The sequence below is a fragment of the Ochotona curzoniae genome, unplaced genomic scaffold (assembly GCF_017591425.1).
Source record: "Ochotona curzoniae isolate NIBS_2020 unplaced genomic scaffold, NIBS_Ocur_1.0 scaffold_274, whole genome shotgun sequence".
Classification (NCBI taxonomy): Eukaryota; Metazoa; Chordata; class Mammalia; order Lagomorpha; family Ochotonidae; genus Ochotona; species Ochotona curzoniae.
Genome location: NW_024467101.1, coordinates 968,795 through 1,040,883, shown reverse-complemented (window position 1 = coordinate 1,040,883; position 72,089 = coordinate 968,795). Strand labels below are relative to the sequence as shown.

The following is a 72,089-nucleotide window of genomic DNA, read 5'->3' as shown; positions in this document are numbered from 1 at the left end:
TATGTCATTCTGCCCTGGAGCCCTGCCTGCCTGAGACTCCAGACCCCATTTGGGATCTGGGATTCCTGTCCTAGCTGTTCAGCCTCCCATCCAGCTTCCTGCTTGTGTCCTGGAAAGCATTAGAGAATGGCCCAAAACCTTGGGACCCTGCACCCTCGTCAGAGACCTGGAAGGAGCTCCTAACTCTTGGCTATTAGCTTTGGATTGTCTTGACTTTGGCTGTTGTGGCCATTTAGAGAGTGGACCAGGAAATGGAAGATATTTTTCCATCTCTCCTTGGCTGAATAAATCTGGTCTTGTTTTCCAGTAAAAATAAATAAACTTAAAAAAAAAATTCTTACTTTCCATAGTAGTTGTTCAACAATTTGCATAAAAAAATCCAGTGTTTTTTAACAAAACATATTGTCACTGGCCAGCAGCGACACTACCTACAAGGCACACTCTTGAGGATCTGGGGAAAGCCAGAACCGTAACCAGCCCCCTTATTGCAAAAAGTGGCTGCTTTTATACTCTTTCTCTGCTGCTTTTCTCCCCTTGGTCTTAACTGTTCTCTGCTGCTTTTCTAGCCCTCTCTCTGCTGCTTTTCTCCCCCACTCTTCTCCCTGTAGGTCTTTATTGCTTTTGTACCCCTCTCTGCTGCCCTGTGCTTCTCCCTGTACTTCTCTTCAGCTTTTAGTGGCTGCTTTTATACCACTCTCCACCAATCACTTCTCCCCATGGGTCCACTTGGCACTACCTGATAGGCCAGTAGCAATGATGTAATTACAGCCAGGGCATTAACCTATCCCTGTGATTTCCTGTTTACCTGCTGGTGACACCAACCCCGCCTCCTGGCCCTGAGCCAGCCGCTATCCTGCGGCAGCCTTTCCTGTTCCAGGGAGCAGCTCTGGTACCCCGCTCCCAACAACATATAAACATTTAAAAGTTTGTACAGAACTGCAATATATGCAATCTATTCCCATAAATAGATCAATCTTAAGTTTATAAAGCAGTGCTTGGAATGGTCACTGATTTAAAGTGTGTTGCAAGGTGTGGTAGTCAGAATGACGTTTGGCTGGCATTAATGACATTGGCCAATGGAGCAGGATACAGAGCCATGAAATAAGGCTGTTAATATATGGTGAAATGGTTTTAATTAAAAGTGACAGAAACATATAATGAAGAATGAGTAGTCAGTTCAACAAAAGTATTTGGAAAACAACCAACCTCTTTTCCATTTGAGTAGCAGCCTTTCTGAAACATTGGGAGAGCATGAGTTCATTGCCAACCTGATTCCCAGTTACAGCTTGCTGCTGCTGTGTCTCCTGAGACATATGCTGTTGACTTGGCTGGTTGGGTTCCGGACACCCACTTGAAATACCTGGATTGCGCTTATGACTTCTGACTTCAACTGAGTCTAGTTGTAGCAATTTGGGACATTTTGGGATTTGAATGTATTGTGTGTGTGTGTGTGTGTGTGTGTGTGTGTGTGTGTGTGTGTGTTTAATCTGAAATAAATTAAAAATTAAATCAGAAAACAGCTATGATAAGTATCAGCAATCCTACCGGTTCTGGTTGTGTATCTGAAAAAATGAAAACCAGAATGTCAAAACACGTCCGAATGCCTGTGTCTATTAGACGTTACTCATAATAGCTAAGTTATAGATACTATCAATGTGCCTATGAGTGGATGACTGGACCAAAACTGTGGTGTATAAACAGAGATTCAATTGTGAAAAGTGAGTGGTTCTGTCAAGGTGACAATGACAATCAATATGAAGGACATTATGTTAACTGTCACAAAAAAGTGACAGGAAATTAAGTAATCTAAGATTTCAGCTACATGTTGATTCTAAAATACTCAAAATCGTTGAAGTACAGAATAGAATAGTGGCTACAAGAAGGCAAGGAGGAGAAGCGCATATCTACGCGGTCAAGGGCAGAGTTTCAGTTTGGTGAAAAAAAAGTTCTAGTGCTGCGTTTATAGCATGGGGATTATAATAACACCACCAACACTGGTGTTCAATGATCTTATAGTGAAGTAATAATTGTACGAGGCGACTGACCCTTAGGTTAACTCACTAAAAATAATGTCAAGCTATATGCATTGTGTTCCAACTATATGCGTGTGTGTTTCAGGAGGAAAACATCCAAAGATAGAGAAGTACTGAAAATTAAAGGCTGACAAATAGCTATGCCATGTGAAATAACTACAGAAGAGCTGCATAGAGTGTGTGGCCATTCCGATAAGGAACAGAATAAACTCTAGGACAAAAGAAAAAAAATGTTGCTACAGATAAATAGGGACATTTTAGGGTCAGTCAATTAAAACAACCTTTCAACTGCAGATAAACATGTTATTACACACACACACACACACACACACACACACACACACACACACACACACACCATTAAATAAAATCAAAGGGAGAAGTAGACTGATAATGACCACGGTTAAGAGACATAAGCATGCCACTTTCATTAATGGACAGAACGGATTGGGAAAATATTGGAAGAGATGCAGATGGTGTGAGCAGCATCGTGAAGCAACTTGAGTAAGCACTTGAAGGGAGCACGTGTTCTATTCGTGTGCACACGCAGCATTCTCTGCAGAAGACCTTTCTCTAGGTCACACAAGAGCCCAAAGAAAATGAAAAAGGATAAGCATAAAGTTCTCTGATCATAACGAATTTAATCTGAGCATCAGGAATAGAGGAACATCTCAGAAGGTCACACATATGTGGGAAATGGGATCATACTCCTAAATAGAGCTATAGGGACAAAAAATCACAAGGGAAATTAGAAAATATTATGAGATTGAAAATTAAAGTGCAACATACAGAAACTGGTGAATGCAGCTAAAACAGAGGTTAAAGAGAAGATTTCTTCCCTGTGGCTTTACAATGCCAAAATGGAAAATTGTGATCACTTCAAGCATTGTGCCTGGTATTGTAAGTTTTGTCTGTAATACCAAAAGCACATCGGTTCCACTAGAAGGCCAGCAGAGGGCAGCCGAAAACCACTAAACCGCGTTTGGAACCTTAGGGCAACACTAACCACTCCAGAGGCTCCCTATGCTTGCTGCATCAGGGGCTGCATGTACCATAACCCAAGGACATTCCTTCCTCAATGCTGAGCTAAAGAACTAACATTGCAGCTTCTGGATGACTTCAGGCGCCTGACCATGACCCAGATGATTTGGAAGGGAACTTCCATTACTTTTTCCAGATCGTTTCTCTTCTTCAAAACTTATTTGAAAAGCAAAGAGAGAGAAAGACACAGAAGGACACAACACACAAAGAGAGAACGAGATTGCACCTGCAGGAGCTGTGCCAGGCCACATTGGAAATTAAGAAGTTTATTCTGGATCTCTCAAGTTGGCAGCCTCCCTTGTCTGTGCATGAACAGATTGTTGAATCAGAGACATGACTGAAGCAAACTCAGGCACTGATACGGCATGTGGGTGGGTGACCTACTCTGCCAAATGTGGGTGCCCTGGATAGCACTCTTCAGTGACAGTGGGGAAGCTCTCAGTTGCTCAAATGCCGCAAGCAATCTATTTACTTTTCCACACAATGTTTAAGAGAAAGTCACGTTACAATAGTATCCAGCATTCAGTGGTTTAGTTGGGTCGAGCTACAATAGGCTGCAATGCTTTTAAAGATGCAGAGGTGCTTAGGAGGAGAAATTCCAACACACATCCAGACAGTGGCAGAAAAGCCAATGAAATAACATGGTAAAATCTTACACATCTCTTCGTATTCCTAAAAGTTGAAAGCTGAATTTTTTTTTTTAAGTCCAATGCTCAAAACAAACTTCTTCATGGTTGACCAAATATTCAAAATCACTGACAAGATACCTGTGCCCTGAAGAGCTACAAGCGAAACAGCAGAGAGAGACAAGGTTCAAGAGGACGAGTTGCTTTGTTCCTCCAGCAGTCTCCCTTGGATGTTCCCCCAACAGCAGGCAATGAAGTGAAACCTGCATGCGGAGTACAGCAAAGCCACACAGGATTCATTGGTGTTTCAACCAACCAGGCTCATTAGTCCATTCCTCTGGAGTTCTCTTTGGATTTCTTGCAAAGGCAGAGTTGGAGAGAGAGAGAGAGGAAGAGACAGACATAATTGAGTTTCTCCCCAGATGGGGAGATTCTGCAGATGGCCACAGGGGATGGGGATGATCCGAGCCAGGAGCCAGGAGCCGGGAGCCGGGAGCCAAGAGCCAGGAGCCAGGAGCCAGGAACCAGGAGCCAGAGTCGAGAGCTTCCTCTGCTGTCTCACATGGATAGCAGGGATCCAAGGATTTGGGCCACCAACCAGTGCTTTCCCAAGTGCATCAGGAGGGATCTGTATCAATAATACAACAGCCAGAAGGGATACCTGCATCACAGGTGCCAGCTTGACTCATGAGGACACAGGTCTGCTCCCAAACACACTGGTTCTGTAACTCATTTGAATAATATATAATGTACTCTCTCTCTGTCTCTCTCTCTCTGTCTCTTTCTCACACACACACTATTGAAAAAGCTCATGCAAACTGAGTATTTTCAAGAGTGTATACAAGTCAGGCTTCATTTGTATTATGTTTCTCTTTTGTTGTCGTTGTTGTTTTCATTACTTTTACTTATTTCACTGGCACAGCAGAGAGAGACAGCACCAGCTGGCATGGGGTAAGGCCTCACTCTCTGCCAAAGCCCGCCACAGTCCACACACAGCAGGCAGAAGCCAGGAGACTGGAACTCGAACCTCTGCTCTCGTCACTGTGGCAGCAGTTCAGACACTTGAGCCATCACTGACTACCTCCCAGAGCACACAGGAGCGGCAGGCTACACTCTGATGGGGATCCAGGAATCTGCTCCAAGGCCAGGAAGACCCACAGCACAGAAGGTGTAGGGGGAGCACTGGAAGGACAGGCCCTGTATTGTTCATACCTAGGCATGCTCACACACTCTAGGGGAGGGACAGCTCATTTGGGGACTTTCAGGGCCATGATGAAGGCTATGTCTGGCACTATACAAGGGGGCCAAAGAGCTAGTGGGCTTTGAGGAGAGGCCCGGGGCCCATGGCTGAGTTCCGGCCATCTCCAGGCAACAGCTTGTTGCTAACCAACGCCCATTGTGAGCTGGCTATATAAGGCCCAGCATGGACTGCTCCCGTGACATTTTGTGGGACTGTCCGACTGAGCTGGACACTCTCTGAGCGCTCCAGGCCAGTTCAGTGACCCACAGGCATGTTCTCAGGGATCCGTGGCCTAGGTGCCAGGCTAGGCCACTACCTGGGACAGGCAAAGGACATCGGCAGCTATTTCACAGAGAGACTTGTCAAAGGCGTGCAGGGGAAGCACCTGCAAGGATGTGAAGCGCACATACTGACAAGTCTCTCCACGGACGTGGAAGCATGCTATCAGGCATGGGAGCTGCACAACAACCAGCACATCACCACTCAACACACCTTACCCCAAACATTGGGTCAATTCACAATTGAATCGGAACTCTTCAGCACCAACTGCACCCATCACCACGCAGATGACAACACAGAAGCGGGAAAGCTCGGAAAGGAAGATGCCCAGCACCTGCAAACTCTCGGGCACTTTTCCACCAGACAGCAGCTCCTCAGAGCGCCCGAATCTCTACCAGAAGCTTCCAATAAGCCGATCTTTCCCAAAGAAACTAACCCTCTGGCCTGCCTCCAGCCTCCTCAGTGGCTCCTGCAGGAGAACCAATGGCTCAAGACATCACTAGCCACCAAAGAGGAAGCAATCAGGCACCTCCGGGAAAGCATCCACACACACACTCAGGCCGTGAGAGAGGCCACACAAGTGGACACACAACACAGGCAAGTGGCCCTTGACATCAAACAACTCCAGAAGAAGCAACAGCTCTTATACAAGCTAGCCAAGGGCAAAGAGCTCTTTCTCATGGCCAAAAAGAAGGAGGTGCATGCTCTGCAGAACCACCTGGCAGAGATCCAGCAGGTGAATGAGACACTCAAACAATCCATGGCCAAACTCACCCAGTTCCGGAGGTTTCTTGACACCACACAGCACGTCAGCCAGGACACACCCAGTCACACTCACTTGGCTCACAATCTCCACAACAACAACATCACAGCCACAGAGTTTGAGGACAAATCCTGCCAGGTCCCCAAGACTCTTGGCAACTTTTCTCCTACCAAAGAACATCGTCTAAGACACCTCCAAGCTTCCCTAGACACCTCCCACACAACACCATTCACACAAGAGTCTCCACAGCTCGCACAACCTGCCACCTCAAGCGAGTCTTCTCAATTTCTCCAAGGGACCAGCCACAACCTTAAAGCATCACTTGCACCAACACAAGCCACAAGCACGCTCCTCCTGCAATAAATACACACAATGGCTTCTTCCAATAACACCACTACCACATTCAAGATGCAACCACACCAAATGTCTCTGCAGATACAGCAACTCAAGGACAAACAGCATTTCTTGCAAAAGGTACTCAAAGGCAAAGACCTGTTCATGCAGGCCAAAAACAAGCAGCTATGATCTCTCCATAGGAACCTCGAGGACAAAGAGAAGGAAAATCATATTTTACGTCAAACCCTGAGCACACTCTCGCACTCCACCACCAACACCATGTCACTGGAGACAGTACACGACCCAGAGTCATCAGCACTCGAGGAAATGAGGAAGAAGCAACAGGTGCTAGAGAAGCTCATGCGAGGGAAAGGGCTGGTTCTCAGACACAAAACTCGGCAGGTGCGCATGCTCCAGGACACGCTTGTCCAGATGGAGGAGAACAGCATCTTAAAGCAATCTGTGACCCAGTTAGAAGAGGCCGTGCCCACACTGCAGATGGAGATTCAGCAACACACACAAGAACACGAGAGAAGACCCGATACAGCCTGGGATACGAAGAAGAAGGTAATCCAAGACTCCAAAATGCAGAGGCCTACGTCAATCCAAGAGGACCCATTAGCTGCCTGTGCACTCAGGCAGGAGCTGCACACTCGTGAACGACTGCTCCGAGAAAAAAAAAGACACATGCCAGCAGCTCTTCGGTGCCACAGAGGCCATCCTGAAGCAGATCCTGCTGTTCCAGCAGCAGAAAGATGCAATGCTGCTGGCCCTGCATCAGAAACACCTGCAGGAACAGGCCCTGCAGAGCACACTACAGAGTTACAAGACACGTTCAGCCACCATCACCACAGGGACCACCACCATTTCCACAGTCCCAAGAGGCTCACCTGCCTCAAGGCCTGCCCAAAACACATGCACTGGTGGCAGTAAAGCCAGAGCAGGAGCAGGAGGCAGAGCCCTGAGAGCCCTGAGCAGCACCGCCAATGCTGCTGGCCCAGGGACACCGACATACTGCAGGAAGCAGCCCATGATGACACTGCTGGCCCTGGCCACTTGTACTGACACCCTGAGAGCCCAGGCCAAAGCCGATGCCAACAAGTCCCAGCAGCAACTGCCCGCCATCCATGAGCCTGAGCCCTTCACAATAGGGGACAAAAAGCCCAAGAAGCACCTGTCCGACCTAGGAGATGGCAAGAACACCCAGATTGACATGGGGTGGGCTCCGAATGCCATGCAGGCTGCCAACATCACAGGCGCAAGTGGAGCTGCATTCATGGGAGTAGACACCTGGCCCAGTGGGTCCATTCCCAGTGATCCCCAAGACCCCGAGCTCCTCGGCACCATCTCCCACAGGCACACCTCACCAGTGACAAACATCTCACACACTCAAGATGGTTGTACGGTAATACATGTTAATTAGCTTGATTTAGCCATTCTCCGTGTACTTACATCATTTCATACATGATAAATGCATGCAATTTTTATTTGTGAATTAAAGCAAGATTTAATAATATATTTGGGAGAGGAAACCGTTCATATGTGAGATATTTGCTGACTTCTTGAACACTCTAAATGAAGTATTTTTTTCAAGCTGTATTGAAACATTGGCTTCTAATGTTTTACCAACTCTTTTCATAGTATGAAAATGGGACAAATCATAAATATCCTTCATGTCCTGCCCCCGGACTGTCCTTTCCACTCTCATGAAGAACTGCGAATGCACTGGGAGGAAACGGTAAGGAATGGAAATACAAGTTAGAAGTTGCTTGGTTGTGTTTCTTGACATTTAATTCAAGTTTAACTTTCTGCAAGGTGACTTAAATTATAAGCTTAACTTTCAGTATGGCTACAAGCTTCCAGAAGATTGTGAAAATGCTACAATGTACTGAAGCATCTACTTCAGGATGATTGGAGAAAGGACTTTTATGTATCCTTTCCACCTCTGACAGCTCCCTTCCAATCCAGCTTTCTGCTAAGGGTGTGGAAAGCTGCAGAATATGGCTTAAGCTCTTGGGTCCCTGCACCCACTTGGGAGAAACCAAGTTCTTGGTTGCTGTCTTTGGATCAGCTCAGCTCTGACTGTTGTGATGTTTTGGGGAGTGGACCAGCAGCTGAAAGATATTTTCACTCTCTCTTTCTCTCTGCCTTTCAAACAAAAATTTAATCTTTTTTAAAAATGACAAAGATATATCACTTCAACCCAGTCTAAACAGCTCTTGCCCCCAAAAGAACAACACACACCAGCAAGGATGTGGCTAAATGGCAACTTCAACACGCCATTGGCTTGGTGTCAGTGCAACAACTACGGGAACAGTATGGAGACTTCCTTAATGGCTAGAGATATAAGTGTCATATGACCCAGCAGTTCTAGTACCAGATATAGACCCAAAAGTTACAAATTCATTGACTCAAAGTAAAAAATGCATTGACTGTGTATTGCCATTTAGTATATTTGGATGTTTGGATGATAGCATTTATAACTGGAATGATGTTGAATCCGAGCCACTATAATATAAGAACAGGACACAGGCTCCTGTCACCTTTACTTTAAGGTCTCCTTGTCTGCCCTTTTTCAAAAGGAATTCACTGACTCTAGGGAGTTATCCAGCTGTCTTATAAGGTTCTAATCACTGGGCTCAGAGAATCATTTGACTCTCCAATAGAAAAGAAACTTGATGGCCAGTGTTCTCTTGTAGTGATTTATGTTGGGGAACTGCAGTGTGGGAAGAATGTAACTGTTACATTCATGTAACCCAGACCAACCGGAGTCCACGTGGTCATTGTAAATTCCCTAAGGAGCATGGCATCGCTGCTTGATCAATCAGGAGCTCCACTGACCAACCAGAAGCTGCTCAGCCACAATTCCAATATAGAACATCACCTTTCAGGAATCCCAAGCATCAAGCGATAGCTCATCACTCCTTGTTCTTTATTTTTGCAATAGAAAATCCCTGTTTTCTTCCAGCACACCCCGAAGTTGGTGATTGGTTTTCTTACACCAGGTGAAAGGGCCAAGTCTGTGGGTGTTCTAGAACAATGTCTCCAAACAGTTAGGAGTGTTGCTTGGCAACATGGTGTAACCTAGTCTTAGTTTTGATTTGTATTCTGATGCCTAGTAATCTTGAGCATCCTTTCTTGCATTTGTTGGCTATTTGAGGTTTTCATTCTTTTTTTTTTTTTTAAGGCCTTGATGGATGCCTCAGGAGAGAGAACCAGAAGAGGCATGCGGCTCCAGAACAGCTCCGCTCTGGCCAGTGTGGCCAATGGGGGAGGCGGTCATCAGACAGAAGGTCTCTCCTTTCCCCTAAATCTTTTCAAGTAAAAACAAGTGAATCTTTCAAAAATTGCCTGTATGTATCTTCTCTTTTTAAGGACTTATTTAATTTTTGTTGGAAAGTCAGATATACGAAGAGGAGGAAAGACAGAGAGGAAGATCTGCTGTCTGCTTCTTCACTTCCCGAGTGGACACAATGGCTGGAGCTGAGCTGATCCGAAGCTAGGACCCCAGAGCTGCTACTGGGTCTCCCAGGTTGGTGCAGAGATACAAGGTTTTGAACCATCTTAAATTGCTTTCCCAGGCAACAAGCAGGGAGCTGCACAGAAAGTGGGGGTCACTGGGATACAAACTGGAACCATATGGGTTTTGATACATCCAAGATGAGGATTTCAGCTACCAGGCTACCATGCTGGGCCCTTTAGCTCATGTGCTAACTGGATTGCTTGTTTGGTGTTGTTGAGTTTCTTGAGCACCTCACTAACAACATACTTAACTTCATGAAATAGATACAAAGGAAGCACATGTACTCGCTCTTCCAGCAGAGTTTGTGCAGCTTGGGAAGCATGATGTGCTTGGTCCTGTGCTCATTAAGCAAGGATGCGGCAACAGGCCACAGAGAAGGAAGCATGATGAACACGGTGCCGTGTGCACCCCTGCTCCGTTACATGACACAGGTACAAGAAAAGGGCATCTTCAGGTAGCTGTCTTCCGGACACCGTGTGCACTTAGTTCCATGTGTGCTAAGCTTAGAAAATCTGCAACATTCCCATAGAGACATAGATCAAGATGCTCTGCTCATGTACACAGAGCTCAGTCTTTCAGGTAGGACTCTTGTAGACAGGGTTCTTGTCATTTTAGTATATGTGCTGCTGAAGGGAGCACAAGTTCCTATAGTTTTTTAAACACTCTGTACTTAGGACCAAAGTACGTAAAGAATCCTAAAGTATTGAGGCTGCACATTCTGAACATACAGTTAACAATGGGCATCTTTGAGGTAACACTCTTTTGGACAGCAATCTTGTCATTTTCAACACAACATATTTAGGCTCACATGCACACAGGGTCAGGCACAGCCATAATACATAGGTTTGCTTTGTGCCCTCAGTGTTGGAAGGGTTATAGAAAATTAAAGCTTTAAAGCTTCAAGGAGATCTGTAGGGCACCTCTCTGAACAAGTACCATGCCACATAAATATATTCTCACATTAGCAGGTGCAAATAAATGAAGATATACACAGAAGTATGTATGCATTGCATGTCATATATTCATATGCTATGTAAATGCATCTTTCTTACAAACATCTGTTTACATTTTAAAAGAATTATTTATTTTTTACTGGAAAGGCAGATGTACAGAGAGGAGGAGAGACAGAAAGATCTTCCGTCCGATGATTTACTTCCCAAGTGGCCGCAATGGCTGGCGCTGCACTGATCCAAAACCAGGAGCCAGGACCTTCTTTCCATGTCTCCCATGCTGGTACAGGGATGCCAGGGCCCTGAGCTGTCTCCCACTGCTTTCTCAGGCCACAAGGAAGGAGCTGGATGGGAAGTGGAGCTTCTGGGATTAGAACCAGTGCCAATATGGGATCCTGGTGCACTCAAGGTGAGGACCTTAAGCATTATGCCATTGCGCTGGGCCCAATATCTGTTTGCGTTTATAAATGTATGTAACAGAGCAAACATTTAAGAGCCCAGGACAATGGTCCAGTGACTAAATCCTTATCTTGCATGCACCAGGATCCCATAGGGGCACCAGTTCATGCCCTGGCTGCTTGACTTTTCATCCAGCTTCAAGCTTGTGGCCCATGAAGGCAATGGCACCCTAAACTCATTTGGCAAACCTGGAAGAGGCTTCTGGTTTCTGGCTTCAGATTGGCTCAGTTCCTGCCATTGTAGCCACTTGGGGAATGAACACACTGGATGGAAGATCTTTTTCTCTATCTCTCCTCTCTGTAAATTTGATTTTCCAACCCCGCTGCCCCCAAATAATGATAATATAGTGTTTAAAAAGGAAAATGTTGGTCCTGGCATGGAAGCCTAGCGGCTAGAGTCCTTGCCTTGCATGCTCCTTGCATACATCCCACTACAAGAGAGAACATGCGCTGGTTCTAACCCCAGCATTTCCACTTCCCATCCAGCTTCCTGCATGTGACCTGAGAAAGCAGTCAAGGATGACCCAAAGCCTTGGGACCCTGGACTTGTGTGGGAGACCTAGAGGAAGCTCCTAGTTCCTGGATTTGGAATGAAAATAAAAGAAATGCTAAAAACTAAAATGTTTAAGCAAGCATTTTCATTAGTATATGCATAAATATCTACATTTATTCATAATCCATGTTTCTCAATCAGAAAATGTGTATATATTATTGCTTCACTATAAGAAGTCCTCCACATAATTTATCATGTACAGGGTCACAAATACAGGTATGCATTGAATAAATTACATCAATGCAACTCATCTTAACTCCCCAAACCCAACCATGTCAATGAGTGCTCGCAACTGTGTACATCAATATAGCCCCTAGGAAACAGTGAACCAGACAAACACACTGCGGTCATCAGCAGAGGTTAGTGGCTCTGCTTTGCCTCATGTGGAAAGTTTTTTGTGCAGAAACACCCAGAGGGATATTTAGCTACTTCCTGTGGCTGTGAGAGCTGACAGAACTACATTAGGCAGGAGAGCCCAGCCCAGCCAAGTATATCCCTCCCAGTGAGAAATGGCCTTGCTTCCCACAGAATTCCTCCAGGAAGAGACCCTTTTACACAGTCAGTGCATCTTTTTTTTTTTTAATTTATTTTTATTAGAAAGTCAGATATACAGTGAGGAAGCTCTACCATCCATTGATTCACTCCCCAAGCTGCTGCAATGGCCAAAGCTGCACCAATCTGAAGCTAGGAGCCCGGAGCCTCTTTCAGGTCTTCCACATGGGTGCAGGGTCCCAAGGCTGACTGAGTACCCCAGGTACACACTCACTGTAGATGGCTGAAGGGTGTAACAAGGAGACAGTCCAGATATGTGACTGAGAGCCCCTGGCATACAGTCAGTGTAGGTATCTGAAGGCTGTAGCAAGGTGAGCCCAAGCACTCAAGCACACAGTTCAGATGCTTGCACTGGAGGAACTTTTGGTTGTTGAATGTGAATTGGTAAGGGACAAACTACAGCCTTTCTGACAAATGGCAAGATTCCCTTCTCACGCAGGTGTCTGGCTTTCCAGTTTTCAAGTGCTATCCTGCTCACCAATACTAGCAGTCTATGGCAACATGGGGCAGTGGGATGGTGGCCCAGGGAAAATGGCCTGAGAAGGCTTGCTCCTGGAGCTGACACAGATGCTAGCAGGCCTGTATGGTCTCAATGTGCATTCCAGGGAGAATTCACAGGGTTTGTCCTCCAGCGTTGAAAGGTCTTCTCTGGTTACTGACTTCAGCTCAGCCCCATTGTCGGCCAGCTGGTGTCTCCTGAGAGACTTTTCCCCAGTATGCAGGCAGCATCCTTACTACAGCACGAAGCTCCACCACCCGCATGGGATCCTGGCCTTGCAGAAAGTGGTTTTGCCTACTTCACTGTAGCGCTGCCCTCCAGGCTTTTCTTCCATGCTTTATAATTCTCCTCTCTTCATCTTTAAAAACTGATGAATGCATGTGACTCAGGTAAGGTTATCACAACCCTGGAGAATGATGGAAAAACTATGCTCTTTTTATTTGTTTGTTTAATATAATTTTTTTTTGGCCCAAGTTATGTGTCTGTGTGTTGATCTTCCTTTTGTTTGTTTCTCTCTCTCTCTCTCATTTTGGTAACTGTAAATTCAGGCTTAGGGAAGCTTGTCTTTGACTTGGAAAGGAAATTTTAAAAAAGCAACAACAACAACAAAACTGAACCACAAAGCTTTCATATGTTGTGCTGACCTGATTTTGTTTTAAGAGAGAGATGGTAGTTAGCATTAGAAGAATAAAATTCACACTATGGGAGATTCAGATCCAGGGCTGGTAATAGTAAGAGGAGATACTAGCGTTGCTGACAAAATTATAATCTGCTGGTAGCATTTACAGAACTTAAGCCCTTGCCAATTTCTAAGCAACAGTAAACTCTGTTAGGAAATTCGAAAGTGTCTTACAGGCCAAAAAGGGAATAAGGATAGTAAAATGCCTCAAGAGAGCTGGAATCAAATACTGGATTTGAGAGCTACTGGAACTGGATCTGTAAAACTAGGGTGCTAGTTTGGGCCATACCTACAATGGTCTCAAGTTCCAATAAACTACTGTGACAGCACACCACTTCAGAGGTCACACACACACATCCACTCAGGGCCTGGTTTCCCCTCAGTAGGTGCTCTCAGTGTGCTCAGTCGTTTTCCAATGGCTAGCCCCAAAACAAACATGTGCGCAAGGAAGAGATGGGAGAACAAACTCAGGAACTCCGCCAAAAATACCATCCCCCTGCACCCACCTTCTTCATGGCACTGCTTTTCCTCATGCTCAGGGACACGGAATGTTTCAGATGTCAGAAGCAGAACTCCTTGGGTGGAATGCTTTCTGGTCTACTGGACCAACCCGACACCTAGTCTGCACTCTTCTTCAATGCTTCTGCTTCTTTCTCGCCTACAATTTCTTCTTCTGATTGCAAGCTGTTGTCCCTGCTCATGTGCATCTCCACATCAAACATGATCAGCCTGTCTTCTTGCAGGGAAGGGCTGTCACAGTGTGAGCTGCCCCAGGAACAGGCTGGGCATCCAACAGGTCTTCTCCATGTCTCCATTGTGGGTGGAGGATGAGTAGGCACGTGCTTCAGGTCCCGTTCTTCCCATTGCCATTATCATTGCCACTGCTTCTGTTCACTGGTAGCTGGTAGAAGAACCTGCTCCTTGACACATCCTCGGCCACCACTGAGTGTCCCCATCACAGGGAGTTGTGTTCTTGAAGCAAAGCCAGAGGATAGGGAGAAGCTTTCAGAAGCTGTCACTAGAAAGTGAAAAGTCACTTTCTAGAATCCAGTAGGATATTCTGGAATGAGTGTATTTTCTCTTACACAAGAAAGGGTGTGCATGACTTAATTTGGTGAGTGAAGGATGGCTGGAAGTTGGGTAGTGGAGGGTCAGATTATCCTGTGTCTGGAACCTTTGGTATAAGGTCCTTTGGGTATAAGGCAGGAAGTTAGATACAGGCAGAAACAAGGCAGTTCTTGTGGAAGGGTTTGGTTTCTCCTACAGAAAGAGAAGAGTCCTAGACCTCTTGTTATGCAAGCAATGCACAAAGTAGACAAAGTAGAGGAGCTTGATATTCAGCTGGAATGTTCTGATCACCTTTTAGCTTCAAGAGGAGTTGGAACACTAAAATGGAACATGTTTCAGCAGCCCAGAGTTAATACACTTCTCCCCAGGAAAAAAAAAAAAAAAGGTAAATTTTATATCAAATAAAGCCCAGGGCTTGAAATGAATTCGTCATAGGCATGAATCATGGCCTGCTAAAAAGCCTACCAAGCAACAACTGGATCCCCCGGTACAATGAAGCACAAATGGAGGACTGACCTGCCCTTTCCCTTACCGTAATGCCTTTCCTTGCCTTTCCATTTCATCACTGTGAGTTGCTCCTTGCAGATGAATTCTAGCTGTCTCTCAAAGTATGTATTTCCAATCTGTTCCCTGGGTAGTGAGGCAAGGTGCTTGTGTGAAGGTGCCTGCCATAGGACCCACTGCTTCCACAGCTGCACCTCTGGGAGGGCCTGGGCTGTACAGCAGAGAGCCTTCCCCACCAGGTGGCTAACAGAAAGGAAAGGCAGAAATCAGTGACTTGGGGCCACAGACGGAACTTCTGTCTCTTCAATAGCAATCTAAAATGTGGGCACGTACTGCCTTGGATGAAATTAGAAACTGCCTCTGGGCATTCATTGGCCTGATTGGGCATCAGTGACCTCCCCTGTCCCAGCAGAACCTATGGTGGCTGTGTCTCCTGGCAGCAGCAATGCCTTGTCTGCTCAGGATGCAGCTTACTTGGTCTGTTGCCTCCATTTCTCTCAGAGATGCCTGGAAAATGGTTGTGATCATATCCTTCAACCTTCAGTGTCAACACACGGTCCTTAGGGGGCTGTAGTTCCAAAGCCCAGGTTAACTAACTGGAGTTAGCACCGGGGCAGTGTAGTGTATTCTGAGTGGCCCATGTTAGAGTCACCACTGGTCCAGGCATTGACCTCAGACTTTAGATTGGTCCTGCTGCGTTCTCCCTTCTCTTCATGGGCTCACTTGCCATCTCTCCATCTCCCTCATTCCTGTGCCTCTCTCCTTTCTTCCCAATAATTGGCTCCCTGACCATGAATTGCTGTTCAATAAGTGTCCTCCAGCCTCTCCCAGTGTATTCTTTGTGCCAGGCCAGTGTAAGTTGTGACTTGTTCTCATCAAATCTGCCCTGATGATTACCTTGGTAACTGGAGGAGGGCAGAGTTTGCTTCCAATCAAATTGGAATGGACAGTGGAATTCTGGCAGGCCCCTCAGACTGGGAAACCACAGTTACACCAATGAGGACCACAAATTTATATTCCCCAACCAAATAAGGGCCGAGGTAAACCCCCACTATTTCAACTTCTGGGTCAAGGGGAGTTTATTTATTTTCTTTCAAGATTTATTTATTTTATTGGAAAGGCAGATGTACAGAGAGGAGGAGAGAACAGAGAGGAAGATCTTCCATCCAATGATTCTCTTCCCAAGTGGCCACTATGGCCAGTGCTGTGCTGATTCGAAGCCAGGAGCCAGGAACTTCTTTCCAGGTCTCCCCATGTGAGTGCAGGGTCCCAAGTCTCTAGGTTGTCATCTACTGCTTTCCCAGGCCACAAGCAGGGAGCTGGATGGGAAGTGGAGCTGCCGGGACTAGAACCAGCGCCCAAATGGGATCTCGGCACGTTCAAGGTGAGGACCTTAACCATTATCCTATCGCTCTGGGCCCTCAAGAGGAGTTTAAAAGACCCCCTGCAAGTCTCTTCCGCACTTTTCTTTCTCTGTAGCCCACTACCTCACTGTCTTTTTATGGAATGGGGAAGGGAAACCGGTGATTGATGTTCCCTGAAATAAAGGCCATCTAAATTCTTTTTTTATATTTGGCTGAGCTATTCTTTCCTTGGTGGTCAGCAAATCAAACCCTCCCCCCGACTCCAAGCCTGGAACTAGCTAGGTACTATGCAGCAGGTAAGTCCTGCTTCCAATCTTTTCTTGGAAGAGTTTCTGCTCTTTGTAGCTCCCAAATTATTTTCTGACACTCACCTATTCCAGAACATTCTAGGCTGCCTACTCCTCCAGTTCCTGTGAAGCAAAGGCCAGAGTTTTATGCCTGAAAATCTGGAGCTAAGAGAGGCTGTTTCTGCCCACATTCTGTGACCCATTCTTTTTTTTTTTTTAAATTATATTTTAACAACATTTACTTAGTTAATTGGGGTAAAAAGGTTCAAGGGCTATAAGGAAGTGGGTAACACTATTGTTTCCACATTATTTCCTTCCTGTATCTGAGGTAAAGAGGGATATTGATGGAGAAGCCCCACCCAGGGTCTTACCCACCCCAAGTCCCGGATGTGGGGCATGCTCTGAGATAATCGATCAAGTGGTTTCGATAGTTCACCATTCATGAATTGCTGCCAATCTCGCCACTCCAAGCACGATGAGGTCGTTGAAGGATCCACTGATTGATCTGTGATCCATTCTTGCAAATTTATCTTGCAGGATCCTGGAGAAGGGAATGGCCAAAATAAATGAAGGGATAGTGCTCTTGGGCAACTGAAAAAGCTTATTTCCAAGTTATAGTTAGGCTCAATAAAACAATAGTTAGAACACAATTCAGATTTAGGTCATGCCTGTAAGCAGGGAGTTCAAGGAAAGTTAGCCAGACACCTTGGTCAAAGCGCTATTGAAATGGGGAATAGATAAGCACAGTCTGCCCTTGGTTAGCTGACTATACAGAGCTTATATGTTCACCTATCATGGAGGAGAGCACAAAAACACCTCCCAGGACTCACTGGGGGCAGTATGCACTCTGAAGGAGGGGTCCTTCGCCTCCTCTTCCCAGAACCTCTTCTCTGCAGGTTCCCAGTTTTGCATCTGTCACCCAGCTTATTTTGTTGGATACATTCCAACAACAATTCTGCCTGTATTCTTTGGACATTCACCACTGCTGCACCATGCCCCTACCCCAGGCCTTTCCATAGCAGCTCCATCTGCCTGAACTCTCCCACTGTCTCCACACCCCATACCCCAACTCCGTTCTTTATCTCTGCTCATCTAAAGTCATGAGACTGAGCTCATTCTTGGCCTAGACCATGTCTTCTTGTCTGATGTCTGCATTTGCTCTCATTGCTGAACCCCTACACAGCTGACCACAGCTCAAGGTTACCCTACAAGAAGAAGCCAGGTGCCGCTGGCTGTGTCTTACTTGAAACGCATTCCCCATGTAAGGGCTCTTTTGTAGGAAATGTCAAGTCTCAGGTGCCTCACATGCGCTCACTGAACATGGAGCAATTCTTTGTGGTCTTGACATTGTTCTTCCATCTCCCACCAAGTAACCGGCACAATTGCTCCCAAGAGGCCCCTGCACATCCAGGAGGTCTACTGGTCTGCAACGAGCTGCAGAGACAAGATTTCTACTGTTATTGGAAGTTGTCTGCTCAGGAGTTGTAATCTTGATGCAAGAAAGAATTTTGACATGAGACAGAGAGGAACAGCAGGCAGGCTAGTGCACCTGCAGACTGGATGGACAGCTGGGTAAAGGACTGAAAGCACACTGCATGCAGACTGGGGTTTGTAAAGGAATAGGCTCCAGGTCTTTCCACTTCCCCTTCTGCCCTCCATCTTCTGCACAAATGGCCCCTGGGTGGGAAGTAGGTAAAAGCTTTTTTGCCATTGCTATTGCATGGAGTGGCATCTATGACACTGGGCAGAGATTACCCTGGGGTGTCTTCGTTGTAGGAAGGCTGTGAAGGCTCTAGTGCCCCGTGTTGTCAGAAAGAGTAGGCCATCTGGCCCGGGCACAGGGGATTCTCCTGGGGAGCTGCTTTGATGGAAATGCTGGACTCAGAATCCTAACCAAGAAAAGAGAGAAGACAGAACAGGTCAATCAACCATCTCAGCTATATGTTGGCAGGGAAATACAGGGCAAATGGTGACTCTATGATGGACTATGTCAATTGGTGGATTCTTCAAAGACCTCATTATGCTTGGAGTGGCAAGATTGGCAGTGATTTATAACTGGTGCTCTATCAAAACCACTTGAGCAAGAACCTCAGAGCATACCCTACATCTGGGACCTGGGCAGGGTGGGAAATTGGGTGGGCCTTCTTCCTTAATACCCCTTTTTAAACATGAAGGAAACAATATGGAAACAATAGTCTTACCCACTTTCCTATAGCCCTTGAACCTCTTTACTTCAATTAACCATGTAAAGATTGTAAAAAAATATAATAAAAAAAATTTTTAAAAATATTCATTAATTTAGTCAAGGTAATTTAGCCAGTTGTAGATAACAGTTAAGCTAATTTAAGCTAATTACAAATGATCGATTTAAAGTAAGTACATGCTTTTAAAAGTTTTAATTCTTTTGAAATTCATTTGTTTCTCACAATCAATACTTAACCCAAAACACAATAGATTACTTTAAAGATTTATTTTTTTATTATTTTTTCATTGGAAAGGCGGATATACAGAGAGGAGAGACAGAGAGGAAGATCTTCCATCCGATGATTCACTCCCCAAGTGAGCGCAACGGGCCGATACTATGCCGATCCGAAGCCAGGAGCCTCTTCCGGGTCTCCCACGCGGGTGCAGGTTCCCAAAGCTTTGGGCCGTCCTCGACTGCTTTCCCAGGCCACAGGCAGGGAGCTGGAAGGGAAGCGGGGCTGCCGGGATTAGAACCGGCGCCCATATGGGATCCCGGGGGTGCAAGGCGAGGACTTAACCACTTGCGCCACCGCGCCGGGCCCACAATAGATTACTTTAACAAAATACAAAGTGGATGTTTCTTTGGTCATTCACCCAAATGGAAACCATATATGCCCCTTCCTTAGGTAACGTGGGCTACCCAAGGCTGAGAGAACAAACATCCCTCTTCATGACACCCACCAGGGAAAGGGACGGAGTCAACAAACTGCAGGTCGGCGAGAAAGCAAAGAAAAGGAAGTTTTAGATCAATGGCTGCCATTTCCTCAAAGCCCAAGAATGGAGTTTAATCCTTTTGGCATCCAAATAAGGGCAATGTTAATTTGGCATTATTTCCATAGCATGATAATGGGTTTTTAGGTTATCACATAATACAATGTTAACAACAATTTAAAAAAAAGTAATAAAAAAAAAGAAAACAGAAAAAAGAAAAAAAAAAATGACGCTAGCCCCATGCTGTGATTTAGACTCATTTGAGAGTTCTGGGGAGCCAGCTGCAAGTGTCCAAGGTTAAAGGTCATCATTCAAACATCCTGCAGTGTGAGTTCCTAAGCACTGTACTCCTGGTCTCCCCTGGGTTCATCTTGAGACAAGTAGGAACCCATAAGAAGGCCATCTAGCCTCCATCTCCCCACAAAACAGCCTTTCTACAGAACTGTAGAAAAGGCACAGAGCATGGAAGGCCAAGGTGGTTATGCTGAAGAAACTGGCCCAGTTTCTATTGAAGAGACTGGGAGTCATTAGACATGTCAGGAGTAAAGACAGATGGCTTGGCACAAAATACACCTGTAGCTGAGGTGACTCAGCACTGCTCTTCTGCAGACTGGGTGCCAAATACCCTGCTGGTGATCTGCTGCTCAGGGTTCCCATCACCAGGCAAGGAAGAATTTATGACGTATTGGTGGCCAACAAGTTTAATGAAATGAAGTAGTGAAGGGAGTACTCCTGTATCCAGACCTAGCTTAAAAGGGAATGTGTTCAGGGCTTGGCAAGATAACCTAGCAGCTAGATCCTTGCCTTGCATCTGCCAGAATCCCATATGGATGCAGGTTCATGCCCTGGCTGTTCCACTTACCATTCAGCTCCCTGTAAGTGGCCTGGGAAAACAGTAAAAGATGGCCCAAAGCCTTGGGACCCTGCACCCACGTGGGAGACCTGAAAGAACCTCCCTTCTCCTGGCTTCAGAGCTGCTTGGCTCTAGTCATTTGGTCACTTGGGGAGTGAATCAGTGAATGGAAGATCTTTTTCTCTATCTTCCCTCCTTCCAGTATATCTGTCTCTTGAATAAAAAATAACATAAAGCTAAAAAAAAACCCAGATGTAGGGAAGGAAATGTGGCCAGTTCTTCCGATCATATCTCTTCTTGCCCTTCTCCTGGACAAAGGGTTTGCTGCTGGTTAAAACTCCTCCCAAGGTTTTATTACCCAGTCCCATCAGAACTGCTCATGCATTCCAAGCAGAGAAGTGTTGGCTGTTGAGGTGTGCTTCTCAGGCTGCAAGACGCTACTACATTTGTTTCCACAGAAACTTTTTTTCCCTTAGGCATTTCATATAACATATGCTGGTCTCTAACTTCCCACTTAATGCTATGAGCTGGAAACTCAGGCCACAAGTGCATGTATAAGTTAGTGTTTGGAGACGGGGCCATTGGGAGCAAATAGAATTGGGAACGCTTTCAGGATGAGTCTTGAGATGGGACCTGTGGCTTTATATGAAGTGGAATTGGAAGACCCAAGCTCACACAGGCCTGTTCTATCTTCTGACATGTATGGTGTAACCAGATAGCTCTCACAAGATACCAGTTCTGTACTCCTGGACTTCCCATGAACTTAATCAATCTTTATTCATTATAAAGAGCCCAGTTATAGGAAGACAATTGATCAGGAAGAGACAATGGGACATCTTGCAGATGTGAAGGTGTGAAAGCATCGCCAGCTGTGAGAAAACTCTGGAAACTCAGGGCAAAAGGCCTGAAGCAGTTGAAGTAGAAAAAACAGGGACTCAAGTGCTCCCTAAACCATGAATTTTGATAACAGGTCAACGAGAGGCATTTTTTCTAGTGTATGCTGTTTAATTATTAGTAGCCTGCTAGAAGAAAACACTGTCTACTGATTGACCCCACTTGTTCACTAGCATGCAAATTGCATTCTGTTTTGGACCTTCCTTATGCCTATGTGACTCTCAGTCTTTAAAAGTCTTTTGCTGTTAATAAACCTTGGTTATTGACTGTCAGTTAGTGGAACGGATTAATATCTCTGTGCATTAAGTCCCTCATTGCTGGATTGCAAATACCCCGTCAAATATATTCTATCATCATATCAAAAAGTAAAAAAAAATAAAAAGATAAAAAGAAATGCTAAAACATAGGAATCCAGTCTTACTGAGGAATTGGAAACCAAAAGAATGTTCTTTTTGATTTAGTTGTTGTTGAATGAAACAGTGCTTCTTTAAAAATTAAAAAGAAAAAACAACACACAACTAGATTTTAAACTCCTTTTTGGAAGGTAGAGTGATAGAGAGGAAGGGATAGAGACCTTGCATTCACTGATATGGTTCTCCTAATGCCACATGGCCAGATTTGCCCAGACAGAAGCAAGAAGACTGGATGGGTGGCAGTGGTCCAAGGGTTTGAGCCATGTTCCACTGCCCTCCCAGGCACATTATCAGGGAGCTGGATTGGAGGTAGTGCAACTGGATCCACAGGGGTCTGATAAGGCAAGTTGTGGCTTAAAATGCTATACTGCAGCAACAGTTCCACAGTTTTTTTTTTTTTTTTTAAAGATTTATTTTTATTGGAAAGGCAGATATACAGAGAGGAGAGACAGAGAGGAAGATCTTCCATCCGATGATTCACTCCCCAAGTGAGCGCAACGGGCCGATACTATGCCGATCCGAAGCCAGGAGCCTCTTCCGGGTCTCCCACGCGGGTGCAGGTTCCCAAAGCTTTGGGCCGTCCTCGACTGCTTTCCCAGGCCACAGGCAGGGAGCTGGAAGGGAAGCGGGGCTGCCGGGATTAGAACCGGCGCCCATATGGGATCCCGGGCGTGCAAGGCGAGGACTTAACCACTTGCGCCACCGCGCCGGGCCCCACAGTTTTTTTTATTCTGTCTTTTGCCTTCCCCTTGTCTCCTATGCAGCCACTTTGGACAGAGCATTGCCTTGTACCTTTAATGGACCCTTCCACACAAAAGAGCAATATACTGAGACAAGCATATTATAGTACTCAAGATGCTCACAATAGCTCCATCCTCATCTCATATAAAGTAGGAGGGATTTTCTTTCTTTTTTTTTTTTTTTTAAAGAAAATGTAACCTTGATAACCCCTCTATGGAGGGGTATGGCCTGATATATTTAGCCCGTGGCTTGACTGTAATTTTCCTCCTTTCTGTCTTCCATTCTTGTACGTTCTGACTGTAATTTCTTTCTTTCTTGCTTCTCTTTTTTGCATGTCCTTGGGGGAGCTTAGGTGTTGTTTAACCATTGGGAAGATCCTGGGAGGGGCCAAGCAAACTATATAAGAGAGTTTGACTTTGAATAAAAGTTTTCACTTCACAGGAATAAGTCTCAGTGTGTTGTGTGTTGTCTGTCTTGTCTGTCTTATAACCCTAGTCCCTCCGCTCGACTCGGGGCTCGGGGTACTTGGCAACGCGGGCGTTGCCAACATCTGGAGGTTCCACCGAGATCGAGAAAGAGAGGATACACGACGAAGAGTCGTCCCGGGAAACTGGCCAGCAGGTAAGTGGGACGTATTGTAAGACTTTCCTAAACTGGTAGGAGAGGGAGTTTTCTTTTGAAATACAGTTTGATTTAAGATTTATTGTGAAATATAATAGATTTTAGTCTTGTTTTGAAACACAATTTGATTTAAGATTTGTTGTGAAATACAGTAAAGTTTTACCTTTGTTTTGAAATATTGTTGGATCTTGGTGTTTCATTTACCTTACAAAAAAGATGGGTTCTGCCTTCTCCAAGAATAAATTGACTACTGAGCTTGAAGAACTTTTACATCAACTGGGGAAGCCAGTTAAAACTAAAATGATTAGAAATTTTGTTAAAGCCGTTCAATCCAGTAGTCCTTGGTTTATTGTTTCAGGGAACTTGAGTGTCCCCGATTGGGAACAGGTTAAGACTAATTTGCAATCCTGCTTGCAAAAGGACCCAGAGAATTTCCCTATTGCCAACTTTTCTTTATGACACTTAGTCCGTAATTCTTTATTTAGTGATAAGGTGGAAGTTAAAAAACAGTTAAAAAAAGTACAAAATACTTTTGAAGAAATCCAGGAAAGAGAGGTTTTGCTGTCTGTGGAAGCCTCAACTGAGTCCTCAAGTGAGGCCACCTCGAGTGAGGCCACCCTGAATGAGACCTCTTCTTTAGAGGAGAGTGAAGCTGGCTCTTTGGAGAACGAAGCCTCTTCTTCAGAAGAGAATGAGGCCTCTTCTTCAGTAGTGAGTGAGAACAAAAGAGATGAGGAGAAGATTTTCTTAAAGCAAGAAATTAGGGAAATTAAAAGAAAATTAAAGAAGGCGGGAATAGATAAACATTTCTCTGGCAAGTTGTCCAATTCATGGCAACCACCATATGCCCCTAATTTTGTGACCCCTACCGCTCCTCCTGAGGAGGAAGCTGTGGGCCATTCACCCAATAAGTATCCCATGCGGCCCTGGAGTGATAGCCCCACTGATCAGCCAGTAGGCGGGGTTCGATGTTTCCCAGTCATAGAGGTCCCAGTTCGAGGGGTCCCCCTCGCCGGGAGCATCAGCCCCTTCAATTTAAAGACCTCAAAAATATAAAGCAGGCTGTTAAAGATTATGGTGCCCAGGCACCCTTTACTCTGGCACTGGTAGAATCCTTTTCAAGTTTGAATCTTACTCCTAGTGATTGGATGCAATTGTGTCGTTCCGCTCTGGATGGTGGTGACTTTCTCCTATGGAAAGCGGACTTTCAGGATAGGTGCAGAAATTTTGCTGAGCAGAACGCAGCTGTGGGACATGCAGATCGAAGCTTTGAAATGCTTACTGGCACTGGACCTTTTGAGGGCATCCAACAACAGGTTAATTATGATCTAGGAGTTTATGCACAGATAACAAATGCAGCCCTTGGAGCCTGGAAGGCTTTACCTAATGCTAATACAGGAGACCAGCTTTCTAAGGTCTTGCAAGGCCCTGCAGAACCTTTTCAAGAATTTGTGGACCGTATTATGCAGGTTGCTACTAAGATCTTTAGTAACCTAGAACCAGCTATGCCAGTAATTAAACATATAGCTTTTGAGAATGCTAATAAATATTGCCAGGATGCTCTTCGGTCCCATAGAGATAAGTCTCTGCATGATTACCTTAAAATTTGCAGACATATTGATTCCACCCATGCCCTTGGACAAGTGATAGCAGCTGCTGTTCAACGCCCTCAGCCTCAACCTAGGGCATATCCTAAAGCCTGTTTTGCATGTGGACAGTCCGGACATTTTAAAAAACAGTGTCCTAATGTCCCCCAACAAGGAAGGCGACCCCCACAATCCTTGCCGGCCCCAGATCTCTGTCAGAGATGCCATAAAGGCTATCATTGGGACAGTAATTGTAGGTCCAGGTATGATGCCCAAGGCAATCCCTTATCGGGAAACGGGGTCAGGGGCCCGCTCCGGGCCCCCCAACCTCAGGTGTACGGAGCCCAGCAGACACCTGTAGCTTCTGGAACAGTACCAACTTTCAGAGTCCCGCTCCCACGGCAAAAAATGCAGACATCTCAACTCTCCTCAGAGCAACACCAGGTAGCGCAGGACTAGACCTCTGTGCCGCCTCCGGAGAGGTATTGACCCCACTCCTGGGGCCCCAGCGGATAAAGACAGGAGTCAGGGGCCCCTTGCCTAAGAATACCTTGGGCCTGATCCTAGGAAGAAGCAGTGCTACCATGCATGGAATCAGAGTACTCCCAGGAGTGATAGATGAGGATACCCCCGCAGAAATAGAAGTCATGATAGAATCAGCCAAAGGCACTATCATCATTCCACCAGGAGCGAGATTTGCCCAGCTGATCTTGATCCCTAAGGTTCCAACAGACAACCCTATTCATAAAAGAGATAGACAAGGAGACTTTGGTGATTCCGGCCCCTTGGCATGTTGGGTCTCCGACATGCAAACCCGACCTACCTTGCAGTTAGAGATAGAAGGGAGAAAATTCACAGGATTACTTGATACTGGGGCAGATACTACAGTTATATCCCAGGCAATGTGGCCAAGCTCCTGGCCGTTAGAGGCCACCCCAACCGTTCTCCAAGGGATAGGAACTTCTCAACCACAGAAAAGTGCTAGGTTGTTAAGGTGGAAGGATCAAGAGGGTCATTCAGGAATTTTCCAGCCATATGTTTTACCACATATTCCTATTAACCTGTGGGGACGAGATTTGCTGAGTGCCATGAATGTTGTGTTGACCTCTCAGCCTGTGCCAAATATGCTTAATAGACAAGGATACTTTCCTGGAAAGGGCTTGGGCAGACATCTTCAAGGTGACCCCCAACCAGTCTGTGATAAAAAGATTGAAGTTCGTAGCCCAGGGGATAGAACAGGCTTAGGACATTTTTTGCAGGGGCCATTGTAGAGCAGCCTCGTCAGTTAGAGGAGCCCATTAAATTAACATGGAAAACAGATGAACCTGTTTGGGTTGAACAATGGCCCCTTTCAAGCAAAAAATTAGAGGCTGCAATTGAATTGGTAAAGGAGCAGCTTGAGGCTGGACATATTGTTCCATCCACCTCTCCTTGGAACACCCCAATTTTCGTTATTAAAAAGAAAAATGGCAACTGGAGGCTTTTGCAAGATTTACGTGCAGTAAATGCTGTCATGGCCCCTATGGGGGCCACGCAACCTGGTTTGCCATCTCCTGTGGGAATACCAAAAGATTGGCATATGCTTGTGTTAGATTTAAAAGACTGCTTTTTCTCCATTCCCTTGCACCTGGAAGATGCTCCGCGTTTTGCCTTTACCTTACCGTCCATCAATCTAAAAGCCCCTTCCCAACGTTTCCATTGGGTTGTCCTCCCTCAGGGGATGATGAACAGTTCTACTATTTGTCAGATCTATGTGGATAAGGCCTTAAAAGGAATTAGATCACAATTTCCAAATATCTATTTGATTCATTATATGGATGATCTTTTGATCGCGGCTGAAACTCGTTCCATCCTATGGTTAGCAGCACAATGTATTTATCAGGCCTTAGCCACAGCCGGATTGGTTGTTGCCCCGGATAAAATTCAGACAGATTTTCCTTATCAGTATTTAGGCCATCAGCTTTTGCCAACTGGTGTCACCCCTCAGAATTTGACCATCAGATTAAGTGATGTGAAAACCTTGAATGATTTGCAGAGTTTGTTAGGTGATATCAATTGGATCCGGCCAATTTTGCACATTTCTACTGGGCAACTCAAGCCCCTTTTTGATATTCTTAAAGGTGATCCAGATCCTTCCTCACCCCGACAACTGTCCAAAGAAGGCAGGGAATGTCTGCAGCTAGTCCAGCATGCCATTCAGAATGCTCATGTTAGTTATGTGGATTATAAGGCGCCAATGCGGTTGTTGGTTTTTCCTTCCAATCACGCGCCTACAGCAGTGTTTTGGCAAACTGGACCTATATATTGGGTCCACTCCCCAGCATCCACTAGACAAATTGTGCAATCCTATCCCACTGCTGTTATATCTTTGTTGTATAAGGCATGCAAGATCAGCCTGCAGATTTTTGGGAAATATCCTGATTTCATCTCCATTCCCTATGATTCCCAACAGGTGACATGGCTACAAAATAATATTGATGATTGGTCTGTCTTTTGTGCCACGGTTTCTTCTCAGTTAATTAATCATTATCCTTCCCATCCCTTAGTACAGTTTTTCAAAAGACATCCGGTTGTTTTTCCCAAAATAATTAGACAACAACCCATATTAGGAGCCCGTGTAGTTTTTACTGATGGGTCAGCTAAAGGCAAGGCTGCTATAGTTTCTGGACATGAAGAACGGGCTGTTTCCATCTCCCACAAATCAGCTCAAGCCGCTGAAATAGCTGCTATGCTTTTTGCCATTCAAATTTACCATAATGAGCCCCTGAATGTATACACAGACAGCTGCTATGTAGCTCATGTTATTTTACCTTTAGAAACCACAGCCTATATAGCCCCGACCTCCTCAGTTTATTTTCTTCTTTTACAATTACAGCAGCAGATTTGGCAGCGCACTCATCCCTTATTTATTGGGCATATAAGAGCGCACACCTCCTTGCCTGGCCCCCTGAGTGAGGGTAATGCGCGGGCAGATGCACTGACTCAGGTGTTGCACATATCTCTGACTATGGACCCTTATGAACAGGCAGTGCACCTTCATAAAAGGTTCCATCTCAATGCAGCTTCTCTAAGACTACATGCTAAGGTGACTAGAGAACAAGCCACCCAGATTGTCACCAATTGTGAAGTCTGTGCTCAATATTACTCTGTCCCATCCCTAGGGGTTAATCCCAGAGGGTTATTGCCCAATCATGTGTGGCAAATGGACGTTACCCATGTCCCTTCCTTTGGAAAACTTCAATATGTGCATGTTTCTGTTGACACCTATTCCCATATAATATATGCCTCTGCTCATTCAGGAGAGAAATTAAAAGACGTTAAATCCCATTGCTTACAGGCCTTTGCCTATATGGGGATCCCCAAACAAATTAAGACTGATAATGGACCGGCTTATGTTAGCCAAGGCTTTGAAAAATTCTGCAAAGATTTTAATATAACTCACAAAACAGGCATCCCTTACAATCCTCAGGGTCAAGCCATTGTTGAACGTGCCAATCGCACCCTTAAAGTTTATCTAGAAAAAATAAAGAAAGGGGATGTGGCCGAACATTGCAGCTCTCCCCATTCCCTACTGGCATCCGCCATCTATGTGTTAAATTTTTTAACTGTCACCAATGATGTAGTTCCTGCAGAGCGCCATTGGCTACGCTCTGCTAATGAGAATAAAGGCCAAGTAAAATGGAAAGATCTGGCCACAAATAAATGGCGGGGACCAGATCCAGTACTAACATGGGGGCGAGGCTCTGTTTGTGTTTTTCCTCAGGATGAAGAATCACCGAGATGGGTTCCCGAGAGACTTACACGACAAATCTCCTTGGCTCCAACTCAGCATGATCCCACTCCGAATGATGTTCTTGCAAAATGAAGGCATTGGGAGGAAGACACCCTGACAGCAGTGGTGCAACTTCCTGGCATCCTGCCCATGAGAAATGCAGATCTCCAGCTACTCCCTCAATTTAACATCATATATGTGTTACCCCCATGAAATGGCATTAACTGAGAGCAGGGATGTTAAAGGAATGGAGCGGAGTCTTAGCCATGGGGCTGATGTTACAGCCATGATTGCAGTACTGTTTACTCCTCTTTGCCACCTATGCAGGCAACAAGCCCCGGAGCAGGTCATCATTTGACAAACTGTGATGACTTTAGCTGTGGAAAATCCTAGAGCTCAATTCTGGTTGAGCATGATGTGTAACGGGCAGCCAGAGACGGGTAAGATCTGGCAGAGCTGATGACCAACCTAAGACAGGGATCCCACATGCCCCGGGTGGGGCTCCCCATGACGGGTAAGGCATCAACTGACTGCTGGACAACCTAAGACAGGTGTCCATTAAAAACAAAAAAAGGGGGACATGCACGGCCGGGTCTCCCAAGGGTTAACTCCACAGCACAGCTTGTTTCTCCAAGGTGTAACAGGAAGGGCAATCATGGCCTGATACATTTAGCCCGTGGCTTGACTGCAATTTCCCTCCTTCCTGCCTCCCATTCTTGCACGTCCTGACTGCAATTTCCCTCCTTCCTGCTTCCCCTTTTTGCATGTCCTTGGGGGAGCTTAGGTGTTGCTTAACCATTGGGAAGATCCTGGGAGGGGCCAAGCAAACTATATAAGAGAGTTTGACTTTGAATAAAAGTTTTCACTTCACAGGAACAAGTCTCAGTGTGTTGTGTGTTGTCTGTCTTGTCTGTCTCATAACCCTAGTCCCTCCGCTCGACTCGGGGCTCGGGGTACTTGGCAACGCGGGCGTTGCCAACAGAGGGGAATGTTTCAGCTTCTCCAGGCTTGTTGGAATAGCAAATGGCTGACCTTTGCAGATTCTATGACTCAGAACTGTTCTGGCCAGCGTGATGGTGATGGCCACACACAGCACTCAAGCACTTGAAATGTGCTCAGTCCAACCAGGCTGTGCTGTAAGTGCAAACAACACTCCACGATCCAGACTCTAAAAGAAGCGTAAAATAAATCATTAGTAACTTCTGCAATTTTGATTACTGTGGGATGCACCCCTGATCCAGTCCTTTGGACGCCTGAGGACCCCAGAACACATACACTCTCAGCAGACCGAGAGTGCCAGCAGGAAGTAGACTTCCTGTGTGGAATTATGACTGCCTCTCGGGCCAAGCGTGGCTGGGATGAACAGCACCTCCCTGTGCCTCCTTCCTCATTAGTTACTTGTAGCCAAGCATATCCCCACCCTCAGTTAATTGAATTGATGGTCTGAATCCATTCCTGAAAAATATGTTTGCTTCTTTGGCACTACGGTGATTATTTCATTTCCTTGTTTGGTATCTTTAGAGGGGCTTTCTGTGGTTGTCTAGGCACCTGAAACACACACATATTATATATATATACATATATATATATATATATATATGTACACCACCAGCAGATTACATGTTGAAATGATAACATTTCACATCTATTTGGTACAATAATTATTACTAAATGTATTCATGTTCTTTTTTTACTTTCTTAATGTGTTTCCTTCAAATCATAAAATTGTGTATCTGTGACTCATATTGAATTTGTTACACAGTACTATTCCCAAGTGTTTTCTAAAATTTGCATTATGTATGGAAATCATTGGGGTGGTGGGAGGGGCTGGAGAGAGGATGGGGAACAGGTGCCCATCAGAGTACACCAGCACCTAGTGGGTGTGGCTCTGCCTCACACAGTAGAACGTGCTTTCAGAAGTCTGTAGGTCTAACCATGTAAGTGAATGTTTCATGATCAAAGTTAAGGAGCATGGGTAATGAAGGCTGAGCTAAAAAGGAGGGTTACTAAAGAAACAGAGAGCAAAATTTTGTTGAAAAACATTTCACTGTTACTTTGCCTTGCTTTAATACACAGTGATTTCATGATTTATTTATTCAAACAAATATCTTTTAAAAAATTTTTGCATGTATTTTACACGATTTGATTCAGATGCTTGTCCATATGGACCTCGGATTAGGGTGGGTAGGCTCAGGTATGGAGAAAGTGGGTGGCACAAATGTTATAGTTGTTATTTTTTCTCCTATGTATGCAGGGAAGGTGGGGGAGAGGGCTACTCTTTGCTGTCACACTATGTTAGCACCTGGAAGTGGGGGTTGGTGCTGTGATGACACCACAGAGATCCCGATGTGGGGAAGAGTGTTCTGAGAGTGTTACTTGAGTGTTTTTGATAGTTTTGAGAAGCTGTTCATTTCGTTGCTCTAGGGCTGAAAACAATCTTTCTGAGTTCTATTGGGTGACCAAGTGCATCCACAGACCCAGCCAGATGCTGCAAAAGTGGGCCAGTAGAATTGTCCAACTTGTTCTGCTCTCCATTCTCTGAGGAGGCAGTCGATGTCCACTGCACAGGCTCTAGCAACTCAAGAGTTCAGTCCCAATACATGACTCCAAAATTGAAAGACACATCCTGGAACTTTTCTCTGTGGCCAGTTTGAGTTCAGTGATCCAGTTGGAGAGTCCTCTAAGAAGCTTTGTCCAGGGTGACCTTAGACATGACTCTTAAGTGTGCCAGCCACACAATGCAGGCTCAAGTTCAGTTCATCACCTGCACTAGCCAATGCACATACTGGTAGATACAACTACCTGGTCAGTTCCACCCCCAACTTCAAACCTCACATGAACCAATGGATGCTGTTGCCTAGCCCAGCCACCCCCCACAGATCCAGTTGTCATTTAACCAGTGAGTGCCATAGGTGGGACAATCCCCTACAAATGTACCAGGTTTGCCCCAGCTCTTCTTTTGTGCATGCCAGCCACTGGTAAGGCTTAACCCAGCCCAGCTTGCATCCCATCTGGTTCTTGTGCACACCCAAGGATGCTGACTTAACTTAACTTGTCCTGCCCTCAGATCTGACCCTAACATATGCCAATAGGTGCTACCATGTTGTCTAGCCTAGTGTAACCCCACCCCTGGTTTTCATGCTCACCAATAGTAGGTACATCCTAGTAAGAAAATGCCCACAGTTCTTCTGCCAGGTAGGTTGCCGGCTCCAGATCTTGCACCTGCCAGGGTGTAGTGTGGTCAAGGCCTATATGTGTCTTACCCAGTCCTAGAACTTTCCAGCTGGTGCTGTGGCCCAGTCTGAGATGGCCCATTCCCAGTCTTGGCATTTGTCACGAGGTACTATAACCTGGCTCAGCCTAGTCTGCCCCTAGTCCAGCTCTTACCAATGGGTGCAGCATCCTGGCCTAGCCTAGCCTAACACTGCCAGCACCAGCTCTCATGTAAACTGACAGCTGTTGAAGTCCAAACAGGCCCAGCCTGCTCCCTGCTCCCAGCCATCTCGATTCTCAGTGATCTAATATGTGTGCTGTGAATTGGCCCAATCAAACCCACCCCCAGTCCCAGCTCACACGTGCCAATGGGTACTGTAGTCCAGCCTGGTCTGGCCTGCTCCAACCCTGGTTCTCATACTTACCAGCAGAAGTTAAAACCTAGCAAGGGAGTTGCTCAAGTTCCCCTACCATATCAACTCCCAACAATGGATTCATGTGTGTCAGTGGGCTGACATGGCTGGCCCCCAGTCCTGATACTCACCAGCAGGTACTATAGCCCAGCCTGGTCTAGCTTGCCCCAACCCAGGTTCTCATACTCCCCAGCAAAAACTTCAACCTGGCAAGGAAGTTCCTCAAGTTCCCCTGCCAGTTCAGCTGCTAGCAATGGATTCGTGTGTGCCAGTGGGCTGACATGGCTGGCCCCCAGACATGGAACTCAGCAGCAGGTACTGCAACCTAGCCAAACTGGCCCACACCTATTCTGGCACTCACCAATGAGAGCTAAAGCCTTGCCCTGCCTGGCTCACACCAAAATCCACCTCTCATGTAACCCAACAGATACTATGGCCTAATCTGATATGTCTCACATCGTTTCTGGCTCTCGCAAGTACCAGCTGGTGCTGGAGTCTAGCCTGGTAATTGGCACACCCACACATACATGCTGATGGGTGCTGCAGCCTTGCCCAGTCTGGTCTGCCCACAGGCATGACTTTCACACTCCTAGTAGGAACAGCAGCCCAGCAGGAGGCCCGAGAGCTCTCCTACCAGGCCTGTTCCCAGTCCTGGTTCTTGTGCATGCTTCAACCCAGCCTGGCATGGGCCCACCCCCAATCTTAGCTCTCACTGGCAGGTATTGCAGCCCACCACAGCACAGCCAGGTGTAGCCCACACCGTTTCCTGGCCCTCATGAATTCCAGTGGATGCTATGGCCTAGTCCCATTCAGACTCCTCCCAGCCCCAGCCCCTATGAGTGTGAGGCAGTTTCCTGTCAAGTGAGTCTGTGGTCCAGCCTGACTTTGCCAGTTGCCATCCCCACCTCTCCACATAAACTGACAGCTGCTGCAGTTCCACAAAGGTGAGCTCACTATTCTACAGATGCTGCCCCTAGATCTAGTTCTTTCCCATTCTGATGGGTGCTGTGGCCCAGCCTGTCCTGACCCACTCTCTACTCTGACACTCGCAGGTGGGTGTACTATGGCCTAGTCCAACCAGGCATGCCTCGCAGCCCCAGGGTTTGCAAGCACCAGTGACCGGTGGGTGATACTATTTGGTCCATTCCAAAACCTGCACATGGGTGGGTGCCTAGGCCTGGCCTAGACATGACTTCTGGGATCCCTGCTCTAAACAGCTCCATCTCAGCTCCCTCTCCTGCCTTCAAGTATAGTGGCCAGGTCCATGGAGGACTCTAGAAGTCATTCTTTCCCTGTCAAACACGTCCTTAGCCAATCCACTCCAATATGTCTCCAGACCCCTTTGTTAGGCAATCTGCAGCCCCGACCTCAGGGCTGTGGTGGCGTGCCCTAGCATGGAGTTCCCTGCCTTCCCTACTTTTCCTAACTACCTTTAATAATAATAATAATAATAATAATAATAATAATAAACAACTATGCTGGCATGCTGGCATACTGGTATTGTTAACACAGAACTGGCAATAACCAGGCCCAGAATGCCCACCAGGTACAAGTTGCCTACTCCCAGCAGTGTGACATTGGCCTAGATACAAAGCAACCTAGGAAGTTGCCTACAGCTTGCATCACATAAGACTTATTTCAGCTTTGAGTGGGCCCACTTTTAAATGGGTCTGAGGTCAGAACTGAAATGTCTGTAAGAGGCCTCGGGCAGTTTCCCTTCTGCTCAGAGTCCCAGGGCCACTTCCCAATGGCTTGCCTGTGCAGGTCACATCCTGACAACACATTTCCCCTTCCCCTGCCCTGGCTGTTCAGCAGGAGACATACCCGTGCATTCCACTGCTCTTCTGAACAGGAACTCTTCCATCTGCACAATCCAGGACTGCAGAAATGCCAGGGCACACACCTCTTCATTTGCTTTTCCATCTCAAGATAGAAGAAGCAGCCTCCTCCTTTATTGGTGTTCTTTCCCCAGGCTTGTGTGTCACATCCCCTTCCATCTCCTTAAAGGCCATGATTGTTGCTTATTCCTAATTCCTAATCCTCCCTGGATCTTTTCATCTTATTTTTCTATGGAATGTTGTCTTTCATGCTTGAGTGCCAGAGACCATTCAGTCTGAAGAGCCTGCACTGAACAATCTGGGGGAAAAAAAGCAAGCAAAGAAACAAAAACAAAGCAAACAAATCTGCTAGTGCATTCTGCATGCAGATTTGGCCACAGCCCTCAGATGCAGGTGTCCTTCAAAGGGAAGAGACACACAGACTCGGGTGCTCAGTGAGGAATCCCACTGTCCTCCTCCTCCCTCTGGCCCACTCTAACCTCCTGGCAGTTAGTAGTGGAAGTGGAGGCGTGAACTTAGACTACTGCCATGTCAGTTGAGTAATTTGATACCCTAAGAAAATAAAAACTTCCGGGAAGAGTACAATGAGGTTTCTCTCCCTTTTGTAGAGGGGAAACCTCTGGTTTCCTAGTTTTACAAATCTGTACTTTGTGTCTCCATTTGCTTTCTAATCCAGTTGTGTGTCGCCTCGCTCTTCACCCTGGTTCACACTGGGAAGGTGGTGGGACTTGAATATGTGTTAGATGCTCATGTGCAGGAAGTGATGGGCCAATTGGGAAGAAATGAAGAAATGAAGAAATACACGACTGTATGCTTTTTAAAATTTATTGATTTATTTTTATTGGAAATTCAGGTATACAGAGAGGAGAGACAGAGATCTTCTATTCACTGATTCACTCCCCAGGTGGACGCAATGGCTGGAGTTGAGCAGATGCAAGGCTAGGAGACAGGAATTTCTTCCAGGTCTCCCACGTTGCTTTAAAACCAACCATGCTTTCTGTTGAGCTGCAGATTCACACAAATAAATAGTTCCTCAGGCAGAGTTTGCGCTTAGATTTCCTTGTAGTATTTGAACTGACAGAACAAGGGAACTGAAAAGCTGATTGCAGAGCTGTGGGCAGCATGCTTACAAGTGGAGGTGATAGGCTCTAGCAGCTGTGGGAGGCATGTGTACAAGTGGAGGTGATGGGGCTCTAGCAAGTAAAAACTGGCTTCTGCCATTAAAAAGTGAGCAGGAGCACTCATGGCCTAGTATTTTAATAATCCTGATTTGTGTTTCTGTGGATAGAGATGCCTCCTATTTTTGTGGTTTTATTGAGGATGACTGTATTTTCTTCATCTTCTTTTTCTCCCTGTAGAGTTGAAATCAAAATGGAGTAAACATGGCTCATTGCTAACTTCAATTCTTTTCGCTAACTTCAATTCTTACTGCTTTGCTTGCTTGGCTGAGAAACTGTGTGAGCTTGCAAGCCTAATGGCCAATGTGACCTTTAGTGCCAATAGCCCCAATCCCCATAAATCAAGGTTCCAGCCTTATTAACACATAGATAATTCAAGATTTGGGTCTGGTTGTCATAGGTGGTTCCAAATTTTGAGCCCAGACCTGAGGAGAGCAGGTAGGGGCTGGCAAGCTGAGCTAAGCAAGGAATGTGTGATCCTTCCTCACTCACCTGTCTAGCTGTTGTAAGTTGTGCTCCCCCTGAAGCTGAGTCAAACTGCCCCTATAAACATTTTGTAAATGTACTGCCTGGGGCCGCACTCTGGTCAGCCAGTCGGTTGGTCAGTCTGTTGCCTTGCCTCTCATAATAAAACTTTGTTGTGATTGCCACTGCTGAATGTAACATTCTGTTTTTAGCAGTCGAGTGGATGTAACCTCCCCAAACCCTCATTCTGCTCCCGGTAGCAGTTAAATATTTTTATGAGCTTGATGTGAAAGACATTGCCCTTGAGTGAAAATAGCTGTCAAATAAGCAACTATTATTAAAATAACTGAGCATTGATTTATGAATATATACTAATTTGAGAAATTTTAAAACTTCCTAACTAGAAAACAAAGCAAAAACCCTGCATTAGCTGTCCACTCATTGCTTTGTATGCTTTGGGATGGTTTTCTAAGGTGTCTCATTGGGATTTGTTAGCTTGGAGGTGTTTGTTGAGTTTAATCCAAGTCTAGACCTCTGAAGATTTCAGAATTTCCTGCAGTGAGTCCCTTGAACGACACCTGACAATAACTACCCAAACCTCATTCCCTATGGAGCTGCTGTCATCATTTCCATGTACGTTTTGGGATCATTCTTCCCCTCAGATGGGCATACATTTTGCATATAACAGAATTGGGGTTATTAATAAGCATTTATTTGAAGCTATAGGCCTATAACTCTACATTTGCCTATGTCTATGTGTCCCTCTATGATTTATCCTAAAACATCTGTGATTTGTTGAGTCAGTGTGGGATATCAGGATATTGTCATCCTTCCCGGACTATTGCAAGTTCATTGCTCAAACACCTGTTTGACTCAGTTCACTGGCATCAGTGGACTTTCTCTTGAGACTCACTGCTTCCCTCCAGCCTCACGGTTTTCCTACCGGTTCTGGGGCCTTTTTGTCCCCTAAGGGGTCCTCCGTGTCCACCCCAGCCAGTGACTGGCCATCCACCAGCGTGGTTGTGTCAGCTCCCACCACCAGGTGTCACTGTTGAACACCAGTCTGCAGCAGCAGGTGCCCTTGGCTAGAATCCGGCCTTTCCCCAGAGGCTGCCAGCCTACAGCAACAGCAGTGGACAGTTGATGATGGAGGACCCACCTGCATGTCTTCTTTCTTGTGAGCAGGTACTGATTCCAGCTGCAGCCAATCACAAAAAGGACTGTGAATTGAGGCCAAGTGTTTGGCCCAGCACATCTTTGTCCTATATTCATCCTGTAGATGAGAATGCCACTGCCTTGGGCTCTGTCTCTAGTTGTGACAAACTGCAGGGGTCCTGGTTGTTTCCGGATGTCCCAAGAAAGGCACCCCCACCCCCGAGACTAGCTCCAAAGGCCATGAGCTCCTTGCCTGTGATCCAGTGCTGTTGGCCCTCCCATAACCCCTGGTGGTTTACAGGCAACCAACGGTTCTCACATATTTGAAAAGCTGTGGTAAATCAGTTATATGTCACAAAACATCTTCCTGTATTCATGTGTGACTTGCCTCGCATTCCAAAAATGTTTATTGTTGTATTTACTAGAAAGATGAGAATGGGGATGGGGCAGAGCTAGCTTCCCTTGGCTGATCTCCTCCCCAAGTGACCACAGTGGCTGGGGCTGGGTCAGGCTGAACCTCCCACGTGCCACAGCCTTCACCTGCTACCTTCCCTTGGTAGGTGTTACTAGGGGGCACGTGCCGGATGTAGAGTGGGCACTGTGGTGGGAGATGCAGGAGTGTCCACTGTCATGATGACAATGATGATGACAATGATGGGCAGCAGCATCACCAACTTTAGAGAAGTTGTAGAGTGCTCCTGGTACAGCTGACCGACCAGGCGGACATCTCAGTAATGAACTGAAAGCCCAATCTGCAGCAATCCAGAACTTTCATGGGTGTGGCTTTCTTCCTCCTCCACCTGCACCTTCCCTGGACCGTAGGTCCTTGCCAGAACTTTGTCATTGTCTCTTTGGTGCAGGCAAATGGAATTCTCTGAGATTCCACCCAGGAGCCTGGCGACCAGGAGCCCCTCCAGGTTACCGATCAAGGGAAAGACTTTGGGTCTGTCTGTGCTGGTTGGCTTCAAAGGCTTGCTTCTGTGTCTAATCACACAGAACTTCCCATTTTTCTTCAGCCCTCATATGCACCCACAATGTCCACAATGTCCAGCCTTCACGTACCCACAATGGCTCATGTCCACTCAGGAGAAGCACCTTGTGATCTTAGGGAGTGTCACACAGATCAAGGTCCAGCTTCTTTGTTTCATTCAGAGCTAACAAAGGAGCAGGGCCTCATGTGGACCATGCTCTGTTGCTGTCTACCTGCTCAGCATTCAGAGGTGGCCTGGAAAGTGATGGTCTTGCATTGGTCATAGCATCTGGAGGGACAGGCCGGAGTGGAGTTGGACAGCACATGCTCAGTTAGAGACCAGCGGGTGAGAGCATCAAACCCACTGGTCGGAAGAGAAGCAGTAAGAGAGACACAACTACAGAGAGCGCAGAGGGGCAGTAGCCAGAATTTCCATGACTGGGTGCTAGGCCACATATCCCAACCTTGTTCAGCCTGGCCTACATTGGTTGCTCAGTGGTGAGTGTGTCAGCTGCCAGCAATGAAGCTTGGTATCAGGTACAGCAGAGGGAAGAAGGGAAGCACTGGACCCTGTGCCAGACTCAGGACCCCAAATGCAACAAGCAGGCTTGAGAAGACAAATCACCCTGAGACCTTTGTGTTCCAGCAGCTGCTACTATGCGGGTTTCCAAGCAGACATTTCCCCTCAGCTGGTCCTTTCCTGTCAATACTGGGACAGTCATTTACAGCAACTGTTCACTGCATGAATGGGCAGGGTGATGACTCAGTCTGCAGAGGCTGTTCCTGGGACAGGGGCTGTGTTTTTGCCTTCTCTAATCAGCTTCATGTGTTGGACCACCTGGTCCCTTCTCTCTGCCAAACTATTGTGACCCCACTCCACCACATGCGCCCACACAGAAAATTCCTCCAGATCCCACAGTACTGCAAAATTGGCTATATGTACTCAATGAAACTTATACCACTCAAAGTCCATTAGACTGATCTTTTCTTGCCCTCATTTCTTCGTTAGCGACGCTTATTGCATATTTCAAATTAGAGTTATAAGTTTCTCAATATTATATAGTTATTTAATTTTATTAAATAAGTTAATAAATAACTTTTATTGCAAAGTCAGATATACAGAGAAGAGGAGAGGCAGGGCGGAAGATCTTCCTCTGATGTTTCACTCCCCAAGTGACTGCAATGATCAGAGCTGAGCCAATCCAAAACCAAAGCCCGGAACTTCTTATAGATCTCCCACATGGATGCAGGATCCCAAGTCTTTGGACCATCCTCAACTACAGGCAACAAGCAGGATGCTGGATGGGAAGTGGAGCTGCCAGGATTAGAACCTGTGCCAATATGGGATCCCGATGCGTTCAAGGTAGAGATCATAACTACTGCTCTATTGTGCCAGGTCTGGGAGGATTATTTTAAATACAAAAGACTGAGTGAGTGAGAGGGAGGGAATGAGACATGGAGAGATCTTCCATCAGCTGGCTCACTGCTAATTGTCCATAATAGCCAGGGCTGGGCCTCCATGAAGCCAGGAGCTTAATCCTGTGATGTCCAAACTGTGTGACAGGAATCCACACACATCTGCAGCCTTCCCAGAAGCATTATCCAAGAGTGGATCAGAAGGGGAATGCTGGGACTCAGACAGTTGCTTCAAAGTGGGATCATGGCATTGCCAGCATAAGCTGAACCTTCTGAGTCACATTTTCATGAATGTTCTTACACATGTCTCAGAAACAGTGTGGCATCTCTAGAAATCTGATATGTGAGCAGCACTCATTGGGTTACGTGGAAATGTATGTCACTGAGATAATCAGATTTCCTTGTTCTTTGTATTTCAGTTACAATGAACTTCCACAGGATTTTATGCAGGTGAATTTAAGTCTTATTAAGCAATGATAGGTGGCTTGTGAAAGCTATTGAAAACAACCATAAACTGACAGTGTGTCACCTTCCAGAGCCTCATGAGAAGAATTACAAGGAGAGTTTTCTGATAACTTACCATCATACCAGGAGTAGGAAGATTTCTTAGAACTCCAAGGAAGAAGCAAGTGTTTTGCCAAAATTTCTATCCCAGCACCAAGGATAGCAACATTGAATTATATGGATTTAACAAATGGATGGGGGATATTCTTATGATTTTTAAAAATGTATTTTTAAACATTTTATGGATATAAAATGAACAGATTTAATGTATTTCCTAAATAAAACTTGAAGAAATTAGTCATATTTCCCTTCTTCAATTGTCCCTTCCTTTTTTTTTTCTACAATCATGTGATTTAAACTTTTTACACTTACTCTTAATAAGTTTAAATAAAAAAAATTGACTTTCCACATAAAACACAGTGCAATGCAATGGGTCATTCACTTGCAGTACACAGAGGAATTAATCATTTACAAAAAGACAACGAACAGATTAAGCAAGCTCTGGTACCTTCTCTGATAAATGGATCACAGTGTCTGACATTGAACCTGAGACATGAGTCACTGACACTGTTCAAACCCAACACTATGTGTTCCACTATCATTTATGGAACAACAGTCTTTTCAGAGCCTTCTTCATGTCTGTGTTCCTCAGGCTGTAGATGAAGGGGTTCAGCATGGGGGTGACCACTGTGTACATCACCGAGGCTGCTGCAGTTGAGGCTGAACTTGGGGCAGTGCTGGCACTGAGGTACACACCTAGTCCTGAGCCACAAAATAGGGAGACAGCAGAGAGGTGAGAGGCACAGGTGGAAAAGGCTTTATACTTGCCCTGAGCTGATGAGATGGCATGGATGGAGGAGGTGATCTTAAAGTAGGAGTACAGGATCCCTGCCAGGGGACCTCCTCCCTAAAGCACAGCTGTAAAATCCATCATGAGGTCATTGAGAAAGGTGTCAGAACAGGCTCTGTGGACCACCTGATTCAACTCACAGAAAAAGTGGGGGGTTCTAGTTGCATGCAGAAGGTTGCCTCAGCACCAGTTAGCTCTGCAAAAGTGCATTCAGGACACCAATGACCCAGCACACCAGCACCAGCTGCACACAGACCTGGGAGTTCATGATGATCATGTAGTGCAGGGGTAGACATATGGCCACAAACAGGTCATAGGCCATCATGGTCAGGAAAATTCATTCAGGCTTCCAAATAGCAGAAAGAAGAAAATGTGTGTGTTGCAGCATGCATAGCTCTGCTGTGAGTCTGGATGTTCACCAGCATCTTGGGGAAGGTTGGTGGAGTTGAAACAGACATCCACCATGGACAGGTTGGTGAGGAAGAAGTACATGGGCACACAGAGTTTGAGCTGTGAGAGGATGGCCAGGTTGATGAGCAGGTTCCCATTTATAGTGACCAGGTACATGGAGAAAAACAGAGCAAAGATGAGGGGCTGAAGGGCTGGGTCCTCTGAGAATCCCAGGAGAAGGAAATATGAAAGCTGAGTTTGGTTGCTCAGTTTATGTTGTGCACAACATTACCAGAAAGATATTGAATGGGAAGCACATTTATACATAGAGAATAACAGAGTGCAAATCAAAAATTCATGTGTTCCTGTTCATAATGTAGTTCCCACATTTGGAGATGGCTCAGGTCCCATTTTGCTTCTTCCCAGGGAAATCATTATCAAGAATTCCTTCCCACTCTCAGGCCTTTCCTAAGGAATCAAACACTTCTCAGATTTAATGAGATATTCTTTGATGCCTTAGAAATTTCTATTCATCAGTATTTACCAACTCACTATAGATTCTACAAGGAAATTCATGAAGAAGTAAGAAGGAGATGAACTGATACATATGTGTTTTTGTGTATGTTAAGAGAGACTGGGATTCGGTGACAGGTTTTGGGGGTTCTGCATTTTGACGTTGCCCTCTCTGTTAGTGCACCCATTTATGACCAGCTGCTTTCACTTCATCCAAATCCCACCCAGAGCTCATGTGAGGCTGGTAGAGTTCAGTCCAAGACCTTGAGTCCTTTGCATCCCATGTGGGAGACACAGGTGGAATTCACGGTCCTGTGTTCAGGCCTCAGCCACTGAGACATTTTGGGGAATGAGCAAGAATAGAGAGAATACCATCTCTGTCTGCCTGCATCTCCTTCTCTCTTGGTCACTCTGTCCCCAAATTCTAAACTAAAATTTGTTCATTTATCTCAGCCCCGGAGCATCCAGGGTCTGGGACCATCACTGACATTTGTAGGGATTCTTCATGACAAATGTCACAGGTCTAAAGTCACAGGCTGGAGGAAGATACCACATCTCTGGAGATGAAATCTGAAAGAAAGTCACCACAGCCATGCACAGTCTCAAATGAACTTTAGAAACACGATCAAAGATGCACAGCTGACTGCAAAACCAGTGGAGCCCAATCTTTAACAGAATTCCCCTTGTGACATTCCACTCTTTCACAAGATACCATCTCAACCTGTTTCATTATGAGATGGTTGTTTTTGTACCAAAGGCTATCATATACTGTCACCGCCGGCCAGCAGCGGTGACACTAAAAGGACGAGGCACGCTATTGAGTGTCCAGGAAAAGCCGGAACCGCAACTGGACCCCTCACTGTCAAAAGCAGCTGTGTTTAAATCCTTATCTCCGCTGCTCCTGTCCCCATTGGTCTAAGTGTTTCTCCCTGCTTCTCCAGCCCTCTTTCCACCACACTTCCTCCCAGTCTTGTCCCCATTTTCTGCTGCATTTCTCCACTCTTGTCCTCGTCTCTCTGTAGTGCTCTTACTGCTTCTATACCGCTTTTGTATCCCTCTGCCCGCTTTTGTCCCTTCTTGTACTCCTTAGCTTTTCCACCTGAAGATCTTAACCCTTCTTCCCCTCTCTGCTGCTCTGTTCTTCCCATTCCGTCCGTTGTTCTTTCCCCAGTCTTTCTCCTCCTCGCCCCCAGTCTTTCTCCTCATTGCCCCCAAACTTTCTCTGTCTGTCTCTCGCCCCCCAGTCTTTCTTTGTCTGCCTCTCTTAGTAGTCTGTCCATTGCCTAGCTTTTACCGGCTATTTTTATATTGTTCTCCACCAATCACTTCTCCCCATGGGTCCACTTGGCACTATCTGATAGGCCAGTGGCAAAGACATAATTGCAGCAAGGGCATTAGCCTATCCCTGTGACTTTCTGTTTACCTGCTCGTGAGACCAACCTCGCCTCCTGGCCCTGGGCCAGCCGCCATTTGCGACAGCCCCTCTCAATCCCGGAGCTGCTTCAGCACCCCGCTCCCCAAAATATACATTAACCAAAGTGAACATAACAGGTCATAATACTCTAGGGAATTTCATTGTGGCATTGGTTTCCATGTTGGAAGACAATATTTATCAGCAATGTGTTGCTCAGTTTCGCTTCTACTCTGCTGTTACTAAGTCGTGACATAGAGGCTGCCTTCTGGGGAATCAAAGGCTTTAGAAAATCACACACATTGGAACAAGAACATGCGAGAACCTAAAACACACATGAGTGGAGGAGAGCTCAAATTCTGTGAGTTGATGTTGAAGAAATCCTTGAACACGAAGGGGCAGTGGAATGTATAGTGTCCATGTGGATCTCTCAGCTTCTCCATTCCTCTCCTAGAGTGGCTTTGCTAAACTCATAAAGGGACAAATGCCACCTTTAGGGTGGGTAAGGAGACAAGATCAGAGATATCTCTGGATCTTTCTAGGCAGGTGCAGGAAGAAAATTCAAGGAAAAAGTATATCCAACAATCATTCACCCAAACCCAGACCCCTACACCTGGACCACAAGACCCTTTCAGCACGAAGTACTTGGACACAGGAGAGCAGAATACTATCACAATGGAAAATTATTCTTCCTATTTTGAAGGAAATTTCTGATTCGTATTCATTTAATGCATTTAATGCATTTTTTTTTTGAGTGATAGTCTCATTTTTGTTCACGACTATGTCTGAAAACGCAATCACACACTTAGTTCCAAGAGCAAGACCTTGGACAAGAAATAATCCAACTGAGTACTCACACATTCTATTTTGGCACCAAAGTCTGTACTGTTTTGGGAATAGGATGCACATAGGAATGATGGGCAAAGTTCAGAGTTTCATCCTGCCCTAAAGGTGCATTAATTTGCATCCCTTGCCACAGTAGGAGTCCAGAGAAACCTTCTATTTTAATGATTTTTTTAAGTTTTATTTTTATTATTTTTTTATTGGAAAGGCGGATATACAGAGAGGAGAGACAGACAGGAAGATCTTCCGTCCGATGATTCACTCCCCAAGTGAGCGCAACGGGCCGATGCTATGCCGAGCCGAAGCCCAGAGCCTCTTCTGGGTCTCCCACATGGGTGCAGGGTCCCAAAGCTTTGGGCCATCCTTGGCTGCTTTCCCAGGCCACAGGCAGGGAGCTGGAAGGGAAGCGGGGCTGCTGGGATTAGAACCGGCGCCCATATGGGATCCTGGGGGTGCAAGGCGAGGACCTTAACCACTTGCGCCACTGCGCTGGGCCCTATTTTAATGATTCTTAAATGTATGTAATGTGAAAATTAAGCTACTAAGTTAAGAAGGACATTGAATACTGTCATAGGATGTGATTAGACAAGAAACTGTAGCATGAGAAATGTGGACCTTTCAATTCTGAACCCTTAACTTCATGCAGTTCAAAAAGCATGTGTAATTGTTATGCTAACTAGAGTACCTATCAAAAGCATACATATGCCTTGGAATGCCACCCAGCCAACAAAAGAATGAAACCTTGTCTCTGCAATAAATTGGATATAACTGTAGACCGTTATGCATGCCAAAATAGGCCAGTGAAAAAAACAATCTGATGTGGTAGTGAAAATACAAAAGGGTCTGATGTGAAAGTCTAGTGGCTAAGTCATGTGCTGGCATTACAGATGGATGCCAATTCCTCTCCAGAATGCTCCACTTTCCATTCAGCTCCTTGTTTGTGGCCTGGGAAAGCATCAGAGGATGTCCAAAGCCTTGTGAACCTGCACCCATGTGGGAAACCTGGAAGAAGCTCCTGGTTCTGGCTCCTCAACAGCTCAGATCTGGCCTTTGTGGATATTTGGGGGTAAACCAGCAGATGGAAGATATAATAATTCTCTAATTAAATATTTCTACAAATCATATTAGCTTTCCAATAAAATTTTTAATTTTAATTTTAAAAAGTGTAGTGGACAACATGGGTGAGGAAGGAGTGTACTGTGGGAAGTACACTAAATGCCTACTATGAGATACATGAAACCTGCTCATTTTATACAAATAAAACAAAGTGTTTCAAGCGTAATCCACACACAAGATGCATTCTGCAAAATCAATGCAGTGCACTTAAAGTGGTCTCAGAATCAGAGACGACCTGAAATGTATAAACTTTGAATCTCATATATTGAATTTTTAGTCATTCATCTTCTGTGGAGTATTTGGTTTTGATGATTGGCATGTGCTAATGTATAAACACAATTAAATAAATATAAAGGGAGCAAATTAATATTTAGAGTTTCAAGAAAATAGTTATACATCCCATGGTACTCTTCCTCGATCACTCGCTCTCACCATCCCTCCACCTTCCTTTCTTACTCCAGTATGATCTTCACTCTGAGTATGTGGTCCAGCTTAGAAGTTATTCCAGTGAAATCTGGTTCTTGAAATCTTTCGTGATTTTGCAGAAGAGAATCTCAATAATAACCTATGTTAATGCAGGTATAACAAATATAATATATGTCCATGTAGCAATGAATACCACTGACAAATATAAGATCAAATGCCGAAAACAAGAAGCTGGGGATTCCTTGTCATGTCCTAGTTGATGTAGACATTCATCACTGTATCTGTGCACAAATGCAGGGTAAAAGGCCAGCACAAAATCAACGTTATAGGGGTAGAGAGCATCTGTCTCATGGATGTGGAAGACCTGAGAGAGCTTTAGGTCTGCCTCTGTGCTATGACTGCAGGTAGGATTTGGACCTTGACAAATCTGAACACAACAAGACCTGTGTCTCTAGCACACAACTGTGCTTGGGTGATCCCAGGGACCTGATCAAGACCAACTTCTCTTTTCTACATCTTGGAGAAAGCGTAGTATACCTGTGATATGACATAATGTGATTTTGTTTCAACAGGCAAGAATGTCCCCAGAATACAAAATCATCAATACTGGATTTGCCCGACTTTGATGCTTGTGTCTTGGGAACAACAACTCTATAGGACTAAAATTGCCTTACTGTGCAGAATAGCATCCCTGGGGACAGTGATGTGTGCAGGGGCTGAAGTCCCACAGAGAAACATGCCTAATGAGCAGGCATAAGGATTTAGGCACAGCTCTCCTGCCAGGAACCACCATCTTGGCAGTCTGGGATTTGATTGTGTCTAGCTCAGGGACAGACTCTTGGCTGCTTCATGCAGCCTTGATTGGGGACAGTGTTCCCCTCTGCATCTGGAAGCTCACACAGAAATGTTTGTATTTCCAAGTAAACACCTGCCTCTCTGAGACCCCTCCAGGTAAATCTTAAAGTCCAGCAGGTGCCGCAGAAAAGGCTCAGAAGAAAACAGCCAAGAGCTTTCACCTGCGGCCACATGAGAGCCACACTATATAGACCTGGGCCAAGAGGGGGCAGGGTGCAGGGAAGTCTGCTTGCAGAGTCATGATTTCCGTGAAATGGTTGTGCCTGAGGATGAATAGGCAAGTTTTCACAGAACTCAGCAAGACCGGGTCGCAGGGGATCAGGAAGTGAATGTACCTGAAGCCTATGAAAGCAGGGAATGGGACAGGTCACAAAGAAGAGGTGTTTCTAATGGTTTGTTCAATGAAGGGCTATAGAAAAAAGGTGTTGGCTGTGGAGGGCTGTCCAGGGACATGAGGGCAGGTCATTGTTATCTGTGAGATGGGTCTAGTGAATATGCTTTGATATTAATAAGAAAACTCCATACTCTAGCTGCAGAAGCAGTTCTTGTGTCACACACATTGTAGCTTCTTCTACTGTGTGGTTGATTCACAGAAGGAAAAAAAAAAACGTTTATGTGGTAAAAGGGTTGCATTCATGAACTTATCTCCCGTTTCCAAGAGGTCTTCAGAGATCTCATGGGAAATCAATATTATGTTAAAAACCGACTATGCATGACTTTTAAGAAACTGTGTGCATGAAGCATAGCTCTTAATTTCTTTCTTCTCTGTGAAAATTTGAGTCCATTTGCATTTTCTTAGATCTGCAGCTGAAGATACGGGTTGGTGAGATGTTGCCTGAACTGCAATTTTCTGGGTATGTGTATTTTTGATTTGTAATTGTACGACAGTACTTGTTGGAGGCTGTCAGTTTCTAGATATATTTCCAAAAATTATATCCCTTACTTCTTGATTCTGAAACCAATTCTTATCATTTGATTAAACAGCACATCATCTTTCATTAGAATGTTTGAATCTTAATAACCATCTTATGAAATTACACTGTTAGAGATTGTTTTTTTTTCCACCATTTTTATCATTTATTTCAAATTTCAGAATAGTTGAAGTGTAGGACTGAGGAAGTGTGAAAGGTTAGCATGTCACTGTGCTCATGAAAAATGTATTAGATTTCATCCCTTTGCATAAAATAAAGTTCAAAATTGTTAAACCTTAAAATTAAAAAAAAATTAAATTAATTATAACTGTCACCACTGGGAGAAAAAAAAATGAAATACCCACCTTCAATGCTGTATAAAACATTCATCCCTCTCATAGTCTTTTTTTTTTTTAAGATTTATTTATTTATTGGAAAGTCAGAATACAGAGAGGAGGAGAGACAGAGAGGAAGATCTTCCGTCCGATGATTCACTCCCCAAGTGAGTGCAACGGCCAATGCTATGCCGAACTGAAGCCAAGATCCAGGAACTTCTTCCGGGTCTCCCACGCGGGTTCAGGGTCCGAAAGCTGTGGGCCGTCCTTGACTGCTTCCTGGGCCACAAGCAGGGAGCTGGATGGGAAGCGGGGCTGCCGAGAATAGAACCAGCACCCATATGGGATCCTGGCACATTCAAGGCGAGGATTTTAGCTGCTAGGTCATGCTGCCAGGCCCCCTGTCATAGTCTTTTAAAAAGACTCTCTATGTCCAATGCACATACTCATGTAGTTTCTATGCAAATACATGAAAATAATCCTTTAAACAACATGAGTTCTTGTCAAAGCAGGAGGATCTGCTCAGCTGAAGATCTTATCTGTGTCTTTCTACATTCTCACCTACATTCATTTTTACCATAAGGTATCTGATTCTGTATTTTCAAACATGTTTTTCATCTATTTTTTTTTTTAAGAAGGAGCGACACACGGGGAGAGAATGAGTGCCTGCGTTTAATCTGACAGCCAGGGCTGGCCAGGCTGAAGTCAGGAGCCAGGAACTCCATCTGGATCTTCCATGTGGAGGACAGGGATCTAACCACTGCAGTCAGCTTCTTCTGCCTTCCCAGGTGGCAGGAACTTCATCTGGGTCTCCCCTCAGATGAGGAGTGGGGTCAGCTTCTGCTGCCTTCCCAGGTGCCGCCCCAGAGCTGCATCTGCAGCAGAGCAGCTGGGACTCAAACTGCAGCTGTGATAAGGGATGCCAGCCTTGTCAGAGGTGCTTAGCTTGTTACAGACACCATAATTCAAGTCTCTAGCTCTTGTGATCATTTTAACAATATATGAGGTGGGGACCCACTCTATGTTTTTGCAGGCAGATAGATACCTGTGCCAGAACTTATGAAACCTTTCAAACTTTGCTATCTAAATTGTAACACTATTTTGCTGTGGACTCAATTTTTTTCTTGAATACTCTACCTTAGTCTACTCACTTTATGTTTGTTGTCATGAACCCCACATGATGTGAAATAATATCCCTGATGTAAAGAAAGAATATTATATATGCATAGAACATCTACATAGGAAGGGAATATTATAGATGTGAAACACTGTTAAATTTGAAAAACATTTTAAATTAATAAATTTAAAATAAAGAAAAGTTGCAAGTGATTTAACACCCATATATATAAGACAATTATTAATCAAAATAATCAATTATGACATTGAATCTTCTCTATGCCAGAATATTCCATGTCATACATTTTGTAATCAGATAGTCACTAATTGATTTATGAATACATGTTTGTGTTAAACTGTTGCTATGCAATCATGTTGGAGACTTTCTTTCGTTAAACTTTTTTGGAGACACCTGATGGTTTGATTCTTCTCCTGTTCTTGCCATTTCCTTATTGAAATCTGTTTCTGTGTTATGCACCCCTATTCATTGGGCCATGTCAGGATTGGAAGAGAAATAAGGTTAAGGCGGCTGCTCATTTAGCCCTTCTCGTAGCAAAGAGAAGATACCACATAATTAAAGAAATGCCTGTGACACAATGTCTTGAGGGACGCATGTTGTGGAGAATGTGATTCATGTGCAATTATGAAGTAGTTACTTTTGTGAAGAATGTGGGCAGTACAGACTGTGTGTGTTGGAGAAAAAAAAAAAAAAAACAACGAGGACCAGAGAGTGCTCAATGGGTTTGTGAGACAAGAGAAAAAAAAAATCAGAATAACAGAATCACAGATATGACATCCCTGAAAAGGACAATGAAGGCCTGCCCTTAGCAGCCGTCAGACCTCATAGAAACCAAGGGCTCCAATAGTATGCAATAAATGGGAAAAAATTCTGGTTGACACAACAAGTTCCAAGTCAGATATTGCTGTTCTTGGGTGCTGCCTTTGGGGAATTGCTGGTTTATTCTCTGCTCATTTTTTTCCCTATCATAGTGCTCATTGTAAATGTTTCTCAGTGCTGCTGAGATATCATCATCACCATTAGCTCCTTGATTTTTAACCTTCTGTTTTCTGCTGGGCATTAAGGATTTATAATTGGAATGGTATGTGTCCAACACCAGTGAAAGTTCTTCTAATGATCTCTTCAGAGATCCCTGATCTTGTTAGATCTTCCTGAGGGACAGTCCTATTTATTTGGCAGTTTAAAACATTATTCTGTACAAAGCAGATAATGGACACATAGAAATGTAGCCAACGGGAGAGTCACAAGCTCAACGTAAAGTGTACTGTTTGCACTGTCAGGATAGTTGGTGTGACCGTAACAACCCCACAGAGCTCCTCTCCAATGATGTGACTGGGATGGGTACAGAGTTCGTGCCACATGAAGAAAGGCAGCATGGTTGTCACCTGTGTGTCATAGGGACTTGAAGGAAATGGTAGAAAAACAGGAGTAAGAGAAGTATGAATTTCCACTAACTTCCTGACGCTCCCATATGCCCGGAGTGTACATGCATATTACTGTGTGTGCATGCACGTGTGTGAGGTGGTGAGCAAAGACAGTAACAGGAAAAGGCACCTAGGCTCATCACATATTCTCCAATGTGCACTGGTTCAAGTTCATGGTTATTTCACTTTCTCATGCCAAAAAGACTAAACTGTCCTTTGAATGCTGACTGTTTCACAAGGTTGCGATTTTTCTCACTCGTGGACAGTGGGCAGTGAGGCACAGATCCCATGGGGCTGTGCAATCTCCAACTGCCAAATATAAGCTGCTAAAGCACAGTGTTCAAGAGCTTCTCTCTTTTCATGATATGTTTTGGTTAAGATGGGCATGTTACAATTCAGGAGCACTGGTGTCCTCAATTGGCACACATAATACAGTAGCCAAAACACACAAGCAGAGGCGGAAATAGGGCGGCACCCTTTTCACATCCAGAAAGGTGTTTGTAGCTAATCAAAGATGAAATGCAGTGACTTGGACAGAATGACTCCCTCCATCTTGAAGTGTCATGGGGATGAGTCTAGTGCCTTCCTCAATATTCTCTAATCTATCTTTCAGCCCTTTCCCTGTTGCTTATTCTTGTTTTTGGATTCTGTTGCAGTGGCATTGATCATCTGAAATGAGCCCCTCCACCAGGACTCTGCATGGCCCATGGCTCTTGTCAGACACACCATTTCCAAGACAATTTTGTGCACCTGCATTATGTTCATTGAGATCATAATCTTTGACCAAATACCACATTATTTGCTGAGCTTGCTTGATCTGGAGATACAGGAAAATACAACCCAATTTACCCTTGCTCTCTTAGACTTGATCCCTTTCCTTTCCTGCATAGCTGTGCATCCAGTGATGCATTTCATGGTTTGTCTTGTCTCCTTTATTCTTAGGAATGTTTGTTTCTCAGGGCTGCTCACACACTGTTGAAATGTGCCTGGAACTTGATGATTCAACATCCTGTGCTCAAGGGCATCACGGAATCTCATTGTAGCTGCAGCAGGCACAGTGTCACGAGGAAGTGGACATCATCAGAGAGGAATTCTACACGAGAGAACAGAGGCATTCTGGGGACACTCAGACTGACATGAAGAACACACATCATGGTTCTGGCAGCATGTAACTAGTGCTCACATCTACCCATTTTTCACCTTTTGGTAGTCACATGGCTGACATGGAACCAAGGAACCACACATGGGTTGTGGAATTCCTTCTCCTGGGACTTTCAGAAGACCCAGGATTGCAGCCTCTCATCTTCATGCTATTCCTTTCCATGTACCTGGTCACTGTCAGTGGGAACCTGCTCATTGTCCTGGCCATCCTCTCAGACCCACACCTCCACACACCCATGTACTTATTCCTCGCCAACCTGTCCATGGTGGACATTTGCTTCACTTCCACCACTGTCCCCAAGATGCTGGTGAACATCCAAACACAGAGCAGAGTCATAAGCTATGCAGCCTGCATCACACAAATGTTCTTCTTCCTATTATTTGTAGCGCTGGACAACTTTCTGCTGGCCACGATGGGCTATGACCGGTTTGTGGCCATCTGTCATCCTCTACACTATACAGTCATCATGACCCCCCAGCTCTGTGTGCAGCTGGTTCTGGGGTGCTGGACCATCAGTGTCCTGTATGCCTTGTTAAACATCTTACTGGTGCCGAGGCTGAGCTTCTGTACACACGTGGATATCCCCCACTTCTTCTGTGAGATAAATCAGGTGGTCCACAGAGCCTGTTCTGACACCTTTCTCAATGACCTCATGGTGTATTTTTCTGCTGTGTTGCTGGGAGGAGGTCCCCTGGCTGGGATCCTGTACTCTTACTCCAAGATTGTCTCCTCCATCCGTGCCATCTCATCAGCTCAGGGCAAGTATAAAGCCTTTTCAACCTGTGCCTCTCACCTTTCTGTTGTTTCATTGTTTTATGGAACAGGACTGGGTGTATACCTCAGCTCAACTGCTGTACACAACTCACACTCACCTGCAGCAGCCTCAGTGATGTACACAGTGGTCACCCCCATGTTGAACCCCTTTATCTACAGTCTCAGGAATAATGATATCCAGAGGGCAGTGAAAATACATCTGAGGAAAATCTTCTGATGGCCATTTATAACTCATAGCCATGAATCAGGCCTTTAAAATTCAGGGTTTGCAGAAGTGCCACGTAGAACCTCCCCCCACCCACCTGCCCTTCCGCTCATTTCCTGAAGTCTTTGCCTTGTTGCACAATTTGTATTTTGCTGCTTCCTTTCTGAAGTTTTCAGATCTCCTTTCTTTTCACACTTTTCTTTTTCATTTTTCACTTTCCACAAATCATTTCAAGTTTAAAATTAAACAATCTTGATTCCCTTTCTGAGTTATAAAGTGGTATGGTATATTATTCTTATAGTAATGAACTACATTCACCACCACGGTGATTTTTGTGAGTCTATGGCATGATGATTGTTCTGTGTGTTCCTGGAATAAAGCAGTTGGAGATACATTTATGCATCCTTGTCCAGTCCTGTGGTACCAAATCTTAATCCTGAGCCTAACACAAAGGCTCAATTCTCCCCTTTCAAGTATCTAGATCCCATTTGGGTGCTAGTTCTTGTCAAGACTGCTCCACTTCCCATACAATTCTGTGGTAATGGCCTTGGAAAGTAGCAGAGAATCACTCAAACCCTTGAGTCCCTGCATCCACATAGGAAACCTGGAAGAAACTCCTGGCTCCTGACATTGGATCCATTCAACTCTGGTCATTGTGGTCATTTGAAGAGTGAATCTGAGAATGGACAATCTTTCTTTCTGTCGCTTTGTAATTCTGTTCTGCCTTTCTGATAAAATGAAATAAATCTTTACCAAAAAAAGCTAAGCCCCTGCTGGATGATGTCAGTTTATCAGATCAGAGTTCCAGTTCTCATTTCAGTTGTTCCATTTCTCATTTGGTTCCCCGAAGATACTCTTGCCACCTGCATGGGAGTCCTGGATGTCATTCCAGGTCCCTGGCCTCATGTTAGACAAGCTATAGACTGTGCAGCCATTGGATACTGAACCAGTGAATGGTTGTACACACTCTCTCTTCTCTCTTTCCTCTCTCTCTCCCTCTCAGCATGGATTAAACAATAAGCTTATTTCTTATTTCCCTCTTAACTCATCTTTCTCTCACTTTCTCAGCACACTCACAAAGCTTACAGCAGATCATGGCTAATCACTCAATTAAACTTTGTTCATATTCAGCTCTGTCTTTACAGTGTCTCTTTTGTCAACTGACATAGTATTGTCAGGTACAGTTTGCTGACCAAATGCACATGTGAAATGTGTGCAATGGACCTTGTATTTTCACAAATAGACTCCTTATGACTAGAGACTCAGAGATGACTTCCCCATGGCAGAGCAACAAGTTCCATCTTGAATTGAATCACTGGAGAATGTTATGTTTTATTCATTTGAGAGCAAAGAGATGGGATGATAAGTAGCTCTCACCAACTGGATCACTCCTTGGTTGCTGTGGTTTGTGCAGTGGGTGTGGATTACACGAAGGTGTGTAGAGAACTGTTGCAGTGCAGGCAGGGCCACACAGAATTTCCCTCTGCTTGGCAGGGCCCAGCGGATATCTCTAGAAGCCAGCTGAAGGCCATTCAAACTTCCTTTGCATGGACACCAGACCATCCTGCTGACAAATTCTGTAATCTATCCAGGCATTTTTTTACTGCTGCTGTGGAGTTGGTTTTTTTACTATCAATGTGAGCTTGGAGGTTAATATAGATGATGACTGCAAAAGAGCCTTTTATTATTCATGCTATGTCTCTGCTGCCTCCATTTGACCATCCTTGATCTTTAGATTCACCCCTCCTTTTTTTGTGAAGTATTTCCTCCCTTAACTGATTCAAGATTAATGTGTAGAGTGAGGATTGTAGTAGGAATGTGTCACTGATTGATAGTGAGAATTTCTATTGAGAGCTTTAAGGTGAAACAAAGGGCAGAATTATCTTTGGAAACACCCACTTGACCATGAGGTAAAAAGTCTGTCAGGGCTTGTGGGTGTTTCTGTATAAATAAAGGACACAACTTTCTTGTGTTGTCCATTATGATCATGAAATCATAGTGATCCATTTATTTTTTCTTTTGCCTACTACACACACCCTTCATGAGTTCCGAACTCAGTTGGAGCTGGATTCTGGCACTTGGTGACTGCAGCTGCTGAACCTTGGCCATGAGCTGACATTGGGAGCTGGGATCTGAATCTGGATCTCTCATTGGCAAACAGGAGAGCCTTGATGGGTGCAGGCCAACTGAGCTAGGCCACAGTCCAGCTGACAAGTTCCAGAAATAGATGTGAATCACGTCAGGCAGGATTGCAGCAGCCCTTGGCAGGTTCAAGTTCTGGTGCTGGGAACATGCCCGGCAAGGGAACTGTTGGCACTTCCCTGCTAGGCTGTACCTATTACTAGGTCACAGCACCCATCAGTTCATGTGAGAATCGGGTCTAGGCAACAATGTGCCCATTGGCCGGTGCAGGTGATGGACTGAATCTGACCCTGTCCTAGCCAGTACATGCAAGAGTCAAGTCTGAGGTCAACCCAGGTAAGATGTCTTGGGGTTTCCCAACTACATTATTAAACTCTAACCTTGGAGTGCAGGTGTTGGTCTGGGTCTCCTTGGTTGCAGATGCCTGAGAAGTGGACATTAGGAAGACATGAAAGCCAGCTCTTCTGTGTCAGTGTTTGCATGTTGATTGTGCCATCAGAGGATGGTTCTTAAAAGCACCAGTGGGTTCTGGGAACTCTATCAGACTGGCCTGAACCCAGAGTAATCCACACATGTGGTGCTTGTCTAGTTTGGTCTACCCTAAACTCTGCCTTTCACGCACCAATGGGAGCTCTAACCCATCAAGGGAGTCCCAACAGTTTCCCCTAATAGGTCTGTTACCATTTCTGGGTCTTGTTTGTATTGGCAGGTGTTTCAACTCAACCTGTCTTGGTACATTCACAGTCTCAGCTCTTGCAGGTGGGTGTTGCAGCCCAGCCCAGCAGGGTACAGCACACTTCCTTTCCAGGCTCTCTTTTGTGAAAACAATTGCTCAGGTTTGGTCCCACCTGGCCTGCCCTCAGACCTGGCCCACACAAATGCTTATGTGTGCTACAGACTTGTTTGGATAGCCCCCCACCCCAAGAGGGAACTGCAGACTTGTAGGTGAGTTCCCCAAGTTTTGTCATTGTGCCTGTTCCCAGCCCTGGATCTCAAACATGCCAGTGGGGGCAGTGGCCCAGCCTGATATGATCTGCCCTTAGTCCTGTGCCTTGCATGTACTGTCTCCACTTGGTCTCCTCACAGTGCCAGCTCCCATGAGTGTCAGGTGGGTTCTGGTCAGATGAATTTGTGGTCCAGCCTGGCGTGGCCTGTCACTGCCTCCAGTTCTCCACATTGCCAGCTAGTGTGGTTGTTTTACAGAAGTGATATCACAAATATGCTGGTGAATCTACTCCCAAATTCAGTTCTTATGTATTCTGAAGGTTGCTGTTGGTAGTCTTTATGTAGCATATCCGTGCGTTGATACTCATAAACCAGCAAGGTATTCCCACTAGCACACGCCTTTTTAAAATTTTATTATTATTATAATTTTATAATACAGTTCCATAGGCTCCTGGGATTTCCCTTATCCCATCCCCAATCCCCGCAACCCCTCCTTGCTCTATATCATTACTAAAGTATAGCTCTTCACACACAGTCATATGTTCATCATTGCAGAAGTGGACAATGGCAGAGAGCCTAGCATCCTATTGTTAAGATATAGTAAACAGATTCATTGTAAGTCCATCTCTGTCTGAAAGTAGAGATACATACTACATTGTATCCTCACATCTGGATGTTAGTCTCCATTTCACAGCTACTGTACATCCCCTCAAATGAAAAGTCATAATACATAATCAACACTAGAAAGAAAAATTGAAATTTACAATGTCATCAAGTTAAATAACAGGTTACTAGATATCATAGTCTCCATTACACAGCTACTATACATCCCCTTAAATGGAGAGCCACAAAACAAAATCAACAACAGGTAGAAAAAAAATTTAACAATTTCATATAAAGAACGTGCTACTAAATGACTAACTTGTAGCTGAAGAAATGAATATCAAGATGCTTCTTGAAGAAAATGGTGCCACTGCATGATCTACGAGTCATTGAATGATTAAATCAGAAGAAAGTGTTTTGAATCGATGAAACCAACAGAAAACAACAAAACCCATGTGACATAGTTTCCAATGGATTTTATGCATGGGTATTTTAAGTGTTATTAAATGCTGGTAAGTACCTTCTGAAAGCCTTTGCAAACAATCATAATCTGACAAAGTCAAAACTTCCAGAAGCTTCATAGGAAAAAGTACAAGGACAGGTTTCTGATAACTTATCATACTACTAGGAACAAGAAGAGTTCTCAGAACTCCAATGTGAAACAACAGATTTCATAAATTTTCTATATTAGCAAATAAGAGAGCAACCTTGAATTATATGAGTTTAATAAATAAATGTAGATGTTCTTATGCCTTTTTAAATTTTTATTTTTAAAAATTTTATGGATGTAAAGATAGGTTTTCAGTTATTTCATAAATGAAATTCTAAGACATTCTTCATGCTGGCCTGCCTCAGTCTCCTCTTCATTCCTTTTTTCATTGTTTTTTTTTTTTTACAGTAATGTAATTTCAACTATAAAATCATAACCTTAATATCAGCTAAAAAGCATAAAGTCTACTGCTACACAGGAATATAGACAAGGGTAAATAAAACAATCAAATCACAAGATGCCGGTTTTACTCTTATACATTGTGGTTTTTTGTGTGTGCACTCTGTTAGCTATCACATACAACAAAAACATAAAATAGGTATCTTTTGATCTGGTTGGAATAGAACATTTAAACCTTTTACTGTAATGATTCTTGAATGTATGTTATCTGAAAAATAAACTACTAAGCTAGGAAGAAAAATATTGAATTGTGTCACATAATGTTATTTTTTAAAAGATTTATTTATTTTTATTGCAAAGTCATATATACAGAGAGGAGGACAGATAGAGAAAGGTCATCCATCCGATGATTCTCTCCCAAACGACTGCAACGGCTGGTGCTGTGATGATCCGAAGCCAGGAGCCAGTACCTTCTTGAGGTCTCCCACTTGGGTGCATGGTCCCAAGATTTTGGGCCATCCTTGACTGCTTTCCCAGGTCACAGGTGGGGGGCTGGATGGGAAGTGGGGCTGTTGGGATTAGAACTAGAGCCCATATGAAATCCTGGCATGTTCAAGAAAAGGACTTTAGCTGCTAGGCCATGGTGCCAGACACTTACATGATGTTATTTAATAAGAAATTATATTATGAGAAATGTGGACATTCCAATTCTGCACACTTAGCCTCATGCAGTTCAAGGAGCATGTGTAAGTGTTACGCTAATAAAGGTTTCATCAACAGGCATCTGTTATACATAAACAAGGGAATACCACTCAGGAAATGAAATCTTATCTTTTTGGAACCAATGCTGTGCAAATGAGGAACAGTATGTATATTCAAACAGGCCAATGCTTAAAAAGACAAATTTATATGTTAAAGAATTATTACTGAATTATTACAAGAATGAAAGGTAGAAAGCAGTGTCTATACATTGTAAAAAAACACATGGAATTAAAAATTGTTTAGCACATAGACCAAGACCTCATGCCTTTCTATTTCTCCATAAAATTTCAAATTGTTTTTATTTCAAGAACAATGATTACAGTAAAGGTGGGAAAAAAGGAAAAACTCAGGAAAAACCATGCTGCGAGAGACAACACATAATCAAATGCAATTATCTTTCATTTGCAGTGTAAGCAGAGGAATTAAACATTAACAAATACAAAACTAGACAGTGAACAGACTAAGCAAGCTCTACTTCCTCCTCTGATAAATGCATCACAGTATTTGACCCTGAACCTGAGATATGAGTCACTGACACTGCTCAGCCCCAACAGTGTGTGTCCAACTGTCATTTATGGAACAACAGTCTTTTCAGAGCCCTCTTCATGTCTGTGTTCCTCAGGCTGTAGATGAAGGGGTTCAGCATGGGGGTGACCACTGTGTACATCACCGAGGCTGCTGCAGTTGAGGCTGAACTTGGGGCAGCACTGACACTGAGGTACACACCCAGTCCTGTGCCATAAAATAGGGAGATGGCAGAGAGGTGAGAGGCACAGGTGGAAAAGGCTTTATTCTTTCCCTGAGCTGATGAGATGGCACGAATGGAGGAGATGATCTTGGAGTATGAGTACAGAATCCCTGCAAGGGGCCCACCCAATAGCAGCACAGTTGCAAAATCCATTATGAGGTCATTGAGAAAGGTGTCAGAACAGGCTCTGTGGACCACCTGATTTATCTCACAGAAAAAGTGGGGTATTTCCATGTGCGTGCAGAAGCTCAGCCTCAGCACCAGTAAGCTATGCACCAGTGAATCCAAGGCACTTATGACCCAGCACATCAGCACCAGCTGCACACAGAGCTGGGGGGTCATGATGGCTATGTAGTGTAGGGGGTGACAGATGGCCGCAAGCCGGTCATAGGCCATTACAGTCAGGAGAAAGTCATCCAACCCAACAAACAATATAAAGAAGAACATTTGTGTGATGCAGGCTGCATAGCTGATGGCTCTGTTCTGTGTCTGAATGTTCACCAGCATCTTGGGGATGGTGGTGGAAGTGAAGCAGATGTCCACCATGGACAGGTTGGTGAGGAAAAAGTACATGGGTGTGTGGAGGTGTTGGTCTGAAAGTATGGCTAGGACAATGAGCAGGTTCCCACTTATAGTGACCAGGTATATGGAGAGAAACAGCCCAAAGATGAGAGGTTGCAGTGCTGGGTCCTCTGAGAATCCCAGGAGGAGGAATTCTGAAATCTGAGTTTGGTTGATCATTTTCATGTGGTGCAGATCACTGTCAGGAAGAAGTAATTTCAACCGAATCATAGTTATGCAAAATAGACATAACCAACAAAAAAGAAATCCAAAATTCATGTTTTCCCATTCCAAATGTAGGTACCACTTTTTGAAATGGCTTAGCTCCTTCTGGTCCCACACAGTGGATTGCTGACTATGAATTCCTTGCCACACTAAGTCTTTTCCTAAATCATCAAGAACTTCTCACATTGCATGTGGTGTTCTTTGATCACTTGAAAAATATCTAATTTTTAGTGGTTACAAACTCACCATGGAATTCCCAATTAGATATATGAAATAAAAAGCAGGGGATGAAGCAGTGCATAATAAGTAGTTCCAACTATCTTAATAATGGGATTCAACTCTGTTTATGTAAGATAAAGTGAACTGCAGTTAGTTGGTGTCACTGGAGGCAGAAGTAATTTGAAATTTAGTAAATGACTCAACCATGTTAAGCAAAGAGGAATCACAAAGGATGTCAAATGATAAGAACAACTCAACATGGAGCAGGTTGGACATACATATAAAACTGAATTAAGACTCTGCTTGCACAATCAAAATTGTATAGCTTTCATAACAGTGGGGTTTAAACCCAGGATGTGTCACTGACTTTGATGACAGAAAAATACAAGCTTTCACAAGTCTTCTTAAAATTGAGTAAAGGTTCATCAAAACGTTTTTTGAGGGCCCGGCACGGTGGCGCAGAGGTTAAGTCCTTGTCTTGCATGCCTGGGATCCCATATGGTCACCGGTTCTATCCCGGCAGCCCCGCTTCCCTTCCAGCTCCCTGCCTGTGGCCCGGGATGGCAGTCAAGGACGGCCCAAGGCTTTGGGACCCTGCACCCATGTGCGAGACCCGGAAGAGGCTCCTGGCTTCGGATCGGCATAGTATCGGCCATTGCACTCACTTGGGGAGTGAATCATCGGACGGAAGATCTTCCTCTCTGTCTCTCCTCTCTGTATATCTGCCTTTCCAATACAAAAATAATAAAAATAAAATCTTTAAAAAAATGTTTTTTGAAAATGCAGCTAACAAATGCATGTTTTTGTGCATCTATTTGGTAAAATAGAAGGTTCTCCAAATTTCGATGACACTATTATGGGTTAGGGTATATTTGCAACATTGTGGATTGTAGCAACCTACCTTCTAAACACATTTTTAATTGCACTGAAGTACACTAAAGGACACATCAAAGAAATCCACCGGCAGAAAAAAAAAAAAGGTGTTGACAGTGATCAATCCTTGTAGGTCTGAACAATAAAGACAGGAATAAGTCAGGCTCACCTGACAGCTCACCAGGAAAGTGCTGAAAAATTGCAGGAGAGAATGCGAGGGGCTGGAAACCCTGGAGTGTATCCAAATCACAGATGATGCAATGACTTATGAGCAGGTGTCTTTGATGGAGCTCTTTTTACTGCATCAACAAGATAACATTGAGTCATGTGAGAGTGAAATATGAGACAAGACAAAAGACTGTTAGATGTGTGTTCCAGCAGCTGTTACACTCAGGATTTCATGCAAGCATTTCCTCTCACCTGGCCATTTCCTGTCACTACTGGGAGAGTCAGTTACACCCCTTCTTAAGAATCAGAATGGGCAGAGTTGTAACTCAGTCTGCCGAGGCTGTCCCAGGGCCAGCAGTTAGTCATCACCCCTCCTCTAACCACCTTTGAGTGGTGAATAACCAAGCTCTGTAACACTACAAAACTGACATGACCTCACTCCTGCACATGTCCCTCCACACAGAAAATTCTTTCTCTACTCCCGTAGATCTCCAAATGCTGCAAAGCTGGCTATATGTAATCGAGGAAACTCATATCACTCATTGTCTATTGGAATTTATCTTTTCTTGCTCTCATTTCTTGATTAGTAATGCTTATTGCCCTAGGACATTCAGCATTTTCCTCCCATCTGAATGAATAACAAAGGCATTGAATAGTTAAGTCTAGCAGTGACCAACCCCAGACCTAGCCCAGGTTTTAGCTAGGTTAGTCCAGTTCCAGGTTAACCTCAGGGAAATCTGATTGTGTCCACAATCTGAGACGCCTCCTACAATGTCTGCCCGTCTCACCTGCATGGCAACTCTATGACTCAAGTGTCTGTGTGGATGCCCAAATTCCTGCCTGGATGGTGGATGCTGCAGATTGAAGCTCCATCCCAAGCACAGCAGAGGAAAGGAGGAAAGCTCTGGTCCGTGGGAAAGACTCAGGAAGGAAATGCAACAAGCAGGCTTCTTCTAGCCCAAGGTTGCACAGTCTGAGAGAACGCAGCAGAGGAGCTACTTACAGCTCTTGGCACCTGCTCATTGGGCAGCTCCCTGACCTCTAAGCACCTGCTGGTCCCTGGGCTGCTGGCCATTACAGAAAGCAGGTGTTTCCCAAGAGACCGTGGTGGATGAATCTTCTTTCTCCTGCTCTGTAATCTCTGTTACAATGAACTTTAGCTGGTTTTACGCATGGATATTTCATCATGTCTTATTAAGTACTGGTAAATGTTTTCTTTTAAACTTGCACAAAATTTCTCACCCTCTTCAAACTTCATGGAGAAATTACAACAAGGACAGGTTTATGTAACTTATCATCCTGAAGAGGAGTAGGAACATTTCTCAGAACACCAGAGAAGAAACAGGTGTTCTCAAAATGTTTTTATCCTAACACCAATGCGAGCAACAGTTTTATTATTTGAGTTGAACAAATGGATGAGAATTTTTAAAGACTTTCAAATTTTAAAAATTTTTCATGGATATAAAATTTCAGATGTCATCAATAAAATTCTAAAAAATTAATCATTCCTGCCTCAGACTCCCATTTTTTCTTACAATTTTTTACAGTAATGCACTTTCATTTTTTAATCATCTAACAATGGTAGAAAGACTACTGCTCCACAAGGGTTATAGACAAGGACTAAGAAAATACTCCAATCAAAATATACCAGCTTCCTTATCATACATTGTGTTTATTTCTGTGAATATTTCTGTGAACTGAAATATGTGTTTTTTAGACTGGCTTATTTCCCTATACACAGTGGTTTCCACCTGTATCCATTTTGTTGTAAAACACCATTTTTTCTTTTTATGACTTATTGACATTCCACTGTGTGTTTGTATACCATGCTTAATCCAATCATTTGTTCATGGACATACAGATTGATTCCATATCTTAGCGTTTAAGATTTCTTAGTTTAAAAATGTCTGCTCATGACTTTAGGAATATTTCATTTTAAGGGCAGAGAGTTGGTGGAGCCCTGTATTCATTCATTTGCTCTCCACATGCCTGCATTACCAGGTGGGAGGTGATATCTTAAGTAATTGGGTCCCTGACATCCAGGAATTTGGGGACTGAACCAGTAGATAGTCAGTCTCTCTCTCTCTCCGTTTTCAGGAACTCCCATGTGCAGTGAATACAAAAGCCTTAAGGATCTAAAGACAGTCCTGTGCTGAATAGCAAATGGTAAATCTCTCCATAAGGTCGTTCAAATGCCTTAAGCTAGGAAGGACATGTGTGACCCCAAACTCAGAGTCTTGGTGATGAAGAGTAGCAGTCTTGGTGATGTCTACAACCTAACCACAAGACCACTGTGGCATGTGAATTTGCATAACAGGAGGTAACATGTGAGATAAGATTGCTAACTAAAAATAAGAAGATTGCAGCAAACTATCAGTGAGAGGCTTGTACCATCATAGACACTCTTTCCAGGTATAAGGAAGGAGTTGAGGTGGAGTTAGAGGATGCCTGGAAGGGGCTCTGCTACTGCTGGCACTGGAGGTGCAGAGAGAGCCACGAGTCAGGGACACAAGCTGACTCCAAGAACTGCAAGAGGCAGATAAGGGGTTCTGCCCTGGAGCCTGCAGGAGGAACCAGAACTGCAGGCAATTTGATTTCCCCCAAAGGATGCAGGACAGTCTCTAATCTGCAGACAGCAAAATGTATTATTTCTTTTCTAAGACATTTATTTACTTATTACTTATTTTAAAGACAAAGTGACAGGCTGAGAAAGAGCAAGAAAAGAGAAAGATCTTCATGCTCTGATTCCCTCTCCGAATAGAGGCAGCAGTTTTGCATGGACCAGGCCAAAGTCAGGAGACAGGAGTTCCATTCGTGTCTCCCCTGTTGGGTGGCTGGGACCCAAGCACATGGGTCACCACCTACAGCCTTCTTGGGTGCATTAGAAGGACACCGGGTCAGATGTAAGTAGGACATAAACCCACACTCACAGCTGAGATACTCATTCCTAAATAGCCCCTTTCCACGCCTCACCTAAACTTGTCTTCTCATCCTATTGTCTAGAAACTTGGAAAGACTTTGCATTTGTAGTACAAATTTGGTAATGAATAGGGAAGGTGGGAAAACAGTAGATAAGAAATCAATTAGATATGATGCATCAGAGAACCTAATAACATGAATTAATGAAACTGTGTGTAAGATGAAATAGACAGAAGGCATCTGAGAGAGAAGGATCAGGATCAGTTTCTTCAATATGATTCAAGAAGCAGAGTCTCTGTGATGGAGGCCTCGAGCCTTGCATTTGTGGGATCAGAGCCACGAGTCCTGTTAGAGCTTCCTACCACAGAGTCTTTTCAAGGCTCTCTTCATGTCACTGTTTCCAAAGCTGTAGATGAAGGGGTTCAGCATTGGGGGTGACCACTGTGTACATCACTGAGGCTGCTTGCAGATGAAGTTGACCTGGGAGCACCCGCAGAACTGAGATACACACTTATGCACTGCCAGAGTCCAGCTAGAGCTGAGTTTGTAACTCGCGAAAGGTGCGTTGATGAGGTGCAAAGAGGAATGAAATGGACCACCATGATTTGATGGACATAATGGACAATGCAAGAAAGCTGTCCCCTTGATTTATGCAGAAGCAATCATAAGCCTTGGCTCAGACTTTTGACATCATGGTCAAATGGGTGCATCCAAGAATAATTTTGCCATTTATTTCACCTAAAAACAATAGAAGTTCCTGCTACAATTCTTATTCTACAACTCAATTTTGTATCACAAAGAAAAGGAGAACCTGAAGATCAAAGGAAAGAATGAAATCCTAAATAAGGTCCCTACATTAGCTTAAGGTCGCTGGGGACAGACAAGACAGTATGAATAATAAAATGTCCTTTTGCAAGATGTTATTATTGACATTAACCTCCAAGCTCACACTGAGTAAAAGGCCAATTAATTCCACAGTAGCAAACAATGCCTGAGTGGATTAGAAGGTGGAGCTGCATTCAGGTGGTTGTAGAGACATCCACCAGGCCCTGCCATACAGCGGGAAGTTCCTTGCAGCCCTGCCTGCAATGGAACAATACTCCTCACACCTTCGTGTTCCCCACATCCACTGCATGGACCCCAGCAATGCACATACAATAAAATAATGCAACAGCAAAGAGGTGAGAAGCACAGGTAGAAAATGTTTTATACTTGTACTGAGTTGCAGATATAGCACACGTGGAAGAGATTATTTTGTAACAGGGGTAAAGGATCCCAGTGAAGGCACCCCCACCAAAAAACAAAACTGTAAAATAAATGACTAGGTCATTTACAAAGGTGTCTGGGCAGGCTCTGTGGATCACCTGTATTAGTTCACAGAAGAACCGGGTGATTTCCAGGTCTGCGCAGCACCAGCAGGCTGTGCAACACTGAGAATCTAGGAGGCCAGAAGCAGGTGCACACAGAGCCGGGGTTCATGATGATCATACAGTGCAGGGAGTAACAGATGACCACACAATGGTTATAGGCCCTGAGGAGAAATCAACCAATGCTGCAAAGATGATAAAAAAGAACATCTGTGCGATGCAGCCTGCATGGCTGATGGCTCTGCTCTGTGTCTGGATGTTCACCCACCAAGGACATGTTGGCGTAAAAGAAGTACATGGCCGTGTAGAGGTGTGGGTCTGAGAAGCTGACCAGGATGATGAGCAGGTTCCCACTGACATGACCAGGTATATGGAGAGGAAGAGCCCAAAGATGAGAGGCCGCAGTGCTGGTTCCTCTGAGAATCCCAGGAGAAGGAATTCTGAATGTTGTGTTTCATTTCTTCGTTTCATGAGGTGTTACTATGAAATAAAATAAAAATAATACTAGTGGTAAAACATTGCACCAAGAGCATTAGCAAAATTGTGGAGATTCTGACCTCATATTTGGCAGTCATAAATTTAGCTCCATTTTTGTGGATTAAACTCTTGTTGTTTAGGACACCCCCAAGGCCATCATCAAGCAGAAATACCTGTCCCAGGATCACCTGAGAGTTCCAGGGTTGTGACTGCCCCTGTCAGAGGTGTCAGTCCAGGGCTGCAATGCTTGGGGCTTCCTGTAGAGGTCAGAAATGCAGGACTCTGGGGGTCTGGAAGAGGAACACTGAATCTGAGAAAATGAAAGAAGTATAGGCACACTGCTTCTAGTAGAAGAAGTCTGACCAGCTGAAAAGACCATGTTTGAACAGAGACCTCAAGAATGAGGGGACTCTGTGTACCAGATTATCTGAGACTAGAAATCTTACAGCGAAAAGCAGTGTATAGATCTAGAGTGAGTAGGAGAATCCAAATGAAATAGAAGCAGATGTCTGGTGTGTGTGTGTGTGTGTGTGTGTGTGTGTGTGTGTGTGTGTGTGTGTGTGTGTGGTGTTTATCTGTTGTCTGGTATGTGTATGGCTGGTATGTGTTGTGTGTGTGTGTTGTGTGTGTGCGTATTTGTATCTGTTGTCTGGTGTGTGTGTCTGGTGTATGTGTGCTGTCTGCTATCTGTGTGTGGTGTGTGTGTGTGCAGAGTATATGTGAACAGGTGGTCTGGGCACAGAGGTCTCCCTGGTACAATGGAGCTTGCATAGGACAGTGAGCTTTCATCTCACTTCTTTCTTCTTGCACTGTGTTAGTTTATGGTGAGTCCTCTGTGGAAGGCAGCAGATCCTCTGCTCAGCATCCTTAAGTGCTGTGTGTGCTGAGTCCCCTGGCATCTGCTCACTGGCTCTAGGCACTTTTGCTTGGAGCTCAGCTTGCACACCAGAGCAACAGCCCAGTCTGCCACCTGGGCTATAGCATCTTCATGTCCTTTCAACCTGGCCACACCAGGGAGACTGGGAGTGGACACAGCAGATCTGGCGACATAAGATTACTGACCTATAACTACATGGGTCCTTCAAAACCTGTAGTAATATTTCTCAAAACTGTTTTGGTGTTGAAAGTTGAAATGTCCTACAGAGAACTTCGATGATGTGTGTGTTGCAGGATCTATGCCAGATTTCCTGTGCTTAGAAATAGTAGGCATTCAAGCCCATAATCCTCTCCTGTGTGAATATAATCAAACAGGGCTCAGTTTTTCTCTCTAAATTCTCGAGTTTAGCATAATTTTATAGACTTTTTAACTATGATCAATTGCTAACAAATGGTTCTGTAAGGGGCATGTCTACACCACATAATGATCAGAAATGGCTAACCAATAGCTCCATTACACCTCACATGTTATTCATTTATTTGTGAGCAGACTGTTCCAAACATTCTCTTCCACCTGTTTTGCAGACCAAGCTAGCATTGTTATTGATGCTTCTCTCCTAATGGAAAATATTTCATACTCTATACAAAGAAGCATGGGAATGAGACTCACAGAGAGAGACCGAGAGAGAGAATTTAAACAAGAGGGAAGTTATGATAATTCCCACCAAGATCATCACAATACTGAGGGACTGTGAGTTAAAAACTGTCTGCATTCTAACTTGGACTTTGTCCCTTTGTCATTTACTCAGCTATTAAAAAACAAACAACAAACAAACAAACAAAAACCCCAAAATGCAGTTCTTTGTGGCTAAATGGGCCCAACTGGAAACTATAATGCTAAGGGAAATGAGCCAATCCCAAAAGGTTGGATACCACATGTTTGCCTTAATTTAACCTGTAATATTTTTTTTGAACCTGTCATTGATACTGTCTCAACCCATGTGTTTTGAAAAATTGAACTTGCATTATTCTTAACATATTGCTTACTCAATACTATGTCAATTAATTCCATAACATTGTATATTGTTGCTGATGTTTTGTTGGGGCTTTTAACTGACCGGGATTTTACTTTGTTAGCTCTAGACCGTCAGACCAGAGAAGTCTCCTCAAGAAGCCATTGAACTTATCTGGACAATAAGATGCTGGACTCTATGCTAGGTATATGCTTGCAATGAAGGAATCTCAAGGGAACTTGAACTGTGGTTATGCAACAAGGTGGAGGAATCCACTATGGGGGGAGGGTTATGGGAGGGGTGGGGAGGATCCCCAGTGCCTATAAAACTGTATCACATAATACAATGCTATTAACAATAAAAAAAATGAGCCACGCACACATTTATCCCAAATTAAATCATGATGAATATCTCACATATGATGCTGGAAACCTTAGCTTTAACCTTGCTGAATACGAGTCTCTTACATTTTGACAGGTCTTGCTCTTTATTTAGTGGCACATTAAACCTTTGACTATCATGTAAATTAAATAGTGTCATTTCAAACACTAAAAATAAAAGGGAAAATGAGTAAACAATTTCCTCACATGATCACCCTGCCATGTGAAGGGTACTGGCCTCTCTCCCACCAGAGAACACTCTGTCAGACTCTCTCCTGCTTAATAAAACCCTTTGCCTGGAAAAATAACAAATTGCATTTATGAATTCTTGGCATTTACATTACCAAGCCAATCAGTGAGAATAAGGTAACATGATCATGCATTTGCTGTGATCCTGAGAATATAAACTGTCAAGAACTTCCTTAAAATGTTAGCATGTAACAATAAAAGGACAGCTATATTTTATAAATTCAAGTTGAAATGTGTACAAATCTCAGTGACATAAAATCTTTTTGCAACTGACATGTTGGTCCATAGAAATTTAATGTTCAAATATATATATTTATGAACTTTGAAGTAGACTTCCACTACACAACAAAGGACACCAAGCCAATAAAAAGATATTGACAATGGCCAATCCTAGTAGGTAAGAAGTCAATAAAGACAGGAATAAAAATCTCTCATTGGACAGCATAGTAAGAAAATGCTAAAATTGCACTAGAGAATATGAGTGACTGGAAACCCTGGAGTGTATCCAACTCATAGACATTGCAATGACTGTCAAACATGTGGCTGATAGAGTTCTTATTACTGCATCATTAAGTAACACTGAGTCATGTGAGAACCCAATGTAAGAGAACAGAAGACCCTGAGAAAGGAGTGTTCCAGCAGCTGATGTAATCAGGACTTCCATGCAGACATTTCCCCTCCCCTAGCCCTTTACTGTCAATGCAGGGCGAGTCAATTACACCTCATTATCAACCCAAATGCCCATGGTGGTGACTCCTTCTGCAGAGGCTGTTCCAGGGCCTGGAGTTGTTATCTCCCCTTCTCTGGTGGGTTTCATGTGGTGAACAACCAAGCTCCCTTGTACTGGAAAATTGATATGACCTCACTCCACCATATGTCCCTCCACACAGAAAAATTCTTCCTCTACTCCCCAGATCTCCAGATAATGCAAAATTGGCTCCATCCAATCTAGGCAGTTTAAGCCGCTCATTGCCTATCAGAATTAATCTTTTCTTTCCATCATCTTCAGCAGTAGTGACCACTGTCTTAGGAGATACAAAAAATTTCCTGCCCTTTGGTAATCACGAAAAAAAAAATGAATTCATTAGTTAAATATACAAGAACTCCAGACATTACTGGGGGTGCTAGCTAGGTTACTTCAGCTCCTGCTTGATCACAGGGAAAGCTGTGTGTGTCCACAGTCTGGGACCCCTCTGCAGTTCATCCAGACTTACCTGTATGGGGACTGTGGGAGGACATGACTGTGTGGATGCCCAAATTCATCCCTGGATGGTGGATGCTGGAGACTGAAGCTCCGTCCTAGGCATGGAAGAAGGAAGGAGGAAAGCATTCGTTTCTGAGGGAGACTCAGACCCCAAATGCAACAGCTAGACTGATTCTAGCCCAAAATTGCACAGTTGAGGGACCACAGCAGAGGAGCACCTTACAGCCCTCTGCACCTGCTCATTAAGCAGATTCCTGAACTCTAATCACTTGTTGGCCCCTGGCACTCTGGCCATGACAGAAAACAGGTGTTTCCTAAGAGACCATGATGGACTCAGGTGAATCCTCCTTCTGTTTCTCCTGCTCTGGGTAAAATGCAAATAGCTGCCCTTCAGCACAACACCTTTAAATGTTTTGCTTAGTAAGACAATCCAGTTCCCAAAGATAATTATCATGTGTTTGCCATAGTATGTTGTGATTAATGCCAAATACAAAATAATGTAGAAATAGAAAGATCATCTTGAGATTTGATGGTTGTTTCTACTCCTGGGAAAATATGATTTCTCTAAATTTTTGTTTGTTGAATATGATGGTTAGTTGTGCTCTAAGCTGTGATTATTTAGGAGAGTGAGAATATATTTTTTAAATATTTTAGGAAAAAGGAAAAGTAGGATGAGGGGAATTAAGCTATGGAAAGAAGAGAGGAAAAGCATGATGGTGTCCGTGCAATTGTATTTACAAAATTTAATTAAAATTTAGAAGGAGTTAAAAATCAAAACTATTAGATATATATTAGTTATCAGAGGAATTTATTTATTTGGTTAAAATGAACAGGGAAATTCACACATCTCCTGAAATTGGTAATCATTATCTTCTTTGTATGGGTTAAATTGAGATTAGACGCAAGAAAATTAAACAAATTGTGTGATTGATGAACAAATTTCTCTAGTGGAAAGACATATTTACACAGCTAGTACAAATAGAACAATGCCTAATAATTATTCTCTGGCCTCAGACAAGGTTAAGCTCTTATAAATGTGTTCATACAGATTACATTTCACACACACATGCACACACTAACAAGGGCACTTCAGAAAGTTCATGTAAAAGTGAAATTTGATGACAGTTTTAATTTGGCCTCTATTGCAATATTGCCCTCCATGGCAACACCTGTTTAAGTCCCAGCTGCTTTGCCTCTGTCCAACTCCCAGCCAGTGCACATGGAGGCAGGCAGAATTTTATCCAAGATCTTCAGTCCTCTGCACTCTGTGTGAGAGACACAGATATAAATCACGTTCCTGAGTTCAGCCCTCAGCCACTGACACTGTTTGGGGAAAGAAGCTTTATAATTAGAATGTCATTTCTGTCTGCCTGCATCCCACTCACTCTGCCACCCTCTCCACAACTAAATCAGTTCTTTTAGCTCAGTAGTGGACATGGCACTTGCATTGACAGTGTGCGGGAATACACCATGGCAAATGTCACAGTTCCAATACAAGCTGGAGGAAGAGACCACATCTCAGGAGACACATTCAGAAAGACAGTTACCACAGCCACACAGAGTTCACCTTGAATGAACTTCAGACACATGACCAAAGATGCATCGCTGACTTCAGAACCAGCAGAGCCTGATCTTCAGCTTGATTCTCAACTGCACCATTCCACTCCGTCACAAGTTAGCACCTCACACAGTTTTCTTGTGAGATGTCTATTTTTGTACCTAAGGATACCATATACAATAATGAAAGTGAACAGAACAGGATCATAATGGTCTGTTGATCTTTATTGTGGCATTGGACATGCAAGATCCTGACAGAAATGACTGGGGCAGAGCTCAGTTTCTGCATGAGCTGATGTTGTTGGAGAGATCACTGAGCCTGAAGGGCAGTGGAATGGAGGGTGTCCATGTGGTTCCCTCAGCTGCTCCATTTCTCCTCTGGAATTGTTGTGCCAAATGCCAAAGTGGATGGATGTCCCCTCCATGACAGGTAAAGAGTCAAGGTCAGGGATATCTCAGGAACGTTCCAAGTAACATTGGGAAGAATATTCCAGGAAAAAGCATGTTCACCAACCACTGACTCAATCACAGACCCCTACACGTGGACAACAAGGCCCTTTCAGAATAAAGTACTTGGACACAGCAGAGCAGAATACTATCTCACACAAGCTACCCGGGATGGAAATTTGCTCTTCCCTGATTGATGGTGTTTCTAATTCTTGCACATTTAAAGATGATCTCTTTACACGGGACCATCTTTGGGGATGAGAATGCAATTAAAATATTTGCAGTAACAGAGACTCTTTATTATCAGTGACTTATGTCAGCCCTTGTGGATCCCACTCTGGTTCCAAGAGCAGGAGCCCAGACAAGAAGGACCAGTTGGTTCTATGCCAAAGTCTATGCTTCCTGGGGGATGGAGCACATGCTGGATTGATGGGCAATAATGAGAATTCAGTCCTACTCTAAAATTGTACAAATGGTTTCCTATGTAACAGAAGTTTTCCAAAGAACTAACATACAACATTCAAACCTTTTATCACCACTTTTGCTCTTAAATATATGTTAGCTGAAAAATAAGCTGAAGCTCAGAATGAGAACATTAAATAGTGCCATTATACGTTGTTGTGCTAATTAAGATTCCTTACAATAGTTAATGTGGACTGTATGTACAAAGTAATACCACCAGACCATCAAAAGCAAGCTGTCTTTTGCAATAAATTTGGCGCAATGCAAAACCATTATGCAGACTGAAACATGTCAGCTTCAAAACAAAAAAAAAAAACATGTGTTAATTTAGGGTGCTAAATATGTGTAGTAATGCAGTGTAAAAATAGAATGCATACTGTAAAAATACACATGGAATTAAAAGTTGTTTAGCACATACACCAGCTGCTCATTCACATCCATTTCTTCATGAAATTCTGAGTCCCTTTGTATTTCTAGAATAATATTGACCACAAACATGTGAAGACATGAAAGTGAAAAACAATCTGTGTTGAGTTATCAGAGATAAGACAGAGGGCCATGCATTTGCACTGTCCACTGAAGGACTAAAATTAAGAAAGATATAAGTAATAAAATAAAACAGCCAGGACAGGGAACAGACTAGGCAAGCTCTGCTTCCTCCTCTGATAAATGCATCATAGTGTCTGACTTGCAGCTTGAGACATGAGGTCACTGACACCCGTCAGCCCCATTACCATGGGTTCCACTACAGTTATGGAACAAGAGTCTTTTCAGTGCCATCCTCATGTCTGTGTTCCTCAGGCTGTAGATGAAGGGGTTCAGCATGGGGGTGACCACCGTGTACATCACTGAGGCCAGGGAAGTGGAGTGTGAGTTATGGGTCATAGAAGAACTAAGGTACACGCCTAGAC

The 72,089-nt window shown here is 44.3% G+C and overlaps 3 protein-coding genes and 1 pseudogene across 3 annotated transcripts in view; 1 reads left to right on the top strand and 3 right to left on the bottom strand.

Annotated features, from left to right (window-relative positions):
• Positions 1-13,868: 13,868 nt before the first annotated feature.
• LOC121171845 lies at positions 13,869-41,159 on the bottom strand (annotated as a pseudogene).
• A 10,015-nt stretch (positions 41,160-51,174) lies between these two features.
• Positions 51,175-52,104, top strand: LOC121171843 (olfactory receptor 7A10-like). Its single transcript, XM_041003564.1, has one exon. The coding sequence runs from the start codon at positions 51,175-51,177 to the stop codon at positions 52,102-52,104; it is 930 nt and encodes a 309-aa protein (XP_040859498.1).
• A 5,897-nt stretch (positions 52,105-58,001) lies between these two features.
• On the bottom strand, positions 58,002-58,973 carry LOC121171842 (olfactory receptor 7D4-like). Its single transcript, XM_041003563.1, has 2 exons — positions 58,478-58,973; positions 58,002-58,192 (listed from the first exon to the last, which is right to left on the bottom strand). Exons 1-2 carry the CDS (start codon positions 58,971-58,973, stop codon positions 58,002-58,004), a joined length of 687 nt encoding a protein of 228 aa, XP_040859497.1.
• A 12,913-nt stretch (positions 58,974-71,886) lies between these two features.
• Positions 71,887-72,089, bottom strand: part of LOC121171841 (olfactory receptor 7A10-like) — a 975-nt gene continuing 772 nt past the window's right edge. Inside the window, exon 1 of the mRNA XM_041003562.1 lies at positions 71,887-72,089. This exon is cut by the window's right edge and continues 772 nt beyond it. Within this exon, the coding sequence (XP_040859496.1) occupies positions 71,887-72,089 (203 nt within the window).

Coding starts and splice junctions, on each gene's coding strand:
- LOC121171843 (XM_041003564.1), top strand. CDS start 51,175: ATGGAACCAAGGAACCACACATGGGTTGTGGAATTCCTTCTCCTGGGA.
- LOC121171842 (XM_041003563.1), bottom strand. CDS start 58,973: ATGATTCGGTTGAAATTACTTCTTCCTGACAGTGATCTGCACCACATG. Junction 58,193..58,477: donor GGTGCTGATGTGCTGGGTCA/TAAGTGCCTTGG, acceptor CCTCTCACCTCT/CTGCCATCTCCCTATTTTAT.